The 71,262-nt window shown below is 44.6% G+C and overlaps 1 protein-coding gene and 1 pseudogene across 2 annotated transcripts; one reads left to right on the plus strand and one right to left on the minus strand.

Moving 5' to 3' along the window:
- Window positions 1-20,872: 20,872 nt before the first annotated feature.
- Window positions 20,873-21,069, minus strand: LOC112809118 (small nucleolar RNA U3; annotated as a pseudogene).
- Window positions 21,070-31,187: 10,118 nt separating this feature from the next.
- Window positions 31,188-47,507, plus strand: LOC112809094 (nuclear receptor coactivator 5-like). 2 transcript variants are annotated; one of them, XM_025852436.2, is made up of 8 exons: window positions 31,188-31,264; window positions 33,913-33,995; window positions 34,143-34,269; window positions 37,497-37,696; window positions 40,281-40,556; window positions 41,868-42,062; window positions 44,440-44,586; window positions 47,193-47,507. In XM_025852436.2, the coding sequence occupies exons 1-8, from the start codon at window positions 31,257-31,259 to the stop codon at window positions 47,246-47,248; spliced, it is 1,092 nt and encodes a 363-aa protein (XP_025708221.1). In that variant the 5' UTR covers window positions 31,188-31,256; the 3' UTR covers window positions 47,249-47,507. The 2 variants fall into 2 exon arrangements, with proteins under 2 accessions (XP_025708221.1, XP_025708222.1); XM_025852437.2 differs by lacking the exon at window positions 44,440-44,586.
- The last annotated feature ends 23,755 nt before the right edge of the window (window positions 47,508-71,262 follow it).

Genomic DNA, 71,262 nt, shown 5'->3' on the forward strand with positions numbered 1-71,262 from the left:
CTTAACCTTAATTACATCTGCAAAGATCCTTTTTATTTTTTAAAGATTTTATTTATTTATTTGACAGAGAGAGACACAGCGAGAGAGGGAACACAAGCAGGGGGAGTAGGAGGGGGAGAAGCAGGCTTCCCGCGGAGCAGGGAGCTTGATGTGGGGCTGGATCCCAGGACCCTGAGATCACGACCTGAGCCAAAAGCAGATGCTTAATGACTGAGCCACCCAGGCGCCCCACCTTTTTTTTTTTTATGATTTTATATATTTGAGAGAGAGAGAGAGAGAGTGCATGAGCAGAGGCAGAGGGAGAAGCAGCCTCCCCACTGAGCAGGGATTCCCCACTCAGGACTCGAACCCAGGACCCTGGGATCATGACCTGAGCTGAAGGCAGATACTTAACCAACTGAGCCACCCAGGCACCCTGCAAAGACACTTCTACATGATGCTCCTAAATGTTGAGCTTATCTTGTCTTATTTTTTTCTGCATTGGGTCATTCCATTTCCTCACAGGAGCCATTTTAGGATTCTGATGAGGTGCTCAGGTTTGAAACTTTTTCTCCTTGTTGGAAAGCTTCCTTAGTCTCTGTGTCAAATAAATAAATAAATGACGTCTTAAAAAAGAAAGGATTTTATTTATTCATTTGAGAAAGAGCGCAGTGCCCCAACAAATGAATAAATAAAATCTTCAAAAAAAAAAATACAACCAAATGAACCCAGAATCAGCTAATAGTCCAGTTGAAAAAGACAGATTTCTTTGAATCCTGAACCTTGTAACCAGCCTGGTCTGGTTGTTTTGGGAAAACTATCTTGTCAGATGTCATCTTACCAGATGTTTTTTTTTTTTTTAAGATTTTATTTTTTCAAGTAATCTCTACACCCAACGTGGGGCTCAAACCCAAGACCCCAAGATTAAGAGTTGCATACTCCACCAACTGAGCCAGCCAGGTACCCCATCATCAAATGTCTTCAATTCTGGGACACACTTACTTTTAGGTCACCAGATGGTGTGCAGGTCCAGTCAGGGTTTGGTACTTGCCTTAACTGTCTCATGTAAATCCATGAGTCTAGTTCCTGGAATTTGGTGGCACAAAGATTGGTTAGCAGTACCTGATGGGGTCTTTCCAGTGAGGTTGAAGAGTCTTTTGGAGGTGTCTTTAATAGATAAAATCTTCGGGTTGTAAGGTGTGATGCTTTAAGATCTCCGTCTTCTGAGCACGCTGTAATAAGACTCCTTTACCAAAGCGTTTTTTTTTTTTAAGTAGGCTCCACGACCCTGAGATCAAAAGTTGCATGCTCTAGGGGTGCCCGGGTGGCTCAGTTGGTTAAGCATCCGACTCTTGATCTCTGCTCAGGTCTTCATATCAGGGGCATGAGTTCAAGCCCTGCATTGGGCTCCATGCTGGGTGTGAGGCCTACTTAAAAAAAAAAAAGTTTCATGCTCTACCGACTGAGCCAGCCAGGCACCCCAGCATGGTTTGTTTTTTTTTTTAAGATTTTATTTATTTATTTGACAGAGAGAGACACAGCGAGAGAGGGAACACAAGCAGAGGGTGTGGGAGAGGGAGAAACAGGCTTCCCGCCGAGCAGGGAGCCCCATGCAGGGCTCCATCCCAGGACCCTGGGATCATGACCTGAGCGGAAGGCAGACGCTTAATGACTGAGCCACCCAGGTGCCCCCCAGCATGGTTATTTTTAATAGAAGCAATTAGGCTTTTATACTATTGAAGTATATCCTTTATTAGCTGAGGCTCAAAGGCGGCAGGAACCAAATACATTGGATGTTCTATGACTGTCTCAAAGGATGAGACTCAGTGAGTTCCAAAAAATGTGGATCTTAGACTTAGAAGGACCAACAGCAATGCTTGTGACCAATGTATTTGTAGGATTTCTTTTTTTTTTTTAAAGATTTTATTTATTTATTTGAAAGAGAAAGAGAGAGCGTGAGCATGAGTTGGGGGAGAGGCAGAGAGAGAGGCAAACTCCCCACTGAGCAGGGAGCCAGAAGTGGGGCTTGATCCTGGGACTCCGGGACCATGACCCGAGCAAAAGGCAGACACTTAACCTACTGAGGCACCCAGGTGCCCTAAAAGGTATTTGGAGGATTTTTACACATTTTGCCAGTTGAATCTTAATGGTGCCATGAATGCATTCAGCTGAACTGGAAGATTAAGGATGGCATGCACAATGAAAGTGCTGTAAAACTGGCTGAATAGCACAGATTTATTGAAGCCCCTGACTGGTAAAATGGGTTCGCTGATCACCATGAAATGCAAGAAGGGTTCCCAGATAAGTATAATGTTGTTGTTTTTTTTTAAATTTGATTTCATATGGATTTTTTTTTTAGATTTTATTTATTTATTCATGAGAGACAGAGAGAGAGAGAGAGAGGGAGAGGGGCAGAGGGAGAAGCAGGCTCCCAAGGAGCAGGGAGCCCGATGCGGGACTCGATCCCAAGACCCTGGGATCATGACCTGAGCCGAAGGCAAATGCCCAACCATCTGAGCCACCCAGGCGCCCTAAGTATAGTATTTTTTAATTTATTTGAGACAGAGAGAGAGAGAGAGAGAGAGAGAGTGAGAGAGTGCATAAGTGGGGAGGAGGGTTAGAGAGAGGGAGAAGCAGACTCTCCGCTGAGCAGGGAGCCCGATGCGGCTCAATCCCAGACCCTGAGATCACAACCTGAGCTGAAGGCAGATACTTAACCCACGGAGCCACCCAGGCAGTGGCCCATTTACATGTGAAACCTTTGGAACAATGAGGAAACATACAAACCATGACTGAAACATACTTATATCCATGAGATGGGAGGAGCTGTATGAAATTGATTCGCCAAACCTTGAGTGGGCCATTGGCAGTTCAAAGTGTCCGGGTGCAGATTGAACAGGTTTCCTTGGATTGGACTTGGGAAAGGTGGGACAAGAGAGGTAGGCGCTTTTTGCAGCCTTATTAATATTTCTCCACCATTATTGGTTCAGAAATGCTATCATGTTGTCAGTAGACCGGTGGTTTAAAGCACAGTAGTAAGTAGTGGGAATTTTAGAATTTCTTGAAGGGCTGGGGTGGTATTTGGTCCAAACCCGAGTTCTCCCTTTTTATTGAACCAACATTTATTAGATTTCCAATATTGTTTTTCCTTTCTGGGGCCAATTGTTGAGTGTCTTCTGTCAATTTTTTCAAATTGTCATTTGAGAGAACATCCCTCTGGACCATGACAGAGGTTGGACTCTCGGTTTCCTTGAGAAACAGAATTTTGGCTGGAAATATCAGTGAGGTGGTTTCTTCTGGCCTCCAGGGAGTTGAGTCTGCAACGCCAAGGAGAGTTAATAGCTGGAACAGCCGGCAAAATTGTGGCATCTAATAAATTTTGGATATAGGAGCCATTTTAAATTTCATTCCCATTAGAGGTAAGGAAACGTCACTGTTTCCATACCATTCCCAGGTCATGAGCTACCCCAAAGGGATATCAACTATCAGTATAAATGTCTGCATTTTTACTTTTGTCTGAGGTACAAGCCTGAGTAAAGTTGTATCACAGTCCAATGGGTGAAGTAGCCCAAGGCAAATGTACTGCCTCATTGACATCAAATAGAGTTGCAATATCATGCCCAGCACAGTATTTAGCATTTTCATCCTTTAAATAAGACCCATCAGGGGGCACCTGGCTAGCTCACTCAGTGGAGCATGCAACTCTCGATCCTGGGGTTGTAAGTTTGAGCCCCCGTGTTGGGTGTAGGGATTACTTTAAAAAAAAATCTGAAAAAAAGACCCATCAGTAAGCCATGAAAAATCTGCAGCTAGAGGAGTTTTCTATAAATTGTCAGGGGGGAGGCAAAAGGTGATCATTCAGCATTAAGCAGGCATGAGGGGGTCTCATCTGTGGAGGCTGGGAGTAGAATAGCAGGGTGAAGGTTATTGTTGCAAGAAGAGTTATAGGAGGAACAGTTAGTGGGAAGATGTCATAGGAGGTGAGGTGACTGTCCCCAAAGTGTTGAGTGATGAGAATTCAGGAGGGCTTCTGCTGCAGGGGGCACAAGGATGGTTAAGAAGATCCCGTGGCAATTTCTTCAGTCACCTTAACTAATAGGGCAGTGGCAGGAATGGTTCTAAGGCCAGGGGGATGTCCCTGAGCCCCAGGGTCCAGTTGTTGCCTATAATGCCATATGGATTGATGATGGTCCCTGCGTTTTGGGGTGAGCACTCCAAGGGCATGTCCTTCCCTCTCACATAAAAAAAAGGAAATAGGAGCTGATAGGATGGCCAAGGGCAGGGGGCTTTATTTAGACTTTTCTTTAAAGTCCCCAAAGTTGTGTCATCCCAATTTTTCTAAATAATAGGGTCAAGGTTTGTTGTTTCTTCTCTTTTCTCTCTCTTTTTTTTTTAGGTTTGTTGTTTCTTAGTAAAGCGCATAGAAGTTGAGCTGTAAGACAAGTTTGGAATCCGGTTTTGAGAGAAGCCAGCTAGTCCAAGAGAACCTCATAATTAGCGCTTAGTTTTAGGCTTAAGGAAGTTCAGGATGCTTTGAAATCTACCTGGTTCCAAATGGAACCCTTGTTCTGAGATCAGGTGCCCTAAGTATCAAACTTGAGCTTGAGCAAACTGCAATGTTCCTTTGGAGACTTTATGTGCTTTTAAGGCCAAACATTTTTTTATATTTTATTTTTTAAAGATTTGTTATTTTAGAGAGAGAGAGAGAGAGAGAGAGAGCATGAGCAGGGGGAGGGGCAGAGGGAGAGGGAGAGAAGCAGACTCCCCGATGAATGTGGAGCCCTGTGCAGGGCTCGAACCCAGGACCCTGAGATCATGACCTGAGCTGAAATCAAGAGTTGGATGCTTAACCAGCTGAGTCACACAGGCACCATAAGGCCGAAAGTTTAACAGGTGGACTGTCTTCCTGTGAAGAGGTTTGAAAAGTGGAGCAGAGAAGCAGTCTATGCATTGCACAAGGTAGATGCTGCAGAAGACTCTATATCATGCAAATCAGCTTGTAAGATTAGTGAAAAATAAGGACTCTCTGAAACCCTGAGCCATCACTGTGCAGATGTATTGCTGTTCTTCCCAGGTGAAAGCAAAAGGAGATTGACTATACTTATCGACTGGAATACTAAAAAATGCCCTGTGTTGATCAATGACAGCAAAAATTTCACTTTCAGTGGCAATGGATATCAGTAGCAGATGGGGCTTAGGAACAATGAGGTGCCAAGGGATAACAATGTTATTTATTACTCGGAAGGCCTGGAGAAAACTTCATTCTCAGTCATTGGGTTTTCTCATGGGTAAAATTGGGATATTACAGGGGTGAGTGCAGGGGATAATGAGGCCCTGAATCTTGTAATCCTCTCTTATGGGCTTAATACCTCGAAGGGGTTCTTGATTTATAGAGTACTGACTAGTTCTGGGAAGAGGTTTTGAGTGATCTATGGGAGATGCACTGTGGATTCTGCCAGTATCAGTTGAAGATTTTGCCCATAAATAGGATGGTAGCTTATCCAGTAAGGACACATCATGAGTGTCCCCCACTCACATATAGTGCTGTCAGAGATAGAGCAAATAAAAGATGTTGAAGTGTCCTTTAATTCACCCAGTTGGCTATTTTGATTACTACTGTCAATTTCTAGAATTATTTATCCCTTTTGGGAGAAAGAAATTCCAGCATAATATTTTTCTAAGAAATCTCTGTCCCATAAAAATAGGGGGAGAGGAACTAAGGAGAAAAGGGTGGGTATCTTAAGGGGCCTAAACAAAAGGGAATGGGATCAGAAATAGGAACCTGTTGAGGTTTATTAGAGATCCCCACTATTGGAACTATTTTAGTACTCTGAGCCAGGGCCTGCTTTATATCAGTGGCTGTGTAGCTCCGGTGTCAATAAGGACAGAGAGAGATTCATTCCTAATCTGGAGAGTTTTTTCTCAAAGCTGAGTAGGAGGGAGGATTGGGAAGATCCTCAATAGTTCTTCTGAACCCCGTCATTGGGAATTAGGAGGCCATTGGAAAGGCTGGCTGGAGGGCTGAAGGTGCCGTAAGTTTGTAACAATCCTTTTTCCAATGTTCTGGCTCTTTGCAATAACAGCAGAGACCATGAGGTTTTTGGTTTTGTTTAGGGGACTCCATTTGTCAGAGTTCAAAATTAAGAATTTTAGTGGTCTTTCTTTTTTTTTTAAGGTTTTATTTATTTGACAGAGAGCGAGCGAGCAAGAGCAGGAACACAAGCAGGGGGAGTGGGAGAGGGAGAAGCAGGCTTCCTGCTGAGCAGGGAGCCCGATGTGGGGCTCAATCCCAGGACCCTGGGACCATGACCTGAGCTGAAGGCAGATGCTTAACAACTGAGCCACCCAGGCGCCCAACTTTAGTGGTCTTTCTTTTAGGTGACTCACCTAGCATGCGAGTGAGCTGCTTTGCCAAATTAACTCAGTCTGGAGCAGACACAGTTTCCCATTTAATCTTTGCTCTTTATTATTATTTTTTAAAGTTTTATTTATTGTTTTGAGACAGAGAGAGCACAAGCAAGAGGAGGGAGAGGGAGAAGCGGACTCCCTGCTGAGCAGGGAGCCCGATGCGGCCTTCAATCCCAGGACCCTGGGATCATGACCTGAGCCTAAGGCAGACACTTAACCGATTGAGCCACCCAGGCGCCCCCATCCTTGTCCTTTAAAAGAGAAATTTCCTGGTTCAGCCCATTAATAAATATGGAGTTAAAGGCTACCCAAGTGGATTCAACATAACAGTCATAAACAGGTTCCTCAGATTTTTGTGTGCAAGCTTGAATTTTGTTCTAGTCAACAGGCTTAGAGAAAGCTACTGCAATTGCTTGGTGGAAGTTTTCAGCATGTGTTTTTAGTTTTTTTACCAAAAGTTAGGGGTTTGTTTTTCTAAATCCTGTTCAGCATGTTCCCATGGGCAAATTTCATCCAATGTTTGGCTTGGCTGTCACTAACTAGCATGTGGGCTAAGTGATATAAATCTGAGAAACCAGGTTGGTAAGTTTGAATAACCATGTTAAATTCTTCAGCAAATCTATGGGGGTCCTTAGTAACATTAGGAAACTCTTTCTATGGCTCACATCCAGCTTTAATCCAGGGAACATAAGAAATTGGGATTTATTTGGTCCCCCAGAAACCTTTTTGTCTTTTTCTAATTGTTTGCCTCACTTAATCTAGAAATTGTATTTTGCAGAGAGGTGATTTTAGATTCCTGATAATGTTAGGAAGCTTCAAAATACCAATCAAAACAGGCATCCCATCCAGCTTTGACAACTTTAAAACCAGGGCTGTCCAATTCAGTTTTGAGAAAAGTAAGTCTGGGGAGACTGAAGTTTCCCCATAAGGGGCATTGGTGTTTGAAATTATTTTTGGTTAAGTCGGTCCATTTAGTTAGAAAATAGTTTCTATTTATTTATTTATTTATTTATTTCATTAGTTTTTTTTTTTTTTTAAAGATTTATTTTTATTATGTATTTTGAGAGAGTGAGGATGAGAGAGAGAGAGAGAGTACATGAGAGGGGGGAGGGTCAGAGGGAGAAGCAGACTCCCTGCTGAGCAGGGAGCCCGATGCGGGACTCGATCCCGGGACTCCAGGATCATGACCTGAGCCGAAGGCAGTCGCTCAACCAACTGAGCCACCCAGGCGCCCAGTTTTTTTTTTTTTTAAGATTTTATTTATTTGAGAGAGAGAGACAGAATGAGTGGTGGGGAGGGGCAGAGGGGGAGAGAGAGAGAAGCAGAGTCCCTGCTGAGCAGGAAGCCTGATGCAGGACTCGATCCCAGGACCCGGAGATCATGACCTGAGCTGAAGGCAGATGCTGAACCAACTGAGCCACCTAGGCACCCCATATTTATTTATTTATTTTTAAAGTTGATTTATTTTTAAGTGATCTCTATACCCATTGTGGGGCTTGAACTCACAACCACAAGATCAAGAGTCACGCACTCTCCCGCCTGACCCAACCAGGCACTCCAAGGGACCACAGTTTTTTTTTTTTAAAGATTTTATTTATTTATTTCACAGACACAGAGAGAGAGGGAACACAAGCAGGGGGAATGGGAGAGGAAGAAGCAGGCTTCCTGCCGAGCAGGGAGCCCGATGCAGGGCTTGATCCCAGGACCCTGGGATCACGACCCGAGCCGAAGGCAGATGCTTAATGACTGAGTCACCCAGGCGCCCTGGGACTACAGTTTTTATTTTTATTTTTAGTTTTTATTTAGTTTTTAAAGATTTTATTTATTTGAGAGAGAGAGCACACGCGCATGAGCAGGGAGGAGGGGCAGAAGGAGAGGGAGAAGCAGGCTCCCAGCTGAGCAGGGAGCCTGATGTGGGGCTCGAGCCCAGGACCCGGAGATCATGACCTGAGCTGAAGGCAGATGCTGAACCAACTGAGCCACCCAGGCGCCCCCCAAATTTTATTTATTTACTTGAGAAAGTGAGAGAGAGCATGAATGGGGGCTGAGGGGAGGTAGAGGGACAAGCAGACTCCCCACTGAGCAGGATACCCAACTCAGGGCTCCATCCCAGGACCCTGGGATCATGACCCAAGCTGAAGGCAGATGCCCAACTGACTGAGCCACCCAGGCGCCCCATTTTAACTATTTTTAAGTGTACGATTCTGGTGCATTAAGTACATTCACATAGTTGTGTAACCATCACCACCATCATCTCCAGAATACTTTTCATCTTGCAAAACTAAAACTGTACCCATTAAACACTAACTTCCTCTCCCTCCAGTTCCTGGTGACCACGATTCTACTTTCTGTCTCCATGATTTTGACTTTAAGTACCTCATGTCAGTGGAATCAAATAGTATTTTGCCCTTCTGTGAATGACTGATTTCACTTAACATTTGGTCCTCCAGGTGCATCCACATTGTCACGGATGTGTCAGAATGTGTCAGAATTTCCTTCCCTTTGAAGGCTGAATAATATTCCTCTGTATGTATCTATCACATTTTATTATCCATTCATTACCTTTTGACAATTGGGCTGCCATCTGAAGATTCTCAGAATCCTCTAGAAGCAAACAGTATGAGAAGAAAAACAGCTACTCCAGGGCCATCAGACCAAGTAGATGAAATGAAGAGTACTTTCCAAATTCTGAATCAAACTCCCAGCTTGTCTTTCTGGTTTTGCTTTTCAAATCTTCTTAGGCTTATTCTAGTCATGCTGCTCTTCATTCTCTGCCCATTTACTATAACATGAAGATGGAAAGAACTGCTTTTATGTTAACCTTTTTTTTATGTTTATCTTTTTTTTTCTGGGTATGATATTATAGCTGGTTACAAATGGCTCATTCAATATCCAGTCTTTAGAGAAAACTGATCACTATGCATATTTCCATTTTGCTCTGTATGCTGGTCACTTTCCAATATTCCCCATTTCCTAGCCAAAACAGGAAAACACCTTTTCAGAGACAAAAACATGGGGGAATATGACTTTTTTGAAAGTCGATACAGTCATAGAGCTAAGGAACACCAGCCTAATTCATGTTATGTTGTGGTTTGCAGAAAAGAAAAATGTATTTGGGGAAATGGGACCCAACTTTAAGACCCAAGGTTGGCACTAAGAGTGCAAGAGAAGTTATATTTAGGTTTCCCTGCCAGAAGGAAAGTTTACTTATTTCATTTTTAAATTTTTTTAAAAAGATTTTATTTATTTGAGAAAGTGAGAGAGAGAGGGCATGAGCAAGGGGAGGGCCTGAGGGAGAGGGAGAAACGGGCTCCCCGCTGAGCAGGGAGCCCGATGTGGGACTTGATCCCAGGACCCTGGGATCATGACCTGAGCCGAAGGCAGACACTTAACTGACTGAGCCACCCAGGTGCCCCCAGAAGGAAAGTTTAATTGACAATGATCAGCCAATCCATGTGGCCTGCCTCTCCTCATCCCTATTCTTTCTTTAGCTCAGAAGAAGGAACTCCTTATTTTCTTTTTTTTAAAGATTTTTTAAAATTTATTTATTTGAGACAGAGAGAATGAGAGAGAGAGAGAGAGAGAGAGCACATGAGAGGGGGGAGGGTCAGAGGGAGAAGCAGACTCCCCGCTGAGCAGGGAGCCTGATGCGGGACTCGATCCAGGGGACTCCTGGATCATGACCTGAGCCGAAGGCAGTCGCCCAACCAACTGAGCCACCCAGGCGCCCGGAACTCCTTATTTTCTATAATCCAAATGTGGAGGATTTTTTTTTAAAGATTTTATTTTTTGAGTAATCTCTACACCAAGCATGGGGCTTGAACTCACAATCCCAGAATTAAGAGTCACATGTTCTATTCCCTGAGCCAACCAGGTGCCCTCAAATGTGGAAGATTTAAGTTGGTCACATTCTTTGATATTCCTTACATCAAGAGATGGGGTCTGTTCCCCTTTCCTTGAGTCTGTGTGCTCTTTGCTATTGCTTTGACCTGTAGAATACAGCAAAAATGATGCTGTGCTCAGTAAGATAAGGCTATAAACCAATAAATAATTGTTTGGTTTAGGAATTTGTTCAAACCTATTTTTCTGGACAGTTTGCAGGATGGGCTCTCACACTGGGAATTCCATCGGGGTTGCTCATCCGGGAAAACAAGTTGCCTATCAAACAGCAGTCTTACTTATCGAGACTTGCTTTAAAACCCTTGCTTTGCTGTGTTCACTAATCCTAAAATTTATGTCAAGACATTTGCCCAATCCCAAACAAACCGTTTTTAAAAATAATTGAAAATTTATAATTTATTTAGTACATAAATATCAAGGAAATTACATTTAACATTTCTTTAAAACTAGGAGAATGGGGTGACTGGGTGGCTCAGTCAGTTATGTGTCTGCCTTTGGCTCAGGTCATGATCCCAGTGTCTTGGGATCGAGTCCCATATCGGGCTCCCTGTTCAGTGGAGAGTCTGCTTCTCCCTCTCCCTCTGGCCCCCTCTTCCCATTCGTGCTTTTTCTCTCTCTCTGAAATAAATAAATAAAAATAAAAATAATTAAATTAGGAGGATGTTTTTCATTAAAGCTATATTATCATGGGGTGCCTGGGTGGCTCATTTGGTTGGGCGACCAACTCAGTCTCAGCTCAGGTCTTGATCTCAGGGTTGTGAGTTTGAGCCACACCTTGAGCTCTGCGTGGAACTTACTTAAAAAAAAAAAAAAAGGCAGGGCGCCTGGGTGGCTCAGTTGGTTAAGCATCTGCCTTCGGCTCAGGTCATCATCCCAGGGTCCTGGCATCCAGCCCCATATCGGGCTCCTTGCTCAGCGGGGAGCCTGCTTCTCCCTCTCACTCTGCCTGCCGCTCCCCGTGCTTGTGCTCTCTCTCAAATAAATAAATAATTTTTTTAGAAAAAGGATATATTACTAAAGAGGAAGTTCTATAGCCTTGACTCAGTCATTGATAGCTGATAAACTAAAGGAAATAAAAATACCCTTCTAAAATTCAATTTTTCCACCTGCTTTGTAACAGCTTTCTTGCCTATTAGAGTCTCATGGATTCCCAATCGCTTCTTGTCTTAAAAGACCTGCTTGAACTACCCAAGCCCAAACCCCAACCCTATACATTTCCTTTCCTTGTCCCCCCATTCTGAGACACTACTGAGATTGTCAAGGTAGCATTCTCCATTATGGCAGCAAGTCCAACAAAGTTAGTTGTGCTTGGTTTTCTAGTTGTCTTTTGAGGAGCTGCCAATCTACCAGGTAAGCACTGCTCTGTGAAACTTGAGATTTAGTTTTATGGGGGGTGTGTGTGTAGGTGTACTGGAAAGGGATGTAAAATGTGTTGCATCTGTGGGCGGGGATAACAAAGTTGGAAAGCCACTCGTTTGTTGTCCTCCTCTTCTACAATGTAAGCTGATGGGCACAGGAATTTTGTCTTCTCTGCTTTATCCCCAGTGAGCAGTTTCTGGCACACACTTAATTGTTTTGTTTTGTTTTGTTTTTTGGAGCACACATAATTGTTAAATGTATAAGTGAGTGAAAGAACAACTGTGTGATTTAAAACATGAAAGGCAAAGGAAAGGCGAGGGAGGGAGGGAAGGTCGGGCAAGGAGGGACGCGTGAGGAAAAGGAACAAGGCCGGAACAGTCTAGAAGACTGAGCGTGGGCCTGCGCGTGGGCCGGCGCCTCCCAGCCCCCAGGGGCGCTGTGGGCACCCCCGCGCGGTGTGGTGGGCGGGGCCTGCTGGGGGCGGGGCCGCGGGCGCGCAGGGCAAGGCGGGAGAGCAAAAGCGCGGGACGCTGCGTGAGGGAACCTGAGAAGAACGCGGTGGTCAGGCCACGTAAGTGTCCCGCCAAGGGCAGGGGGCTCCCGGTCCTGCCTCACTGCAGTCCCTTTGCCTCTAACCACCTCCCGGCTGGAGAGCTCGGGGAGGCTGAGGCAGGCCGGTGCCTCAGAACCTGTGTTCTGGCTCCTTGAGTTGGGGGGGGGGGGCCTCAGTTTCCCCAGTTGAGAAGTGGGCAAGGGGGCTGGACGCGTTACCTGGGGCTGAACCGGGAAGCCCCAGCAGCCTGTCCTGCCTCCTTTACAGCCTCCCTGCCCGTCCTCTTGCCTTCCCGCCTTGGCGTGCCCTCGTCACCAGCAGGTCGGTGCCCCGTGCATCAGCCCTGCCCCGGCCTCCCTTTACCTCCTTGGGAGAACTCTTGCTAATGTGCTGTCGCTGTCTCCAGTTCATTCTTTCCTCCAATATTTACCGAGGCAGCGGATTTGGTGATTACACCAGGCTTCTGGAGTCAGACCCGTGTGTGAATCTGGGACCACTGATGAGCTGTGTGTCCCTGGGCAAGTTCCCTTACCTCTCTGTGCCCACTTCCTCATCCCCAAAATGGGGTAATGATAGAACTTACCTTATAGGATCTTTTGATGGTTAAATGAATTAATATGGATAAAGGTTTGGAACAGATATATTCTCCTATTGCACCATTTCCAAAGTGCCTCCCCTTCCCTATTACCACACAGTTGTAATTTTGCCTTAGTGATTATTTAATAACTGTTTTGACTGCGCCTTGTTTGATTAATAAGTTATTCCCAGGAGGGCAACACAGTCCTCTTATCTGCTCGCCCTGTATTCCCTGCACCAAGCTCAATGCCTGAGTGCGGGGAGTCTGAGGCCAGGGTTGGCTAGGCTGGGAGTACAGGGGTGATCAAGAGGGTTGTGCCCTCTGTCTGAAAGAGGCATTTGAGCAGGTATGGCATGGGTGGGCCTTCTTTGGGAGTTCAGTGACTGGGAAAAAAATGAGTTAAGTTCAGTATTACTCTTAAAGGAAGGGTGCCTGGCTGGCTCAGTGGGAGGAGCCTGAGACTCTTGACCTTGGGGGTCCTGAGTTTGAGCCCCACTTTGTGTGTAGAGATTGCTTAAGTAAATAAACTGAAAAAAAATACGACTTCTGAAGAAACTGAATCTTGAAAGCTCCAAACTGAGATATATGGTTTTATTTTGCTTTTGGTCATCTTTGTATTTCAGCTTTGTCCCCGTCCCAGGGGCAGGGGGGCCAAGAGGCTACCTATTTTGCAAGGTAAATGCCTCCTGCCATGGCTCTGCCATAATGGAGGAGTGAGAGCAGACAAGAGGCTACCTGCAAATCAGTGTTGGCTTTCTAACTCTGCCCTTAGTTAAGTGTTGAGAATGCTATTGCATTTGGGTGGGTAACTGCTAGTTTCTAGGATGAGGTTTTATTTTGCTAGTTCCCATGACAGGCTGAACTGTGGGGTGACCCTATTCCCAAGCCCGTGGTGGAAAACTTTATTTCCTCCTTACACATTTGTAAATTGACAACTAAAGTATTTTTTTTTAAAGATTTTATTTATTTATTTGAGAGTGAGAGAGAGAGAGAGAGAGCACATGAGAGGGGGTAGGGTCAGAGGGAGAAGCAGACTCCCCCCCGGGCAGGGAGCCCGATGCGGGACTCGATCCCGGGACTCCAGGATCATGACCTGAGCCGAAGGCAGTCGCTTAACCAACTGAGCCACCGAGGCGCCCCAAGGTTTTTTTTTTAGATAGCACAAGCTGGAGAGGAGGGGCAGAGGTCAAGGGAGAGAAAATCTTTTTTTTGAAGATTTTATTTGTTTATTTGAGAGAGAGAGAGAGCACAAGTGGGGTGAAGGGCAGGGGGAGAAGCAGACTCCCCACTGAGCAGAGAGCCCGACGTGGGACTCGATCCTGGAATTCTGGGATCATGACCTGAGCCGAAGGCAGATGCTTAACTGACTGAGCCACCCATGCACCCCCGAGAGAGAGAGAATCTTGAACAGGCTCCATGCTTAGCATGGAGCCTGACATGGGGCTTGATATCATGACCCTAAAATCATGACCAGAGCTGAAATCTAGAGTCAGGCACTTAACTGAGCCACCCAGGTGTCCCCCAATTTGTCAGTTTTTTAATGCTTGTGCTTTTGGTGCCATATCCAAGAAATTTTTCTCTAACCCAAGGTTGTAAATATTTACTGTGTTTTCTTTTTTTTTTTTAAGATTTTATTTATTTATTTGAGAGAGAGAGAATGAGAGACAGAGAGCACGAGAGGGAAGAGGGTCAGAGGGAGAAGCAAACCCCCCGCTGAGCAGGGAGCCCGACGTGGGACTCGATCCCGGGACTCCAGGATCATGACCTAAGCCAAAGGCAGTCGCTTAACCAACTGAGCCACCCAGGCGCCCTTACTGTGTTTTCTTCTAAGAGGTTTATACTTTTTCGTCTTTCATTTAGGTCTGTGATCCATTTTTAGTTGATTATTGGTTATGGTGTAATCAAACATATCCATCTCTATGTCAAACATTCCACTCTTCTAGGATGGACAATGCTTAGAGCCATACTGTAATTGGATGGAATAAGGCTCTGTTCCCTTCAGTATCTCTTGTTGAAATTGTTTGCATTGTTCTGCTTTCTCCACTTACTTTAATCTCATTCTTAAGTTTTTACACTGGGGTAATCCACTGGATCAAGTGAGATTCTGAACAAACTAGCTTCTTGATTTTTACATGTTTGAGGGTAGTCTGCAAGCTTAATTGTATACTCAGCATTTTACCTCTGCAATCACCAAAATGGTTACCATCAGATCTTTGCGCTTTTTTTTTTTCCTGCACTATCATTTTTAGACATTATTTATAGGCTTTGTGGCTCTTACTCAGAGCCGTGTTACTCCCAGAGAGCTGGGGTTGGGCCCCCGGGACCCCACTATGGCTTGCTTCTCAAACTTAGGGATGCCTAAGAATCAGTTGAAGATCCTGTTACGGTACAGATTCCCAGGATCCATCCCTGTTGGTTTTTGAAGTCTTGGGTCCAGGGAGATGCACGTTTAACTACGCAGCTCAGATGACTCCTGCTGTTGGTATGGGAACTACTTTAAGAATCTTGCACCAGCAAATTGCTGGTACCAGTTACCTGAGAAGCTTTGCAGCCTGCTAAGCCTAGCTACACCCAGCACCCATGGCTGGTTGTGTTTGGTTGGAGTCAGGGTGCCTGTAGATAAAGCCAGTGTGCGTACAACTGCAGGTCTGGGTACACACACCGGTCTCTTAGGATGGTCCCCATTAACAGCCCTAGGGTCCAGCTTACTGCCTGCCTGATACAGAGCAGGCGCTCCTCTTTTAGCTGCTAGTTGGTGTTGAATGAATGAACAAATGTATATTTGCTTTACACACCCATAGCACATTTGAAGTGGTGAATAAGCAGCATAGACTATAGGCTTATACCAAAGGAAAGTAGGGGAAAAAATGTAAAAGGCAGACAGAAACATTAAAAGTCATAGATGTTTTGGACCATGTATTAGTTTTCCATTTCTGCCATGTTAGATTATCATACATTTAGCAATTTAAAAGAAATCTTTGTTACCTTACAGTTCTATAGGTCAGAAGTGCAACTTGGGTCTCACCAGCCTAAAATCAAGGTGTCAGCAGGCTGTGTTCCTCTCCTGAGAGGTTGTAAGAGAGCACACATGTCCTTGCTTGTTCAGAATGTTGGTAGAATGTAGTTCCTTGCAGTTGTAGGACCGAGGTCTCCATCTCCTTGCTGGCTGTCAGCTGAGAGCCATTTGTAGCTTCCAGAGGCCACTGGCATTCCTGGCTTGAGATCCCTTCCTCTCTCTTCAGAGCCGGTCCCTACCAAGTTTCAGATCGCTCCTCCAACTGCAGCCCAGAAAGGTTTTCTGCTTTTAAGGACTCTTGTGATTACATTGGACCCATCCAGATATTCAGTGTGGTACCCCCATCTATGTCCTTAATCATGTCTCTAAAGACCCTTTGGCACATAAGCTAACCTATTCAGAAGCTCTAGCAATTTTGATGTGGATGTGTCTGTAGGCCATTCTGCCTGCCACAGACCATTAGGACCAGTGGTCTCAGCAGTACCTGAGAGCATTGCTCCGTGATGGGATGGCACTGTTACTCTATTTCTTTAATTCTAGGATGCCATTCATTAAAAACAATAACAACAAAAACAACCCTTTTTTTTTCAAACATAAGCAGAAGTAGAGAAACAGTGTAATATACCGCTCTGTACCCATCACTTTATTCCAGTATTACTGACTCTAGGCTAGTCTTGGGTCTAGTCTTGCTCCTCACCCCAGCTTGAAATTATTTTGAAGCAAATCTCAGAGAACAGATCTGTATATTTATATTTCAATATGTATTTCTAGAAGTTAAGAACTCTGTTTTTATTACATAGTCTCTGTTTACTAATATATAACTCCCCCAAATCAATAATTTAATATCATTAAATATCTAGACACTATATTTTCTTGATTACCTTATAGTTATTTAATTTGAATTGAGATCTAAATAAAGCCTACATATTACATTTAGTTGACATCTCTCTTATTGGGTAAAATATATATAACATAAAAATTACCATTTTAACCATTTTTTTAAAAAGATTTTATTTATTTGAGGGGCGCCTGGATGGCTCAGTCGGTTGAGCGTCTGTCTTCGGCTCGGGTCGTGGTCCCGGGGTCCTGGGATCGAGCCCCACATCGGGCTCCCTGCTCGGCGGGGAGCCTGCTTCTCCCTCTCTCTCTGCTGCTCCGCCTGCTTGTACTCTATCCCTCTCTCTCTCAAATAAATAATAAAATCTTAAAAAAAAATTTAAAAGATTTTATTTATTTGAAAGAGCTGGAGGGTGTGAGCAGGGGGAGGGGCAGGGGGACAGGGAGAGGGAGAAGCAGCCTCCCCACTGAGCAGAGAGCCTGACACGAGGCTTGATCCTAGGAATCTGACCTGAGCCAAAGGCAGACATTTAACTGGCTAAGCCACGCAGGTGCCCTGAAACTCTGTACCTATTAAACAGTAAGTCCCCTTGCCCCCTTCCCAGCTTTTGATAACCATCATTCTACTTCCTATTTGTATAAATTTGACTCCTTTAGTGTTGCGTTCCACCCCACCTCTTGATGGTGATGCTCTCAGCTAGGAATGCCTGAGGCACTCTCCGGGCCTCTCTTACAGCGAGCTCCACTGATATTTCCCCCAGGGGGGCCCGGGCTGTGACTAGACTGACCCTTTTGGTTCTTAATGATCACAGGGTGCACCTCCACAAAAACAATCAGGGAATTTTGAGGAACAGGATTTAGTACTTGCAAGTCCTGGAGGGTACATGGTGCATGTAAGGTCCCAAGTAGAGAGGGGAGAGAGGGAGGAGCTGGGGCTCTGACTTTATTAGGGTCTGCGGGTGGAAAGTCTGGGCTTTTGAGGGGTCACTCATTATTGGCTAATTTGAAGTGGAAGAGCAGAAATGAGGGCATGGGAGAGTGGAAGCAGGTTCACTCAAGTGGTCAGTTATCTAAGTTACACAGCATTTTTCTGTAAGGGGAATTTCACGGGTAACCTAGTTTCTAATCTGGTTGTTTTACCTAGTGGCTGTGTCATATACCTGGCAATATGTTTATTCAAGATGATGTCTTTGAAATGGATGTCTTGGCAATCAGAAGCTTAATGTCAGGCACTTACCCTACATTTAGTTACCTCATATAAGTGAAATCATATAATTGTACTTTTGTGACTGATTTATTTCAGTTAGCATAATGTTCTCAAGGTTCATAACATGTTGTAACATGTGACAGGATTTCCTTTTAAGACAGCATAATATTCCATTGTATGTATGATGGTTAATTTTATATATTAACTTGGCTAGATCATGTGGTACCCAGGTATTTGTTCAAACATTGTTCTGAGTATTTCTGTGAGGGTGTTTGTGGAGCAGAGTAATATTTAAATTGGTGGGCTTTGAATAAAAGAGATTGCCTTCCAATATATGAATGGGCCTCCTCCAATCAGTTAAAGGCCTGAAGAGAACAAAAAAGATCCATCTCCTTCAGCAATTGAGATTTCTTCAGTAGACTGCCTTTGGACTTCATCTGCCACATCAGTTCTTGCTAGTTCTCAGCAGACTACCTTCAAACTCATACTGGAACATTGGCTCTCAGGACTCCAGCTTGCCAGTTTACCCTGCAGATTTTACACGTGCCAGCCTCTGTGGTCAAATGAACCAATTACTTATAATAAATCTCTATGTATACATCCTATTGGTTGTGTTTCTCTGGAGAACTAACAAATACAGTATGTATAAACCACATTTTGTTTCTCAGTTCTTCCATTGATGGACATTTGGATTGCTACCACTTCTTGGCAATTATGAATAATGTGGCTATGCACATGCATGTGCAAATATCTCTTAGATATTGCAGTTCTGGGATATATACCCAGAAGTGGGATTGCTGGATCATATGGAAGTTCTAATTTTAAATTTTTGAGGAGCTGCTGACTATTTTCCATAACTGTTGCACCATTTTATCATCCCGCCAATAGTGCACAGAGATTCCAACTGCTGTACAACCCCACCAGTACTTGTTTCTGTTTTGTTGGTAGTATCCATCCTAATGGGTGTGAAGTGACATCTTATTGTGTGGTTTTTTGTTGTTTTTTTTTTAAATAAGCTCTACACCCAGTGTGGGACTTGAATTTACAATCCCAAGATCAAGGGTTGCATGTTCTACTAACTGAGCCAGCTGGGTGTACCTTACTGTGGTTTTGATTTGCATTTCTCTGATGATTAGTGAAATTGAACATCTTTTTAGGTGCTGATTGCCTGTTTGCACATCTTGTTGGAAAAATGTCTATTCAAGTCCTTTGCCCATTTTTGGATTGGGTTGTTTGTTTTTTTGTTGTTAAATTGTAGGAATTTTTTATATATTTGGCATATCAGATATATCAGATATATGATTTGTAGATATTTTCTCCCATTTTGTGACTTGCCTTTTCACCCTGTAATAGTGATCTTTTATGTGCAAAAGTTTTTAATTTTGATATAGTCCAATTTATCTGTTTTTTTCTTTTGTCGTCTTTGCTTTTAGTGTCACATCCAAGAGATCATTGCCAAATCCAGTGTCAAAACTTTCCCCCATTTCTTCTAAGACTTTAATAGCTTCAGGTCTTATATTTAAATCTTTGATGCACTTTGAGTTAATTTTTGTATATGGTGTAAGACAAAAGGATCCAACATTCTTTTGCATGTGGATGCTAGTTTTCCTGGCACAGTTTCTTGAAAAGACTGTCCTTTTCCCATTGAATGGTCTTGGCACTTTCAAAAAAAATTATTTAACCCTTATATGTGAAGGTATATTTCTGGGCTTTCTGTTCTGTTCTTTTGGTCTGTGTATATGTTTTTATGACAGCACCACACTGTTTTTAATACTGTACTTTGTAATAGGTTTTGAAATCAGAAAGTGTGAAACTTCCAACTTTGTTCTTTTTTTTTTTCAAGATTATTTTGGTTATTTTGGGTCCCTTGGAATTCCATATGAAATTTAGGATGAACTTCTGCAAAAAAAGTCATTGGGATTTTGATAGGAATTGCATTGAATCTGTAGATTTTTTCAGGTAGTATTGACATCTTAATAATACTAACTGTTCCAACTCATGAAGATGGGATATCTTTCTACTTACTGGTGTCTTCTTTAACTTCTTTCAACAACAGTTCATAGTTTTCAGTGTATATAGTTTTGACCTCTTTGTTTAAGTTTATTTGTAAATATTGTTTTTGTTGCTATTGTAAATGGAATTGTTTTCTTAATTTTCTTTCCTATTGTTCATTGGTAGTATATAGAATTGCAACTGGTTTTTGCAAGTTGATTTTGTGTCCTACAATTTAGCTTAATTTGTTTATTATTCTAACAGGTTTTTTAAAGTTGTTTTTGGTGCAATGCTTTATAGGGTTTTCCCTAAATATATAACATGCCATCAACAGAGATAATTTTACTTCTTTTCCAATTTGGATGCCTTTTATTTCTTTCTCTTGCTTATTTGCTGTGGCTAGGACTTACGGTCTTATGTTGGAAAGAAGTGGTGAAAGTGGACGTGTTTGTCTTGTTCCAGGTCTTAGAGGAAAAGCCTGCAGCCTCACCCTTGAGCATGATGTTAGCTTTGGGCTTTTCGTATATAGATTTTATTATGTTGAGGTAGTTTACTTGTGTTTTTAGTTTGTAAAGTGGTTGTAGAATACTTTTTTTTTATCATGAAAGGATGTTGAATTTTGTCAAGTGCTTCCTGCATCAGTTGAGATCATGTGAATTTTTCCTTCATCCTGTTAGTATGGAGTATCACACTGATTTATTTTCATATGTTGAACCATCCTTGCATTAAAGGAATAAATTGTGCTTGGTTATGGTGTATAATCATTTTAATGTACTGTTGAATCCCGATTGTTAGTATTTTTTGGACGATTTTTGCAGCAGTGTTTATAAAGGACATTGATTTACAGTTTTCTTGTAGTGTCTTTGGCTTTGGTATGAGGGTAATGCTGGCTTCATAGAATGAGTTGGAAAGTGTTCCCTTCTCTTTGGTTTTTTTGGAAGAGTTTGAGAAAGATCTGTTACTTCTTTAAATGGTTGATGGAATTCACCAGTGAAGCCATCTGGTTTTGAGTGTTCTTTATGGAGATTGTTTGTTTGTTTTTGTTTCTGTTTTCCGCTTGCTCTCCCAAAGGAAGAGAACAGTCAACTATGGCAAAAGCAGCCGCAGAAGCAACACCCAGAGCTGGCTTCATGCTCAGGAGAGAATGCTACACTCCCTCCTCATTGTTTTCGGTACTCTATACATTCAGAGAAACTTCTCTAGTAACAAACTATAGAAATGGTCCCTGAAAGTATAGTCTTTTTATGGAGTTTTCCGTCTTCTTACTAGTTACAGATCTATTCAGATTTTTTATTTGTTCATGACTCGGTCTTGGTAGATTGTGTATTTCTAGGAATTTGTGCATTTCTTCTAGGTTATACAATTTATTGTGTATAATTGCTCATAGTACTCTCTCTCTCTCTTTTTTTTAAGATTTTATTTATTTATTTGACAGAGAGAGATAGCAAGAGCAGGAACACAAGCAGGGGGAGTGGGAGAGGGAGAAGCAGGCTTCCCGCAGAGCAGGGAGCCTGATGCGGGGCTCAATCCCAGGACCCTGGGATCATGACCTGAGCCGAAGGCAGACACTTAACAACTGAGCTACCAGGCACCCCTCTGTCTCTTTTTTTAAAATTTATTTTTGAGAGCGAGAGAGAGCGTCCATGAGTGGGAGGGGCAGAGGGAGAGAGAATCCCAAGCCGACTGTGCTGAGCCCCACATGGGGCTCAATCCCACAACCCCGAGATCATGTCCCTGAGATCATGACCTGAGCTGAAACCAAGAGTCAGACGCTCAACTGACTGCACCACCCAGGGGCTCTCATAGTACTCTCTTATAATCCTTTTTATTTATGTGAAACTGGTGGTAATGTTCTCTCTTTTACATCTGATTTTAGTTATTTGTGTGTTCTTTTTTTTTCTTTTTTAATCCAGCTAAAGGTTTATCATCTTTGTTGATCTTTTCAAAGAACCAACTCTTCATTTTATCGATTTTTCTGTATTGTTTTTCTAGTCTTTATTTTATTTATCTCTGCTCTAATCTTTATTATTTCCTTCCTCCTCCTAGCTTTGGGTTATTTGTTCTTCTTTGTCTAGTTCCTTAAGTGGTGAAGTTAGGTTGTTGATTTGAGATCTTTTTTAATGTAAATGTTTACAGCTATACATTTTTCTCTTAGCATTACTTTCACTGCATCTCAGTTTTGCTATGTTGTTTTCATTTTCATTGTCTCAGAGTATTTTCTGATTTTTCACTGTGGTTTCTTTGACCCATTGGTGTTTAAAAGGGTGTGAATTTCTCCATTTTTAGGATTTTTCAGTTTTTCTTCAACTGTTGATGTCTAATTTCATTCTATTGTGATCAGAAAAAGATACTCTTTATGATCTCAATGTTTTTGAATTTATTAAGACTTGTTTTGTGACCTAACATGGTCTATCCTTGGGAATGTTCATTGTGCACTTGAAAAATATATATTCTGTTATTGTTGGGTGGAATGTTCTGTAGCAGTTGATGTCTCTTAAGTCTTAAATCTATAGGTTCCTTCATGTTTTATTTTTTAAAATATTTTGTCGTTATTGAAGAAGCAGGTCCTTTGTCTTCTAGAGTTTCCCACAGTCCATGCCAATTGCATCTTGTGATGTCATTCGTTTATTTATTTTTAAAGATTTTATTTATTAGAGAGAGAGCAAGTGAGAGAGAACACATAAGCAGGGCGAGGGGCAGAGGGAGAGGAAGAAGCAGACACCCCGCTCACCAGGGAGCCTGACCTGGGCCTTGATTCCAGGACCTGGGGATCATGACCGGGGGGGCCAAAGGCAGCTGCTTAATCTACTGAGCCACCTTTAATAGTAGCTTTTGTTTTTTTAATTTTAATTTTAATTTTTTAAAAAGGATTTTATTTATTTATTTGACACAGAGAGAGAGACAGCGAGAGAGGGAACACAAGCAGGGGGATTGGGAGAGGGAGAAGCAGGCTTCCCACTGAGCAGGGAGCCCGATGGGGGGCTCAATCCCAGGACCCTGGGATCATGACCTGAGCTGAAGGCAGACGCTTAATGACCACCCAGGCGCCCCAATAGTAGGTTTTAAAAGGAAAACACACAACATCAAATGTATATATTATTGTAAGAAGGATCCCTAATTTCATATATGAAAGAGAAAAAGTACAAGTCTTATATTTGAGAAAATATGGGAGTGATGGTCATAACTGACCTGGACTAGCCAACAAACAGACAAATGATGAAAGACTTGCAGTTGTTAAGGAAGGATGAGATGGGTCTAGTACATTTTAGAAAGATTAGATAAAGATGGGGCACCTGTGTGGCTCAGTCGGTTGGGCGTCTGCCTTTGTTTCAGGTCATGATCTGGGGGTCCTAGGATGGAGTCAAGAGTGGGGCTCCCTGCTCAGCAGGAAGTCTGCTTCTCCCTCTGCCCCTCCCCCCTGCTTGTGCTCGTGCACACGTGGTCTCGCTCATAAATAAATAAATAAAATCTTTGAAGAAAGATAAAAATAATGAAATAGAAAAAGCTTAACATGAAAAGCTTTGATACTACGTGTGTGTGTGTGTGTATGAACTATCTTATATCCCAATCATACTGCTTAATGAGATGTTAACATATATGAATCAACTTTCTTAGGTAGCACCCTTAAGGCTTTTGGAAGAAGATAGAGTAAAAAACACATAAGTAGAATTTTCCTAAGTCTATCTGTTTGATATGCTTGAAGTTTATAAACTTTCCCAGAATACAGGTTTGGCAAAGAACACTTCTCTGTATCTAAAGAGCATTTGCTTTAATATCTAGTATTTGTGTGGAATATATAGAAGAGTAGAAGCACTAGAAATAATTTTTCCATGTTTATGCAGCATTTTTTTTTCTGTTTTTAGAGAGAGTAGGGGGCAGGGGCAGAGGGAGAGAGAGAGAGAATCTTAAGCAGACTGCACGCCCACTGCAGAGCCTGACGTGGGGCACAGTCTCATGACCCTGAGATCATGACCTGAGCTGAAATCAAGTGTCGGATGCTTAAACTGACAGAGCCATCCAAGCTCCCCCCCATATTGTTCATTTCTGATAAAGTTTTGAATCACCTCATCTTCATGTGTTCTGCAAGTATTTATTTAGACCATGCTATGTTTAGGCTCTGGGTGAGTTCTGAAAGTATACATTTCAAGTTCATGCTTAGCAGATTTTACCCAACAATTATTGGATTCCTATTTGGTTATCACTAAAGCACATGTTGAAATGTTACCATACAGGTATAATGAGTGGAAGGAATCCTTGATATCTTTTCCTGAAAAGATAAGGAATGAGGAAAAAATAGTATCTATCGTGGCAGGGTATTCACATCTCTCCGTTTACACAGTCATTCATAGGGTTTTCTAGCACTTGGTGTTGGTTTCAGGTGATCAGCCAAGGCCTACGGTAGAATCTGATTTGACCTAAAAGATCTCACTTCTGTTTGTCACCTGCTAGATGACTTCTCCTAATTAGTGGTGTCAGCATTTTTTTCCCTTTGTTTTTTCCCTTATGTTTATAAAATAATAAGGCAAAAATGCAATAAAATATTCAAGTCATTGACCCAGATAAACACCGTTATGCAAAAAAAAGCTGTTGAGGTTGCTGAGAATGAGTATCAGCTCCCAAGTTCCCTGTGGGCAACTTGAAGTGTCAGACCGACAGTGGTTGAGGGGTCCTTGTGTACAGTCAAATATTGGTTTTCTGGTTGTGGCAGTCACAAAAGGTCAAGGAGGTTCTAGTTCTGGTTCCTGTAACTTGAAAGTTACCTAACCTGGGGTGCCTGGATGGCCTAGTCGGTTGAGCATCCAACTCTTGATTTCAGCTCAAGTCATGATCGCAGGGTTGTGGGATTGAGCCCTGTGCTTGGCAAGGAGTCAGCTTGAGGATTCTCTCCCTCTCCCTCTACCCCCCCTGCTGTTTGCATTCTCTCTCCCTCTCTCTCTCTCCCTCAAATAAATAAATAAATCTTAAAAACCAAAGGAAAGGGGGGCGCCGGGGTGGCTCAGTTGTTAAGCATCTGCCTTCAGCTCAGGTCATGATCCCAGGGTACTGGGATTGAGCCCCACATCAGGCTCTCTGCTTGGCGGGAAGCCTGCTTCTCCCTCTCCCACTCCCCCTGCTTGTGTTCCCTCTCTCGCTGTGTCTCTCTCTGTCAAATAAATAAAATCCTTAAAAAAAAAAAAAGAAAAAGAAAGTTACTTAACCCTTTAAGACCTAATTGTCTTCATGTGCTAAATGAGAAGGGCTGGGCTCTATGAAACCTGAAGGTCTAGGGAATTTAGTGTTTTAAAAAAATCATTCATTTTAGCAAATTCATTCATTCTGCAGTTACCCATTGAACACTTACATTGTGGCAAGCCCTGTTCCAGTTGCTGGGGAAACCGTAAACAGACAAAAATCCCTGTCTTCTAGAAATTTACCTTCCTGCTTGGGATGAGATAATACACAAATAAATAAAAATATGTAGTATGTGACCAGTGCTCCTCCACACTGTCGAGGTCATCAAAAACAAGGAAGATCTGAGAAACTGCTTCAGCCAAGAGGAGCCTAGGGAGACATGACCAAAAAATGAAATGTGGTATCCTGGACCAGAAAGAAATACAGTATGTAAAAACTGAGGAAATCAGAATAAAGTATGGACTTCTTTTAATAATAGTGTGTCAATATTGGTTCACTAATTATAACAAATGTAGTCCAAATGTAAGATGTTAATAATTGGGGAAACTAAGTGTAGGTTATATGGGAACTTTCTTATATAGTACTGTCTTTACAATTTTTCTGAAAATCTAGAAGTGTTGTAAAAAATAAAGCTTATTTTTAAAGCGTGTGTGTGTGTGTGTGTGTGTGTTGATGAGTGACATGGAGAAAAGTGAAGCTGGGTCAGAGGGCAGGGAGCACAGGTGGTGTGGAAGGTGAGGGAGGGCCCAACAGAAAAGGTGACATTTGGGCAGAACCCTGGATGGAAGCGGGGGAGCTTGCCATGTGGGTATTTGTGTGTGTGGGGGGGAAGTGTTTTAAGACAGTGCGACGCACAAGGGGCAAGGCCCTTCTAAAGGTAGCAACTAGAAGGCATGCCAGTTGCCATGGGGGGAGCCCCCCAGGAGTGCCCGTGGAAGTAGAGAATTAGGTCAGACTGGTGGTGGGGGTGGGGGAGCTGTGGAAGGGTGGGGGCTGGGCGTTAGGTATCGTTTAAGTCCGGATCAGGACTTTGGCATTGACTCTGGACCAGATGCGGGCAAAGCCGTGGGTCTGGCCTTCTTCCCTGTGGCATGGATCCCACATCACATGGCCCTCCTTTTATAGGCTTCTGAAAGTTACCACTTGAGGGCCTCATTAGGCTTTAGAGCAAGGGTTGGAAAGCTACAGCCGTGGGCCAAATCCTTTCCCACCTGGTTCTCTGCAAAGCTGTACAAAGGTGAGCTCCTACCTTTTCCCTCCCTTCCTTCTGTGAGGTTGTTTCATACATTCATAGACAATTTGTAATTGTTTTGTCACGTTCTGTATTCCATCCTGGGATTCTCTCGACTTCTAAATGATTTGTTAAAATCTGCATACATTAAGGTTCACTCTTTATGCTGTGAAGTTCAATGGGTTTTGACAAATGCATAGTGTCATGTATCCACCATCACTGTTTCATGCAGAATAATTTCCCTGCCTGGAAAAAACCCCTGTGCTTCACCTATTCAATTCCATCGGGTCAAACCTCTGGCAACCACTGATCTTTTCACCCATCTGTATAGTTTTGCTTTTTCTAGAATGTCTTATAATTGGAACCATATAGTATGTAGGCTGTTTAGACTGGCTTCTTTCACTTAGCAATATGCATTTAAGATTTAGTCAAGTCTTTTTGTGGCTTGATAGCTCTTTTCTTTTTATCACTTAATAAAATTCAGTGTCTGGATGTACCAGTTTGTTTATCTATGTCACCTATTCAAGGGCATCTTGGTTGCTTCCAGTTTTTGGCCATTATGAATAAAGCTGCTATAAACATTCATGGGGAGGTTTTTATGTGGACATACGTTTTCAAATCAGTTGGGTGTGATTGCTGAACTGCATGGTGACACTGTGTTTAGCTGTGTATTCACCCTGTTTTTTTTTTTTAGAATATCATAGAGGAAACCTATGACTTTTTTTGGTTTGTGTCCTTTGACAGTGCCATGGTACTATTCTTTTCCTATTTCTGGAGGCTTGATTGAAATTTCTCCAGAGGAGTGTTAAAATTCAAATTGTTTTTAGTGAAATTTGAAATTATGATGGAACTTCTAAGAGTAGATTCTTAAAAATCTTTTTAATTTTAAAATTTATCCCCAGTGGGTCCTACCCTGAGAACTTAATAGATCAGCTGTCTAATAAGTTGAAGTAATTGAGATACAATAGTAACAAGTTAAAAATAATCGTACTAGCATTCCTGGAGGCTTTGGGAGTGACATGTACATTTAATTTGAAATAGTGGGGAAGTGTTTCGACGGACTGTCTTTGAATAGATGTGTAAGGTTCTCTCCAGGTAAAGACATCAGAATCTGCATGATTTCTTACCAGTGCTAAAACTTGGAACACATTGAAAACACTTTGATGTTGGGGCGTGTGGCTGGCTCAGTCGAAAGACCATGTGACTCTTGATCTTGGGGTTGTGAGTTTGAGCCCCACATTGGGTGTAGAGATTACTTAAAAATAAATAAATAAGTAAACTCTAAAAAAAAAAGGAAAGAAAAAACACATTGATATTACGGAGGGAAAAAATGAAATGGGAAAAAAGCTTGGATTTTTTTCAGCTTTATTGATGTATGATTATTGATGTGTAATATTGATATATAGTAAATACACTGCACATATTTAAAATGTACAACTTCAGTTTTGACATGTGATGACTGGCACTACAATCAAGGTAATGAACACAGCTATCATCCCCCAAAGTTTCCCTATTCGTCATTGTCATTCCCCCTTCTCTTGGCAGCAACTGGTCTATCACTTTTATCACAATATATTAGCTTGCCTTTTCTTTTTTTGTGTTTTTTTTTTTTAAAGATTTTATTTATTTATTTGAGAGAGAGTGAGAGAGCACAAGCAGAGGAAGAAGGAGAAGCAGGCTGTCCACTCAGTAGGGAGCCCGATGTGGGGCTCAATCCCAGGACCCTGGGATCATGACCCGAGCTGAAAGCAGACGCTTAACGGACTGAGCCACCCAGGCGCCCCTAGCTTGCATTTTCTATACATTTCTATATATTGTATGTATAATTTCTGTGAATTATTTAAATGGAATCATACAGTGCATATTTATATGGAGAAGTTTCTGGTTTCTTTCAGAATAATTAGTTTGAGATTCATCTGTATTGTTGGGTGGATCAGTACTTCCATTTCTTTGTTGCTGAGTAGTATTCCATTTTATGGTGCCATGGACTGAATTGTGTTCCCTGTAATCATATGTTGGAGCCCTACCCCCCAACATGACTGTATTTGCAGACAGGGCTTTTAGGAGCAGAGTAAGATTAAAAAAGGTCAGAAGGGTGGGGCTCTAATCCGTAGGATTGATGGCCTTATAAGAAGAGGAAGAGTCTTCTCTCTCTCCTTGTGCACATGTTGTCAAATGGCCGTGTGAGGGCCCAGCAATTAGGTGGCCTTCGCAGACCAGGAAGAGAGCTCTCACTGGGACTGGACATGCTAACATTCTGATCCTGGAGTTCCTGCCTCCAGGACTCTGACACAGTAAATTTCTGTTGTTTTAGCCACCCAGCCTGTGATGCTTTATGGTGGTGGCCTGGGCAGGCTGCACCATACTTTGTTTTCCCATCTTCCTCTGGTTAGACATTTCTAGTTTTTGGGTATTTCAAATAAAGCTGCTGTGAACGTTCGTGCAGTTTTTGAGTAGACCTGTGCTTTCATTTTTATCAGGTAAATGTCTAGGATTGGGCTGGCTGGATTATGTGTTTCACATAAGAAACTGCCAGATGATTCTCTGAAGTGATTGTACCATTTTCCTTTTGTACTAGTGGCATATGAGAATTCTGGTTCCTCCACATCGGTCTTGAGGCTTGAATCGTGGATTGCTCTTCCTTAGGTGGTCCACCCAGATGTGTGGAGGAGGCTCTTTGTGGGCTGGAGCATGGCTGGGAGAGGCGTGGGCAGGCAGCCATTTCACTGTGGAGCCCTCTGCCATATTCTCTATGTTCTCAAATGAGAATTTTTTATGCCCACATGAATCTACTTTCCATAAAAATACAGCATGACTTAATATCTCTCCCTTATATTTGTCCTTCTTTCATTGCTTTTCCTATTTTTCTTTCACTTGCAGACCTCCTGGGTTAAGCCCAGACTTCCTGGGCTGTGAGGTATTGGGGAGAGCCTGGGTTTTAGAGTCAGACACACCTGGATTTGAATTTGGGCTTTATAGCTTAGCTGTGTAGCAAGTCGTGCGACCTGACTCTCAGTTTCCTCATCTGTGTTTAAAAAGTGTGGGTGGGGAGGTTGATAATACCCAGCTTAATTGGTTGTCACAAGGCTTAAGTATAATGCAATGAAAACATTTTCATTGAACATGTTGGAAACTGTATTCATTTCCCAAGATAGATTTGTAATTAGACGTCCCATTTTCTATTTGACAGTGGCTGACATGCTACCCACAGAGTAGGAGGGGAACCGAAGTTTTAATGGGTGCCACCAGTTAGAGGGAGACCCAGAATATATGGCAGAATACAGTGGTATTGCCAGGGCTTAGAGTAACCTTGCAACGTTTAATAATATCCAGGCCTTTTGCATTGTATTGCAGATGTATTTCGTGTGCCTATTTATGTACTTACACAAAGACAATTCCTGCCTGAGTGTGATTCTTTTAAGCAGCCCATTTGGGAACCCCCAGCCTCTACGGTACTTAGGGAATGTTTTGAAGGAGGAGAAAAGGAGGAAGACACTGTGGCTCTGGGAGGGATGTTTCTCAGGCCTCTGGGATCCCAGCCAGTATACACGTCTGCCTGCCTGTCTCAGTGCTTGGGCTGCAGTGTCTGAGCGCGGGCCTTTTGGCCTATGGAATCCTTTGTCCAGCTGGCTGGGGTGCCTTGAGTGCTTTGGGCCTTGCCTCCCTTGGAGAAGTGGGAGGTTATTCTTTGATGGCTGGGCCAGACTGCTCATCTGATGTTACTGGAGTTTGAAAGGTTGTCCTGGTAGTCAAGGGGTTGGCATCAGTGTGGCCGGGGCTGGCTGGAGTGGGAACCGCAAGGGAAAGGGAAGGTCCTGGTGAGGGTGTCTGTTGGGTGTCAGGCGGTACTGGATTTGTTTTGCCAGGTGAGGGTGTCTGGGGGCCTTCTCTCCCCTGCCCGACCACTGGGTTCCAAGTGTCCTGCAGCGTTTCTCCTTAGAGCCGGCTGGCTTTCTTGGCATCATTCAGTCTAGTTGCTAGGAAGCCGAATAAGGCAAATGCAACTTCCTTTTGACTTACTCACATTGAACCATCTGCTTATTCCTTCTCGTGGCCTTCAAACTTGGCTAGGATCATTGAGAAGAGGGTCGAGTGGAGCATCTGTGCTCCTGATCCTTTTTGGAAAAGGAAAGCTTTCTAATAATTCTTTAACCCTCTCGGTCCAAATTCATAATAGTTAATCTTGCTCAGCCCCTTGTTTCTTTCAGCTAACAATTTGTAGCAGGCATTTTCTTCTTAGGTTTTGCCCCTTATTTTTGTCTTAGATTTACATCTATGTTATTCATTAACCACACAACTTTTGAATGAGGAGGACAGTGTCGATGTGTATCAAATGCATTTGGCATGTAAACATAACAGTGGTCTTAACGGAGGACCTTGAGTGCTTAGAATTGAGGCACACGAATGATTCAGGAACGTTCTTTCATAAGTGCCATTGTGGAGTTAGTGTCAGATAGATACATTAAAGGTGGCAGATAATTCATGAAAATTAATGGGGGTGTTGGTGGAGCATCTACCAAAGAGAAGCTTTAAAAAAAAAACAGATTTTTAAAAAATTACCAGACACCACCAGCATTACATTCTTACTTTTTTTTTTTTTTTGGTTTAATTCAGTACATTTGGGTAAATCTGATTCATTATGTTGAAGCCCCTTTCCGTTGGTGAATTTATTATAATGGTCTTTTCTTGTGACAGAGCTGTGCTTTCAGTTGTCAACTCTGGAAAAGCAGTTGAGCAAACAAACTAGACAAAAATAGAAATAGGCATTACAGGATAGAATAGAGATTCTGGAAAAAAAAAAAGTCTTGAGAAAATCATTGTTCGAGTTTTAAAAATCCAGTTTAACTGAAGATTTAATCACCTTTGAGTGTACCAAAACTGTGGAAACTAATGTGTGGGCTATGGGAAATAATTTCTTCCTAAGTGTAATTTTGTCTTTGTTGGTTTTTTAGCAGCAAGCCATATAAACCTTTTCTGCCGACTTCTTATTCTCCCCAAGAGGGCTACTTAAAGGAGGGTGAAGACATGCTAAGGTAAAGTTTTATTGTTGTGGCTCAATTTGCTAAAAGCTTTAGTAGTAATTTAGATGTGTTCTTACTGTGCAGACTTATGTGTTTGTTAAAATTGATGCTATTAATATTTGCTTTTTGGGAAGTCCCTCAGGTCAACTTGATCATATTAAGCCATTCTGCTTTAACTTCTCCCTTTCCATAGTCATTTGGACTCTAGTAACTAAAACAGACCTACAGACTGAAGGGACTCGACCACCCGAGCCCGTCTGTGGGCTCTGCCTGGGTGACCCACTGCAGCAGGCCCTTGACTCCCTTCTTCCAACACCTCTCCACCTTTTTTGTGCTACCATATGACCATGGGTATATGCTCTGAAAATGCAAATTTATGTTGGTTATGAGGTGAATCAGTATTCCAGTATAAATAAAGTCACTTAAAAATGGTTTGGGGCACCTGGGTGGCTCAGTTGACTGTTAAGTGTCTGACTGTTGATTTCGGCTCAGGTCATGATATCAGGGCCATGAGATCAAGCTCTGTGTCCGGCTCACACTTAGAATGCAGTCTGTTTGAGATTCTCTCTCTGCCCCTTCCCTCGCCCATTCTCTCTCTCTCAGGAATGGATAAACAGATATAAAAGTGTTTGATATTAAAAAGTAAAAATCCCTTTCAGAGTTCTCCCCATTTTCCCCCTTTATTTTTAACTGATATGGCTCACACTGGTATATTGTTCTAGAACTTGCTTCTTTCACATAACGGTATGTCATGGAGGGTAATTGATCCCCATTGGTTTTGACCACCGTGTTGGATTCTGAAGTCTTTAAACCAGTTTTGAAGGTGGTCTTACTTAGTTTAGTCTGTCACATTCAGCAGTGGAGTTCTTCTGAGTAACTAAATAGGTAAATCAACATGGCACTTCAGGATTCTTGCTTTGGATCTACCTCTGTAGTTTTGGTGAAAGCAGTTTTCCTTGAACTGTATCTGAATTGATTTTTATATGTATAGACCTTGACAGGGCCTCTCTCTCACCTGCATTAAAGATGAGATTTGTGTCAGATTAGATTAATAATTCAAAATTGAAAAATGCCTTCCTCAGCTGCGGAAGCACTTGGAAGTATAGAATTCAGGAGTGACTGTTAATGGGGGTTAGTCTTTCTCAGGTAACGTTTCCTGACAATGAGACTCAGAATACTTACACCGGTAGGTGATCTTCTGAAGGAGAGATTTTTCTTAGCTCTGGTGTGAAGGAAGCCTAAAGGCAGAGATAGATAATAATGGCTTACATCTATTGAAGGCCTGTCCTGCATCAGATAGTGTTCTAAGGGCTTTACCTGCATTAACTCATTTAATCCTCATAGCAACACTTCCAGGTAGGTTCCAATAGCCCCATTTCACAGGTGGGGAAACTGAGGCATAGCAATGTTAAGTAACTTGTTCAAGCTTACCCAATTAGTAAGTGACAGCATTGAGATTCATACCCAGGCAGTTGCAATTTCAACATCATACTGCCTTTCCTGGATGACCATGTACCAGCTTCTGAGGTGCCCCCCAAACCCTGTCTAATTACTTAGAGTGGTGGTGGGCATTTTACAGACCACTTTGTTAAAAGAAAGTGTACAAAGTGTGAGAGAAAGCCAGCAAGAAGACAGCCTAGAAAGGGGTAGAGAAAGCAGGCAGCTTGAGGAATGGCCTCTGGAGTCAATGGCTAGTGTTTGTCAGAGACAGTAGACAGAGATAAAGTCTGTGTGGGGGAAGGAAACATTCTCTTGTAGCTCAGGATTCAGGCACAAGTTTTGCCTCTAAAAGTCTGGAGCTGCGTCTTTGCTGTGTCAGGGAATTGGATGTGGACAAGAACCCAAATGAAAATCGTACAGGGGCAGAGCAAAGGATCGATGTTTGCTGGCAGCTTGCTGAATAGTCATGGTTTGAGCATGTTCTGTGGCTGTTCTGCCATGCAGCCTGATGCCTCTGGTGAGAAAGGAACTAATCACCGCCTGCCGAGGTGCTTCTCTCCCTGGCAGGACACTCCTTGTGGACAGACACCTTGGTGTCTGGATGCTGGAGAGCCGCAGTAAAAACACCTGATTCAGCGTACAGAGTGCATTGAATTCCCCCTTTCTTCTGTTAAATCACAGCAAAGGGGACTACTTTAGATGGCTAATAGATTACCCAGCATCTGTGCACTATTTGCATGCCTTTAGCAAGGGAAAATAGCTGGCTCACAGGAGCTGTAGAGTGTTTAGGAGTAAAATGAGCAGACCTCACTGACTGTTTTTTTACCCACATCCAGTGAAGACCTTCAGAGATAAGTGCCTCTTCTTTAAAAGATACACACGTCTGATAAAATTATCTCCTCTTCTTTAAAATAAACACCTTCAAGTATGAGTTTCTGTCTGTATTAGTCTGACTTGACAAAGATCAATGGCTCCACCTAGTACTTTTCATCCTAACAGGCAAGAGGAAGTGAATGGGAGAGGACAGAAAAATCCCAGAAACTCACAGTATTCTGAAATGAGAACAGATTATTGAGCGTCTATCTCTGTGTAGACACGGCCTTTCTTTTGGTGCATACGTATTGCGCCAGGTGACCTGGTATTTATTTCTTGGCTTTTGGGTACACATTTAGAGGGAAACTGTGTTTGCACAAACTATTATATTTTCATGCATCCAATAGCATTAAAGAATTACGGCGGAATGTGGCTGATTATTCAAAAAGGCACGAAGAGAGCCATGAGCGACCCCAGTCCACTCAGTTAGGTAAGAGTCTTGCTGAGATTCCCCTTCTGTTTTCATCTATTCTTTATAGAGGTGTTGCCATTCATTTACACTTTTGTAAAAAACCCTGAAAACCTTCAGTGATTGCTTTTGCCCTTGCAAGAGCATGAACATGTCAATATCTTTCAGGTGATGCCAGCAGCAGGGACACTTGGAAAGAAGGGCTTTTCCAGCACTTTTATCAAGTGATTCAGAAAGAACGTGATCGAGAGAGGCCTTCAGATTGCGTTATTGTTTCTATCAACAATGAACAGAGGTATATTTCTTTCTTTCTAGCCTGTCAAATGAGAATGTGTACAAATGGAATAATTAAGTATTCAGCCTTACATCCATAAGTTGCTGAGAATGGAAAGACTCTGGAAATGCTGTTAGAACACTGCTCTAGGAATTACAAGAATGCACTGTTGGGTTTACTATCCTGTGGCTGGGGAGGTTTCTGATGATTACTCTCTTACTCAGTTTTCTGTATTCCTCGAGTTTTCTACAATGAGTATCCATTGATTTCATAATCAGGAAAAAAAACCAAGGCTCTTATCAGGCTGGGTTCTGTGTGCCAGGCACTGTTCTAGGCCCAAGGGATACTTGAGTGAACATAACAGACAAACCTTTGCCTTGGGGCGCTGACAGTCTAGTGTAGGACGCCACAAGTTGGCCTCACTGATAATTTCAGAGACAGGTTCCTCTTATTTCTTAACTGCTTGTTGAATTCCTTTCAGCCTTTATCCTTGCTATTTTTCCTTCAGTGTGGGATGCCCGTTCCCTCTTCTCCATCTCTAACTCGTGCAGGCCAACTAACACTTGTAACGTGTATAGACCACTTAACACCTATAACTCATGCAGGCCACTTCAGTGCAGTTGTGGCCTGGTCTCCTGCCCTCTTGGCTGTCTCCAGTTTGTCCTTTGGGTCTGCATAGTGCCCTGATCTTGTGCACATTGGCTGGCACTTGAAGGCAGACAGGGGACTTAATGTGTGATGATAATTGTGTCTCTGGATTCTGTCAGGTTTCGTAGTGCTTGGCTAAGAGCATGTAGACAAATGGTTGGTTGGAGGCATGCATACTTAGTCCAGGCTAGGTGCTGAGTGAGTGATACTGCAGACTCAGACATGAGAACTAATCCTTCCTGAACAGGAGACCAGGCATGCACAAAACATAACTCAGCAAGAAGGCAGCATTGGTGTTCTCACTCTTTGTGAAAATCGACAATCTCAAAATGACTCAGAATTCTTACTCGGTGATATCTGCTTTACAGAAATCTAATGTATTTGTAGATAGCATCTTTACTGTAAGAGTTTGTAAAAGCAAAATTATAGCTTCATCTCATTTGGAGGGTATTTGGGTTGGATCTTGGGAGACAGCATACTGAAGAAATGAGGTCAGTCACAGCATGGGGAGGGTGGGAGAGGCCAATTCCTTTTACATTAGAAAATTGTGGGATTTCCCTTTAATAATTGAAAGAGAAGCAGACATGCCCTGGATTAATTTGATCATGTGGTAATTTAAACCAGTTTTGAACCAGAGGCAGTAAAGACTCAGCATGCATAGTGGGTTGGTTTTCCTTCAACATTTAGCAACTTTGCTGCAATCGTTTGCATCATCCAGGGAAACTACATTAATCTTTGACTAAATCAGCTTTCTTGGAACTTGTAGCAAGCATCACATAGATCTGTAGCACCTTGTAGCTCTTTTAGAATTGTGATGGGCTCCAGCGGCCATTTGACTCCTGCACCTTAATGCCCTTGCCAGTCTCCCAGCTCCAGAGTCAGGCTGGCTGGTGTTGATTGGTGAGAGGAGTCCTCAAGATTGCTTTTCTGCTCCCCCTCCATCTGGGGTGGTATTCAGAAACTGCTCTTCTGCCCAGTGTTCTGCAGTTCTGGGATTTAGCCATGGATTAGGACCCTTTGTGGGTGCAGCTTAGGGACTTCTTGGCTGAGTTCAGGCTGCATCTGCCAGAGTCCGCGAACTAGGCCTTGCTGCCTGCTCTGTTGTCACTTTGATGTCGGAAAGATTTGTAGTGATATATTGGTTGGCTGCTTCATTCCTTGATACTCCAAAACAGTAATTAATTTTCAAATTGTCCTCCAACATGAATTATTATTGTGATAGCTTTGACTCATGGGCTGGCACTCTGTAAATATGAACCATGTCTTGTTTTTCTTGTTTTCCTCTTGAATTCGTTTCCTGAAATCATGATTTACTCTCCTAAGTTGCATGGAAAGCATTTTTCCTGCCATCATTTTAATTTTTAATTCACAGAACATGCATTTAATGTGTACCCGTGATGTGTGCTAAGCACAGTGAGGAATATACAGATAATTAAGTGACAGTTCCTCTTTTGTACCACATGCAGCCTATAAGATAAAACCCGTGTAGAAATGACAAGTGGAAGATGGGACATGCTGAGTTGTTCCTGCTCTAAGCAGAGGATACATAAGCGGAAGAGCAGACTACCGTTGTAGGGTCCAAGGAAGTAAATCAAGGAGGTTTCAGGGAATCATGTCATTTGAGGTTTCTAAGTTTCTGTGCAGGTTTCTAAGCAAGTGTATCGGTGTATCTCCTTTACCAAAGGAGAGGTTTGGGATGGATTCTTTAGGACTTGAAGACCCAGGCTGAGAAAATGGGAGATGAGAGGACTCTGGGGTTTGATCCAAGGTTATTTATGGGATGATTGATACTGATTGAGATAGCGAACTCCAGTATCATCCATTTATTCTTGTTTGTTTGTTTGTTTGGCTATACATTTACTTATTTATTTATGTAAGTAAGCTCTACCCCCAACACGGGGCTTGAACTCGCAATCAAGTCACACACTCCACTGTCTGAGCCAGCCAGGCACCCCTCATCCATTTACTTGCTAGCAAGGAATTGTCACAGTTGTAGTGACCTCAACAAATACTGGTCTCTCCCAAGAACTAATTGCAGATGAGCATTCTCTTATTTTTCTGAAGATAATAGTCTTACCTGTTCTTTCAAACAAGCTTACATTTTCTTTCATGGTCTTTAAATTGAAATGATTTCATCAATGATTGCACCTTGAAAAGTGCTGGCCATGTTTGTGGTGCTTATGCAGTGTATCACGCCACACAAAAACATGGCTTTGATATACTGTGCTTTCTTTATAAAATTCTGTACGTGGTCAGCCGTATGAGAACACCACATTTTCGGAAAAGTAAGTTTTGTTTGGCTAGAGTTGCCTCCAGTTCTCTTAACTGATTCCATCAAAGGGATAACGTACTATTGAATGTTTTCAATGTGTCTAAGAATGAAAACAAGTTGCAGGGCATGCATGATTTTTGAAAAAATACAGCATCTTCCACTTCACTTATCCAAGTACAGTAAAATTATAGTGTCTTATACCTCACTTAAATTTGTCATCACAGTATCTATGGAACAACTGCCTGGTGATGTAGGATTTTTTTTTCTTATGTTTGATTGAAAATAACCCACCTTTTTCTTGTGTGCGTGGTATTTTTTTTTTTTTAAGGGAATATGCAACAAGCATAGGTCATCGGTTGCAGGATCACGGCCTTGTGGTGGAAATGATTCACCTCTCCTCCGAGTCAAGTCTTACAAGAGCACTCCAGGAAGTTAAGGACGATGGGTCCCCATTTTGCATTCTTGTTGAACAGTCTAATGTAAAACTTTCCTCTTGCACCGTAATTATGCTTCATGAGTCTATCAAAAGTAAGTTTAGCTCTCTAGAACTATCACTTAAAATGGATCCTGCTTTAAAAATGAATAGTTTTTCTTTGTATGCTGGTATACTTTGAAGGTTCATATTTGTCAGTAACTAAACTGGATCTAGTTGAGTAAGAAGTGACTTGAATAGGTATCCCAAAGTATTCTCCTGTGTATTAGGGTAACTGAAACTTAAATCATCTTTATTGCTTCTTACTTAAGAATCCAGAATATATTGTCCAAAATATTATGTAACAGGGCAGTTCTCTTATGTAGAGGAACTTTTGACCAAATCTCACCACCATCTTTTCTGCCCTCAATGATAAGTCTAAAAGATGTTATGTTCGTGCATTCTTTTAGACTAAGCTTCTTGCTAACTTCGCCTTTCCTGTGATATCTCAAACATTTCATTATTCTTAGGCTCATGAGAGTGCACGAAAATGAGCCCTTTTCTTCCCTAAAATACATAGACTTAGGCAGATGCACACATCCTAGACCACCCTCCTGTTTCCCTCCTGGTCAGAGCTGCTGCTTCCAGAGAGGAGGATCTGCCTTGTGGAGGGCCCCTCAGCAGCTCCCCTAGAGTCAGACCCAGACGAGCCTGGGTTCTATAGTCCTCTTGTCTTTGTGGAAGCTCTTGGTGCTGTTCTGTGCAGTCCAGACTTCCTGAGTTCCTCATTGCACCGGGCACTGTGCAAGATGCAGGCCAGCGCTGCTTCCTTCCTCTGCTGGGTAGGCAGCAGCCAGGCGGGCTTCTCCAACAGGTGCATCTCAGCTTGAGTCTCCATAGCAATGTAGGATTTTCACTGCTAAGTCAGGAGACCTTTCCTCTGGGCAGATACCTAGTGGAGCACTAGTAGCTGAATTTATATCCTGCCTGTGGCTTCTGGGACCTTCAGAGAAGTCGGTGTCAGACTGATGTCCTATAATCCAGCTATACTGTTGGGTCTGAAAAAAAACAATAGTGAGGAACACTTGGCTTCCCATAATCTGGGGGATGCCAGGACATCCTTTCCTCTGACCATTCCATTTGCTTTGCCTCTGTGTAGCCGCCTGTACCCACCCAGTCAGCTCTCGTTCAGTACTGTTCCCGAGAGTGTGAACCGATGGTTTTTCTAAACATAGAAAATGTCTAATTTATTTTAAACAAATAATAAGACTAACCCACATTTATGTCATGCATAAGTTCTGAAAATGTAAAAGAAAGGGCATACTTTGAAAAATTACAAATCCCAACTTCCTGGGGATGGAGGTGGGGAACAGTTTAATTTAACAGTTTGTGCAGAGAACTAATCACATCTGTTTACATTCATGCAAGATCATTTAGTAAATAACCACTAAAGTAAGTAGGCCTCTCTTTCACATTGCATTATTGCTGACAGTTTGTTTTATACCTTGCATGTAACCATTATTCAGAAGCCCGTGGAGCTGCTTCTGTGCCGAGACAAACATTTAAGACAGTCAAACAATGAAACTTCAGCACCTGTAGGCAAATACACATTCATATTTCTTCCTGAATGTAACCTTAATAAACAGTTTAAGATTTAACCAAATACCATAATCTCCACTGTGGCTCTGTAGTGCCCCTTGGATCCTAAATTTGTTCAGATGTGATACATGGCAAGACAGGGTAGGGGCCTCTCATCTAAAATTAAACTTTTATGAAGTCTTATTCTCAGTAGGTAAACCTAGGAGAGATTAGAAGACACCTGTGCATTGACTACAGCCATTAAGTTACATAGAAGCCATTCCTAGTGTCTAGAATTTATTTTATATGTAGTATTTAGGGCCTGGAGCACTCCTGACCTGACCTGGAAAGGCTTTTAACATGATTTAAGATCCCATAGGCCTGAGCTAAAGGCTGCAGAGCCCCGTAAAGGATTGTGGGTTACTCCTCGGCCTACAGCGACAGAGCCTAGAAGCCCTGCACCACATGTCTGTCTGTTTGTCTGCCTTTTATCAAAGTATTACACATACAGAGTGAAGAGATGAACACTAAAAGGTGTGTAATGAAAACCAGCAGCCCTGTTTCTCACCTGCTTGCCTCTCTGAAGGCTCTGTTCTCTGCTTCCACTTGTTTTCTTCTGTGAATCATGCTTGTCTCAAGTTATCCACCTGGATTGCTGGAACCAAATCAAACACCTTTGCTTTTAGGGTTTTTTTCCCTTTTAAACTTTTCTAGTAGCCAGCGATGGTTGAAGTTGCATCCTGCCTTTTTTTAGGCTAGATTTGTTTAGCATTAAGAATTCCCATTGATACACATGACACCTGTTTCTGCTCTCTTTCTTTCCATCTCTCTCTCTCTCTCTCTCTCTGTCTCTATCAGTGTAGCGTGAAGCTGTCCAATTGTGAAAAGTGGGTCTGTATGGAAACGGTAAACCAAGCTGCACATGTTATAATTTTGAGACAATGTAATGTTTGATACCTGCTTTGGAGGGTCCCAGTCCAGTTGGATCAGTAGACAGTCACATCTGTACTGAAAGCTGACACAGTTTAAACGACATGTAGTTGGATTAACTATGTTATTTTCTGATTTTAAAAGGAATCAGGGCACCCATTTGATATAAAGCAGGCTCTTTCTTATCTCTAGTACATCGTCATATGCCCCTGGAAGACGCCCTGGAGCTGGTGGCTAAAGAATACAGGAGATTTTTCTCAAAACGGGAGCAGCAGGAATGTGCTGGAATTTCTCTGCAGGCTGGAGATCTGGTGGATGACTTCCTGGCTCGGGAGTGCCTGACCGGCTACTCTGTCCCTTCGGGCATTCAGCACCTTCTCTTCCTGTTGAGTGAGGGAATGCATTTGTATGGGAATGAGTTGAATCTGCTCATTGACTACCTGAAGACCAGGAAAGGGCAACTGGAAGGTATTTGGCACTGTTTTCCCTCCCCATTTTAAACCCCAGGAATTCCTATTCTGCAAATCCATATGTGAAAGAAAACTAAGAATTTTTTATTTAATTGAGAGACTGTACTTCGGTAATATAAAGGTGTCTGATAGGAACATGTTCCACATAGGAATTACACTTTTTTTTTAAGATTTTATTTATTTTTTGACAGAGGGAGACACAGTGAGAGAAGGAACACAAGCAGGGAGAGGGTGAAGCAGGCTTCCTGCTGAGCAGGGAGCCCGATGCGTGGCTCGATCCCAGGACCCTGGGATCGTGACCTGAGCCGAAGGCAGATGCTTAATGGCTGAGCCACCCAGGCGCCCCAGGAATTACACTATTTTAATGTGTACCCTTTATAGACTAAAATGCTTTTTTTGAAGCTGAATTTCCTTTTGAATCAGATTTTTAATATATAAATAGGAAGACTTCTGTATAGATAGATTGACTTGTGGGAAATAGTTTCTGTTCCCAGTCAATTTACTTTTGTGATTCAGAGTTTCAGCTTGTTAATTGATACATTTGTAGATTATCTTTTAAGTATATGGTAAACATAAAGAAGTAGTTCCTAATCTTGAAGGTTGTAAAGAGCATTCCAGTTATGAGCTAAACTCGTTAAAATGGTGACTTTTCAGTTTACTTGTTTTGAGTTGAGTAGGTGAGAAGAAATAACAATCACTTGTCCCTGTGGGGAAACATAGCTGAACTTCTAGGGCCATGTTAAAGCTTTAAAGAAATCATTCATCTTATAAAATGTAGAATGTATTTTATTTTATTGAAGATTTTATTAATTTATTTGAGAGAGAGAGAGAGAGAAAGCAAGAGAGCAGAGAGAGAGAGGGAGAAGCAGCCTCCCCGCTGAGCAGGGCTCCATCCATGGACCCTGAGATAATGACCTGAGCCGAAGGCAGACGCTTAACCGACTGAGCCACCCGGGTGCCCCGAATGTATTTTTTTTTTTAATTGTACTTACTTTCTCAGGGTTGGGGGACTCATAAACTTAAAAGACAATAGGTTTTTTTTTCCCTGAGTGCTTATGTAATTTATTAATTAAGTATAATTGACATATTCTGTTACTTTCAGGTATACAGCATAATGATTTGATATTTGTATATATCATCTAATGATGACTGCAACAAGTCTAGTTAACATCCTGTTTCTGTTTGATCATAGAAACCTCCAAGTCAGAAAAATAAGGGTCTTCCTTGAATTCCCTAAGTTGTTCCTTGTGCAGCTCACCAGCCTCTGCAGCAGACTTCTGGTGACAATTCATTTTCTTCATTTTTCCAGGCTTTGAGATGCTCGAGTCTTTGGCTAGCAGTGATCATTCCTCATTTCAGAGCAGGAATACCCCTGTCGTGGGCAAGCCGCCTCCACTTCTTCCAACCCCTGGAAAGCTGTCCTTCTCGGGCCCTCATCTCCCCCTTCCTGCCAAGTCCCCATTGTTAGGGGACAGACCAGGAGGGGCTCTCCTTCCACCACCAGGTCAGTGCTTCCCTCCAGGAATAAGAGCTCGCAGTGGCTCCGAGAGAGCAGGACAGTTTAGAGCAATTGCAGTGTTCGTTGGCATATTCTCAGTGAATGCTAAGATTTTGGAAGACCAGGGGAGATACCTGGGGTTTCAGTGGGTGCCATTTCTCTTGAGTGAGTTGCCTAAGTTTTAAACATGGGGGAAGTGTAGAGGAGCTCTCCTGTCAAGGTTGGAGGCCGCATTGAGGATGGCTTAAATGGAGTTCCCTTAATATGCACTCTGAATCCCATAGTGTTTTCCAGGCTTTTCTGAGTAGTTGGCATAAACAGTATCTGACATCTGCCTAAAATGAGGTTATATTACTGTGGACTCCTTCCATTGTAAGTGACAGGGACCTAACTCAGCTTAAAACCAGGAGACCTGACTGACTTACATAACTGAAAATCCCCAGAGTTGACTCACTTCCAGCTGAACTGGATCCTGCTGCTCAAGCCTGTTCATCAGACATCCATCTCTTCCCTCTGGGAGGAGCCTTGGGTGTGGCGCTAACCACTTGGGGTACAGAGTTCCAGTCAAGCCCAGTGTCCATTATGCCTCTGGTTCCTGGGGTGTCTGGTGTCTGAGCCTTTTCTGCCTCTTGAGGATAAAGAAGTTTTTTTGTTTGTTTTGTTTTAAGACTATCTGAGAGAGAGAGAGAGAGAATGTGCACGCGTGAGCAGGGCGAGGAGTAGAGGGAGAGGGACAAGCAGACTCCCTGCTGAGTGTGGAGCCTGACACAGGGCTCGACCCCACGACCCTGAGATCATGACCTGAGCCGAAATCACGAGTCGGCTGCTTAACTGACTGAGCCACCCAGGTGCCCCAAGGGTGAAGAGTTTTAACTCGTCTGTAGGCACCTAGAATGCAGCTTCCTCTACTTAGTCCTTACTCCCCCTGTTCCTCATCTTCCAAATATTTGTTCCTACACTCCTGTCTCTCCTGTTCTCCTTGTGTATTGACAGTGGGAGCAGAGAAGAAACTGGCTGAGCGTGTTTTCAGTCTGCCATGTTAAAGACAAAGATGGCAGTGAAGACTTTGTGGAAAGGCGGCTTTTCTCCTGGGCCTTAAATAAGATTTGGACCTCGGATGCATTTGTCCCTAAGAGTCAAATATTGCTTTGGTCTTTTATGTGAGCAGGGATCATTTTAGCCAAAACTCTTTTTAGCGCAGTGTTTCCACCTTGACTATTCTTGTGGATCAAAAGAGAGGGGATGGGTCCTCTTGCTTTGGTTGCCGTACTTGTGTGTCTTTTGTTGGCAAAGTCAGTCTGTGTTGAAGATCCACAGCCCTAGGGATGAGCATTTCTGCGCCCCCTCCCTTTCTGACCTGGTGACCTTTGGGATGATCGGGGGTATAGTTTCAAGTTTTCCCTGTCCCCGTCACAGCCTGGGCTTTCCTGCTACCCCGTGTCCCTTCCTTCCCTTCTGCTGCACTCACCATGCTCCTCTGTGCCTCAGCCCAGCCCCTTGGTCCACCCCTGGGCATTCTTACCGCCTGGTTCCTGTGAGAAGCGAGTGAGTTAAGAAGAGAAGGGCTCCGCAGGAGATCTTTTTGCTCTTAATTGCTTCTTATCCTTGCCGAAAGTTTAAAAACAAAATTCTTTCAGACCCTCAGAAAGGGCTAGGTGCTTACTTCAGGGCATGACCTGTGAAAAAAGTGCCCTGTTCAGCAGGATGAGGATAGCAGGGCGGATTGACTGCCCAAGGGGGAGTGACAGGGTGCTGGCCATGACTGGGTCCAGGCCAGTGCTCCGGGGGATGGGTGTTAGATTCTCAGGAGCAGAGTGCTTCAGGTGTGTTATGGATCTGCCTCTTTGACCTGTCTGGGAACCTCACTGCTTCTGATGTTTGAGAAAATATATTCCAAGTGTAACACAACATTTGGAACAAAACCCACTTGTGAAAAGGTGAAGGTGAGAACCAGGATGTCAAGACACACGCATGCACGCATGGATTAGACAAAGGGTTTGCAAACTTCTTAAAGGGCCAGATAGTAAATAGGTTAATTTTTAGTGTTTACAGGTCAAGAAGCAAAGTTAAGGATATTATGTACATACTTATATAACCATTTAAAAATGAGAAAACCATCTCAGCTCACAGGTCGTACCAAAACAGACAGCAGGCTGGATTTGGCCCCCAGACTCTAGTTTGCCGGCCCCTGGATAAGCACTGAGGCCTAGTCTGGGCCCAGAGGGGACTTGGTAGAGCTCGGAGGAGCTGAGATTTGTGTGTGGTAGGTGCTCCCTGCTCAGCCCCTTTCTAAAGATTAAGGAAAAGTCCCTTTGGGGAGAGCAGCTGGAACCAGGTTCATCACGTACCTTCCTGTTTATGTTTTGGTTTCCATTCTCTGCAGGATTGGGCAACCCCAAAGGTCTGTTTGCCCCCCTGCTGCTTCCAGGAGCCCCTTCCAAGAGATCTATTCCTTTGGGATGCCCCCATCCCAAGTGTGCCAAGCGTCCACTACTTGGGGAGAAACCAGGCCTTCTAGCACCACCTCCAGGTGAGTAGCCAGGTGAGCTGGGAGTGGCATTCTAGGCCCATGCTGTCTGGTGGAACTTTCTGCGACAGAGGAGATGTTCTACAGCTGTATGGTCTACTATGATAGCTGTGGGCCACGTGTGGCTATTGAAACATGGCTGGTAAGACTGAGGAACTGAATTTTCAGTTGTTTAATTTTCAGTTGTTTAATTATAATTAATTTAACTGAGTATCACCACATAGTAATTATATAGTAGTCACCTGTGGCTAGTGGCTACCTAAATGGTCAGCGTAGTTCTAGGCTACTGGATGTGGCAAGAGGCTATAGCAGTAGGCAGGAAAGTGTGTGATGTTTTTACCATGTAGAAATCTGTTATTTCCTAGTCTTCCCCCCCACCCGGCCTTTAAAGCTGCAAATGTACTTAGAAAGGGAAATATATCTCTAACATAAATGGACGTTATTGTCAGTTGCTGTAAAATAGAAGATAACCCTAATAAAGAGAACACAAAAGAGTATTCCTGCCAGAAACTATTGCCCATCTCAGTCTCTGAGCTGAAGGCTTTCTCTCCCTCTGGTTAAGAAAGGAGATTACTGAGGGTCAGGGAAGTGTCAGTGGAATACCAGCACTGCTAGAAACTCGGATCTCCTTGACTGTGACTCTTCAGGAGGATTGCAAGAAGTTGGCAAAGGGAGAATCTTCTCACGAGGTTGAATGTCATGTACTTATGTGCCTGTGTATCGCTGACGTCAGTCAGAGGTGTGCACTTTGTTTCTGCTTGGCTCAGGGAGATGCACAGCCTCCCCTGCTGCCTGGCAGGAGGACAGGGACCTGACCTGTCAGACTTAAGGTCCTGACTGATTGATACGCAGCCCTAGCTCCAAGGCTGCACAGGAAGAGAGGCTTTGCCTCTGTCTTCCTCCCCAGTGCAGGCCTGAACAGATCTTCTCTGGTGCTGCCTTTCCTCCTGTATGGCTGGGAGAGATGAGGCCAGACGCCCCCAAGCTGCCCCCAGCCCCTGCAAGGCAAAAGGGTGGTGGTAGGAGCTGAGATGCACTCTGGCTTGGGTAAGGCAGCCAAGCAGGCATTGTACTGACTTCATTTCTAGGCATTCAGGCTTACTGAGCCCAAGTAAAGGCACTGCCCAGACTTCCTTTTGGTCCCTGTTCTTTTTTGAGATTTGGTGCCTAAGCCCCAGCTCTTAGGAAAGTAAGCCTTTGTCCCTCTCTGCTCTTCATGCAGGAGACTTTTTTCATGACATTTACTGCCATTTTAAAGTCTCAATCCTTGGGGCACCTGGCTGGTTCTGTTGGTTGATCTCGGGGTCATGAGTTTGAGCTCCACGTTAGAGGTAGAGTTTATTTTATTTTATTTTTAAGATTTTATTTATTTATTTGAGAGAGAGAATGAGAGACAGAGAGCACAAGAGGGAAGAGGGTCAGAGGGAGAAGCAGACTCCCTGCCAAGCAGGGAGCCCGATGCGGGACTCGATCCCGGGACTCCAGAATCATGACCTGAGCAAAAGGCAGTCGCTTTACCAACTGAGCCACCCAGGCGCCCTGGAGGTAGAGTTTAAAGTGAAGTTTCATCTTCTATGTTTTAGTCAAACATAGTTTTGCAAGATATACATGCTGTGGTTGTGGTATAAAGGATGTGTGTTTATAAAATGGTGGCAAGACATGGAACAGATGTAGGTTTGTGATTGCTACCCTCCTGGGAACCTAGACAATCTGTCTCATCTGAAGATTCTCATCTGACAGACCTCATTTTGGGGAAATTTCGAGAATTTTCCTTACCCCTAAGATGGCCCTTTCTGGCTTCTGAGGGCCCTCTCAGCCCCAAATTCCAGGACTAATAGAGAAAACCTTTTTAAAAAACACGAGTGAAAACGTGAAGCATGCCTATACAAGGTATAAAAGTAGTGGGTACCATGCATTGAGTTCTCAGCATGTGGCAGGCATTGAGGTAATTTCATTTAGTCTTCAAACAACCCTGCGAGCTACGTAGTGAGATGATCTCCCTTTTCCACATGAGTTACCTAAGCCTCAGAGGGTGAGGAGCCTGGCCAGGGTCACACAATGGTGTCCGGTGGGGCAGAGACTGCACACCAGCCATGGGACTCCATGTTCTGTGCTCTTACCCACCACACGGTCCAAAAAGTTGTCGAGTTTTGCTTGGATTTCAGCCACGTCCTTCCATTCACAGTGGAAGGACTGCAGACATTTTGAGGGAAGGAGTGGTTGCAGGGCTGCCGTGAAGCCAAGAGCTGGTGTTGGAGGAAGTTGGGTGTTAGGGTGTCTGGAGGGGAGAAGCACCAGGATCTCCTGTGGTTAGAGAGGGACCTTTGGGTGAAGTGTTTATAACTCAGCGAAGGTGGGGATGGGGACAGGTGTCCCCCAGTCCTTTGTAAGATGAGGCCTAGTGCCAGGCACCAGGATTAAATGAGATAATATGCACGAACAGCTTTTAAGATGCCCCAAGCATGGCACAGACGCTGCTGTGGCTGGAGCTAGGTCCGTGTGCTTCTGCCTGCAGAGGTGGGCGTGGCTGGAGGGCCGTAGGCCCGCTGGGTTCTCTGCAGACCCGGCAGGGCATGTACATTGATGCTGCTGGTTCCTCCTCTTTGCAGTTCTTCAGTCAGTTCTGCACAAGCAGACGGTGCAGCCCGCATCTCTGCTGAACTGAGGAAAGCTCCCAGAGCCAGGAGAACAAGACTGTTGCCCAGAGGGCGGCTTCACCCTCCTCCGAGGACCGAGGCCCATCTGACCTGCGGCACTGGTGTCCGGGCAGCGGGTATGGACATGCTTCCCTTCTGCCCGATACGTGGTCCCGTGGAAACGTGCTTCCTGGTTGGAGTCTCTGCCAAATTAGAGACGTGTGGAAGGTCATTGTTTTAGAAATTGGATCTTGAAGTTGTTCGATTATACACATACTAAAATAAAATAAAAACTTGTAGCTTTTGAGTACTGGTTGCCGCCTTTTTAAGGACTTGTTATTTTGGAATGATTTTAGATTTATAGAAAATTCCCAGAGATAGTACAGGGAGTTCCCTTTATCCAGCTTCCCCTGATGTTGACATCTTATAAAACCATGGTACCTTTACTGGGAAATTTGCATTAGTACAGTAATTTCACTATATTGTACACTTGATTCGTATTTTACCAGCTTACGTCATTTTTCTGTTTCAGGAAGGTACCACATTCCATTTAGACTCCTTTGACTTCATTATGTTCCAGTTTTTTTATTATGAAGCTTTTAAAGTATACAGAAAATTTGAATGACGTGTATAGTGAACACCCATATATTCTGTATCAACAATTGTTAACACTCTGCCATTTCTTTTTTAATTTTTTTGTATTTTTTTAAAAACTCAAATTCAATTAATTAACATATAATGTGTTATTAGTTTCAGAGGTAGAGGTCAGTGATTCATTAGTCTTATATAATAAGCAGTGCTCATTACATCACGTGCCCTCCTTACTGTCCATCACCCAAGGGCGCCTGGGTGGCTCAGTTGGTTAGGCGACTGCCTTCAGCTCAGGTCATGATCTCGGTCCTGGGATTGAGCCCCTCATCGGGCGCCCTGTTCGGTGGGAGACCTGCTTCTCCCTCTCCCACTCTTCCTGCTTGTTTCCTCTCTTGCTGTCTCTCTCTCTCTCAAATAAATAAAATCTTTAAAAAAAAATGTCCATCACCCAGTTCCCCCATCCCCCCACCCCCCTCCCCTCCAGCAACCCTCAGTTTGTTTCCTATGATTAAGAGTCTCTTATGGTTTGTCTCCCTCTCTGATTTCGTCTTGTTTTATTTTTTCCTCTCTTCCCCTATGATCCTCTGTTTTGTTTCTTAAATTCCACATATGAGTGAGATCATATGATCATTGTCTTTCTCTGATTGACTTATTTCGCTTAGCATAATACCCTCTAGTTCCATCCACGTCATTGCAAACTGCAAGATTTCATATTTTTTTTTATGGCTGCGTAATATTCCATTGTATGTATATACCACATCTTCTTTATCCATTGATCTGCCAATGGACATCTGGGCTCTTTCCATAGTTTGGCTATCGTGGACATTGCTGCTGTAAACATTGGGGTACACATGCCCCTTCGGATCACTACATTTGTATCTTTTGGGTAAATCCCTAAGTAGTGCAATTGCTGGGTCGTAGGGTAGCTCTATTTTCAACTTTTTGGTGAACTTCCATACTGTTATCCAGAGTGACTACACCAGCTTGCATTTCCACCAACTGTGTAAAAGGGTTCCCCTTTCTCCGCATCCCTGCCAACATCTGTCAGTTCCTGACGTTAATTTTAGTCATTCTGACTGGTGTGAAGTGGTATCTCGTTGTGGTTTTGATTTGTATTTCCCTGATCCTGAGCACTCTGCCATTTCTTAAGTTGTACATATGTCTGTGTAAATAAAATTTCTTTGTCTATTATGAAAGTAAGTTGCAGAGTTCATGACATCCTACGTTTAAATACTTAAGCCTGTAGCCTGCATCTCCTAAGAATGGGAACATTCTATATATAATTATGATACTGTTATCACACCTTAAAAATTAATAATTCTGTAATATCTAATACCTGGTTCCCTGATTTGAATTTGCCCATTTGTCCCCAAAGAGCTTTTATGGCCTTAAAATTTTTTTTTTATTTTTAAGTAATCCCTACACCCAATGTGGGTCCCAAACCCCAGGATCAAGTCTCACTCCACCGACTGAGCCAGCCAATGCCCCTTTTGTGGCCTTTTTTTTTTCTTTAAACCGGGATTTAATTAAAGTTTGTACTTTACATTTGTTTCCGTATTTTGTTTTAAATACTATATGCGCCCCCCCTTTTTTTAATTAAGTAGGCTCTTCACCCAGTGAGAATCTTGAACTCATGATCCCAAGATCAAGATTCCCATGCTCTACCTACTGAGCCAGCCAGACGCCCACATTTGGTTTTTATGTGCGCTTAGTTTCTTTTAATCTAGAATAGTCTTCTTATACCCCCCCATCTCACCCCCCAGTGATACTGTGAGTCCAAGCCACTTGTCTTGTAGAATATCCTACATTCTGGATTTGTCTGATTTTTCTTCATGGTGTCACTTGACTGTTCTTCTGTTCCTTATATGCCATTTCTTTTTTAAAATTTTTTTTGTATCCTGGAAATTTGGTCTAGAGGCTTAATTAGATTCAAGTCCTACATTTTGGCAAGGATATTTCGTAGGTGGTGCTAATTTCTATTGCATTGTATCGTAAGGCACATAACAGTTGTCCTGCTAGGAATGCTGCTATGCCTGGTCCCTTGGGTGAGGTGGTGACTACCATGAAGCAGGTAGGTTTTTCCCTTGAGGCATGATGCTTTGGCATGAAGCAAATGTCCTGTTCCCCAACAACTTTTACCTTATTTTTTAGAGTCCATTGATGATTCTTGCCTGATTCAATTATTATATTGGACCCTCCCTTTTAATTGAAGTATAACATCTTAAATGTTAAGTTTACTGAGTTTTATTTTATTTTATTTTATTTATTTATTTATTAAGTTTACTGAGTTTTAAAAATTGTATAGACCCAGGTAATCAGCACCCAAAACAAGGTATAAACATTCCCATCACTTTAGAACATTCCGGGCATTCCCTCGTCTTTCCCCAGTCCTTTCTGACTTCTGTCATCTTAGTTTTGTCTTTTCTTTTAGTTTATGGAATCATGTAGACTTATTGTGGTGATCATTTCGCAATGATCACTATACAAGTACTGAATTGTTGTGCTGTACACCTGAAACAAATGTCAATTGTATGTCAATTATACCTCAGCAACAAAAAATAAACTAGAGGGGCGCCTGGGTAGCTCAGATGGTTAAGCCTCTGCCTTCGGCTCAGGTCATGATCCCAGGGTCCTGGGATCGAGTCCCACATCTGGCTCCTTGCTCAGCCGAGAGTCTGCTTCTCCCTCTCCCTCTGAACCTCCCCCTGCTCATGCTCTCTCTGTATCTCTCTGTCTCAAATGAATAAATAAATACATACACTTAAAAAAAAAAATAACCAAAAAAAAAAATAAAAAAAAAAATAAACTAGAAATACTTTTTATAGATACTCAAGTAAACTATTTCCAGTGGAGGTTTTATTGACTTCCCTTCTCCAGTGTAGAAGGATCCAGTTTTGCTTTGATTTGTACATTCATTTCAATACTTCTGATTTAAAAACGTGACTGTAGGGGCACCTGGCTGGCTCAGTGGGTGGAGTGCGTGACTCTTGATCTCAGGGTTGTGAGTTTGAGCCCCACGTTAGGTGGAGAGATTACTTAAAAAACAAAATCTTGGGGCGCCTGGGTGGCTCAGTCGTTGAGCGTCTGCCTTCGGCTCAGGTCATGGTCCCGGGGTCCTGGGATCGAGCCCCACATCGGGCTCCCTGCTCGGCGGGAGGCCTGCTTCTCCCTCTCCCACTCCCCCTGCTTGTGTTCCCTCTCTCACTGTGTCTCTCTCTGTCAAATAAATAAAATCTTTTAAACAAACAAACAAATAAACAAATAGAATTTTAAGGGGCGCCAGTCAGTTAAGCCTCTGGCTCTTGATTTTGGCTTAGGTCTTGATCTCGGGGTCCTGGGATCAAGCCCCACATTGGTCTCTGTGCTCAGCTCAGAGTCTCTCTCTCTGCCCACCTCCTGCTCATGCATGTGCACATGTGCGTGTTCTCTCTCTCTCTCTCTCTCTGTAAAATTAAATAAATCTTTTAAAAAGAAAAATGTGGCTTTGTTTGGATTGTTGTTTTAACTGGTTGCAACACCTTACTGGTTTCCTCTTTAATAGTGATTTAAATAAAATCTTTAACACATATTTATTTTAAAAAAGCAGAATCCGGCAGTCTTTATTTTATTGAGACTAGCTTCTTTTGCTTAATAGAATGCTCTAGAAGTTCACCCTTACCATTAACATGAGCCCATAGCTTGTTCCCTTTTGCTGCTGAGCAGGAGGTCATTGTATGGATATGCCACAGGCTGTCCATTCCCCTGATGATGGAATTTTGGGTTGTTTCCAGTATTTGACTATTACAAGATTGCTTATAGGGGGTCCTTTTGTAGACATATTTTCATTTCCCTTGGGTAAATACTTAGGAGTGGAATTGCCGGGCCATAGGGTAGACGTATATTTAATTTAGTAAGAATTGTCAAAGTGGCGCTACCATTTATGCAGCCTCCGGCTGTGGCTGAAAACTCTGGTTCTTCCATGCCCTCCCTCACTCTGAGTGCTGTCAGTTTTCCGGAGGACTATGAAATGTTTGTCATTATTGTTTTAGTTTGCAGTTCATTGATGACTAATAATATTGAGCACCTTTTTCACTCTTTATCTGTTTAGGGAATGGGCTAGTGAAGACTCACAAAGGCTTTTTTGTCCGTGTATTTGTTTCTGAGGGCTGCCGTTTAGTAGGAACAAAGTGCCACACACTGTGTGGCTTAAAATAACAGAAATTGTCCCACAGCCCTAGGCCAGGCCAGGCTTACTTCTGAAACCTGTTAGAGACAATCCTTTCTTGATTCTTCTAGCTCCTGGCATTTGCCAGGAATCTTTGGAGTTCCTTGGTTTGTAGAAGTATCGCTCCTAATCTGCCTCTGTTGGCATGTGGCTGTCATTCCTTGTGCATCTCCACGTGGTCTGTCCCCTGTGCATGGTTTTTCCTTCCACAGCTTTAAAAAGAAACCTTTTTTCCCCTTTGTCTCAAGGCATCTCCTTAGATGACATGAACTTGTAAGTCTTGTCCTGCCTAGTTTGAAGGCTTACATCCTGGCTGGGGGTTTCTTTGGTTGCTCTGTTGACATTTAGTGTCGTGCCCTATCAAGTGGGTGACATGGGGCCACTTGGAAGCCCTAGTCAGTGCCCACATACCAGGTGGTAGAGGGACAAGAGGTTGAGAAACTCATCCCTATGGAGCCCTTGTGTCCTGGCCTGTGAGTCTGTGCTGCTGGGTTAGTCACCAAGCCCTTGTCCCATCTTCACGAGACTTCCTTAGGGGCGCCTGAGCCCTCCCTTGCACATAAATATACATAAACTTTCGGGAGACCGTCAGAGCTGTTAGATGAATCACTAGCATCTACAGGGGAGAGACTTTATTTTCTTATAGTGACGTAAATAATTTAGTAGAACAAGATTAGAACAGTAACTTGTGTGAAGGTTTTGAAGACTGTATATTTCTTAAAAGCACAGATTTTTCTGAAGTTGGCATATTCTTTTTTAAAAATTAGTATTTTTAAAAATAGATGATACACACACAATACAACATTCAAAAGAAACAACAAGTAAACAGTAAAAAAATAGAGCTCCCACTTCTGTTTCTTAACTTAGTATCGGGTTCTCACAGATATTTATATAGATATTTATCCACATGGAAACAAGTGTGTACAGACGCACTCAAATGGTAACGTCCTGTAAACATTATCTTACCTCTTTAGTTTTTCCATTATATCTTTTTTTTTTTTTAAGATTTTATTTATTTGGCAGAGAGAGACACAGCAAGAGAAGGAACCCAGGCAGGGGGAGTGGGAGAGGGAGAAGCAGGCTTCCCTGGAGCAGGGAGCCCAATGCGGGGCTCGATCCCAGGACCCCGGGATCGTGACCTGAGCTGAAGGCAGATGCTTAACGACTGAGCCACCCAGGCACCCCTAGGTTTTCCATTATATCTTGAAAATGATTGTATTATTGCCTCTTTTTAACGATTACTTATCATTCTGGAGTATAGACTTGCCTTAATTTCATCAGATCTTATCGATGGACAGTTTAGGTCATTTCTAATCTTATGCTGCTTAAGTTTATAGCCAGTTTCAAATATTCCCAATTATTACTCAATAGGAAATGACAAAAGTGGGTTTCTGCTATTAGGAGTGTAAAGAAAACTCATGTGAATTTTACAAATAAAGTATATCACTTTGGCTAAACACTTAATGCTTATCTTCAGGCTATCACTTAGTAGGATAGGATCATATTTGGAAAGGTGCAATGAGGTATACTTTCTGGCATTACATTAGGAAATTTGGGGTATAAAAAATAATAAAAATAAATAAAAAATAAAAAAGGAAATTTGGGGTATAATGATAAACGCTGGTTTATCCCACATTGGATTTTGGACAAAAAAATGTTCAACTTATAATACTATTTTTTCTACAGTCTGCTAAATAATATTTTTATTTTCCACCTTGGTCTGTGATTTTTGTTTCAAATCCCTTGGGAACAAAGCAGGTCTGTCTGAACTCTTGTGTGAGCCAGGACAAGAACCTGACTGAAGGCTTTGCCCAGATTTTTCAGGCTATGCGGGTATATTAGTTTCCTCTTGCCATGTAAAAAATTACCACCAACTTAAGAGCTTGAAACAATTCACATTTAGTGTCTTGCAGTGTCCATGGGGCAGGAGTCTGGGTACAGGTTAGCTGGGTCCTGTCACCAGACTGAAGACAATGGATGAGCAGAAGTGGGTCTCATCTGAGGCTCAGGGTCCTCTTCCAAGTTCACGGGCTATTTCTTATTTTTGTTTGTTTGTTTGTTTGTTTGTTTTTTAAAGATTTTATTTATTTATTTGACAGAGAGAGAGACAGCAAGAGAGAGAACACAACCAGGGGGAGTGGCAGAGGGAGAAGCAGTCTCCCTGCAGAGCAGGGAGCCCAATGTGGGGCTCGATCCCAGGACCCTGAGATCATGACCTGAGCTGAAGGCAGACGCTTAACAACTGAGCCACGCTGGCGCCCCTTGTTTGTTTGTTTTAAAGATTCATTTATTTGAGAGAATGGGTGGTGGGGTGGGGGCAGAGGGAGAGGGAGAGAGAGAATATTGAGCAGACCCTCCACTGAGGGAGGAGCCCAGCGTGGGGCTTAGTTCCACAACCCTGAGATCATGACCTGAGCTGAAATTTGAGAGAGAGAGGGGAGAGCGAGAGAAAGAGAGCACAAACGTGGGAGGGGCAGAGGAAGAGGGAAAAGCAGACTCCCCACTGAGCAGGGAGCCCGACTTGGGGCTCGATCCCAGGATCTGGGATCATGACCTGAGCCGAAGGCAGACACTTAACCGACCAAGCCACCCAGGCGCCCCTGGGGGGACTTCCTTTTAAAGTGCTTGCCTGATGATTAGGTCAGGCCCACCCACCTAGGATCATCTCCCATTTGGTGAACTCAAAGTGATCTCCCATAATATTAATTGGTCCCACCTACACTCAAAGAGGGGATTATGCAAGGCATGTACACCAGGCGGCAGGAATCTTGGGGGTCATCTTAGATTTCTGCCTGTCACAGGGGGTGTTTGTGAATTATGAGTGCTGCAGTCATAGGGGAGGTGAGTTAGAATTGTTACACCTTTTTTCCTATACAAAGAGTTAGTAATTGGGCAATAATGAATCTTTACCTTTTTATGTGAGACAGTCCCTAAACCCCAGTGGATATGTGAGCAATTCTGCTCGTCCCCACCTTGATTGCATCCATTTTATTCAAAACCACTGGCTTTTCAGAAGGGATCTCTCCTATTAGTATTCTGTTTCTCTCTTTCAACCCTAAAACATCATGTTTTTTCCTTACAAGCCAACTATCTGGGCTGCTAATGGTTTTCAACTCTGTTGTCCAGCAGCAGGAAGGAGTCCTCTCACTACAAAGCTGTACAACAAGAAGAATCACAATGCTGGAAACTTATTTCCCTTCACCACCATCCTCATGTACCCTCTGGAATTCTTTAAACTCTTAACTCTACCTCTTTCATAGGTCTTAAGGAATCTAGCTTTGGGGGCTGGTGTGGGGAAAGCCCTTTCCATCAGTCTATACGAACCGCCTCTGAACTTGTGCTTGGGGCGCAAATCTGACCAGTGCTGCCAAAGGGAAACTGCGGAGCATAGTTAGGATGCCCTCAAGGAAGGATCACTGGGCAGTGAAGTTCAGTTGCAGATGAGAAACTGCAAGTGGAAAAAGCCTCCTGTCTCCAGCAAGAGAGAGAACAGACGTCTATAGACTAAAAGGTGAAGGTGGTTTCATAAGGGAAATATAACGCAGGATCCAGCCAGAGGAAAGTAATCAACCTTTAAAAGCAGTTGAAGAGGTTGCTTTTCTGAATGGAGAAAAAGTCTGCATGCTAGAACCATCATCGGGTCTCATGGCACCAAACTTCATCCGGATTTTTGCATTCAGAGGAGGAGGGGCAGCTTCTCTAGGATTAGAAGCTGGTACCCAGGGAGGGTGGTGACAAAGCGAGGTGCACTGGGATTTCCTTGAGTCTGGGTGCCTGGTGGAATGCATTGCGCTGCTCTGTGAGCACTCAGGAGAACAGGTAGACTGGCCTCTGCAAGCAGGACTCACTCCTTTGATTTCCAGCACGTTTTCCTGTTTCCATGGATGGCGTTTTCGTGCCCCAGTTTTCCAAGCTTTAATGTCTTAAGTTCTCACTCGCCTTGAAGTCTTTCCCATGGGGAGTGGGCTCGTTGTCCGAAGGACAGTCTGCCCTTTGTAGAATCCTACTTTTTCTGGTTTTTGTTTGTTTGTTTTTAGTAGGCTCCACGCCAGCATGGAGCCCAGTGCAGGGCTTGAACTCACGACCCTGAGATCAAGACCTGAGCTGAGATCAAGAGTTGGACACTTTACCGACTGAGCCACCCAGGTACCCCAAATCCCACTTTTTCTGATGGACTTTTTATTTTTTGGTTTTGTTTTTGTATGTATGTGTGTATATATGTATTTATATTAAGGTGTGATTGACATAAAAAAAAGCTGTGCATATTTATGTGCAGGTCTTAATGGGTCTGAAGATGGGACGCCTGGGTGGCTCAGTAGGTTAAGCGTCTGCCTTCGGCTCAGGTCATGATCCCAGGGTTCTGGGATTGAGTCCCACATTGGGCTCCCTGCTCAGTGGGGAGCCTGCTTCTCCCTCTGTCTGCCACTCCCCCTGCTTGTGCTCTCTTTCTCTCTCTGACAAATAAAATCTTAAAAAAAAAAAAAAAAAAAAGTCAGATGCTCACCTGACTGAGCTACCCGGTACCCTGGGATTTCCTTTTTTAAGGAAAAAACATATACGTCTATACCACATTTTCTTTACGCATTTGTCTGTTGATGGACATTTAAGTGGTTTTGGTTTTTTGTTTTGTTTTGTTCTAAAGATTTTATTCCTTTATTTGACAGAGAGAGCACAAGCAGGGGGAGCAGCAGAGGGGGAGGGAGAGGGAGAAGCAGGCTCTTCACCAAGCAGGGAGCCCAACGCGGGGCTCGATCCCACAATCCTGAGATCATGACCTGAGCTGAAAGCAGGCACCCAACCAACTGAGCCACCCAGGCACTTGGTTTGTTTTTGTTTTTGTTTTTGTTTTAATGATTTATTAGATCTTTTCTTTGGTGAGGCTCATGTCTTAGATCTCCATCTAGGCTCCCCATGTTCCAGGAGTCAGGCACCCACTCTCTGCAGTCTCCATGTGTGGAACTCCTGGCCTTGAACATAGAAGGTGTCCGGGGCGGGGGGCGGGGGGGCGCCTGCGTGGCTCAGTCAGCTAAGCGTCTGCCTTAGGATCAGGTCGTGATCCTGGGGTCCTGGGATTGAGTCCTGCATCAGGCACCCTGCTCCGTGGGGAGCCTGCTTCTCCCTCCCACTCTGCTCCTTCCCCTGCTTCTGGTCTCTCTCTCTGTCAAATGAGTAAATAAAATCTCAAAAAAAAAAAGAAGGTGTCCAGGAAACATAGTCTCCCTTCTCCATTCTCGTTGCCTCTGGGGCGGCAGGCGCCCCCACATTGGCGCCCTCACTCCAGCCCTCCCGCCTGCTGTCAGGGGCATGGTTCTGTATCACTGTGTCAGTGTTAGGGAAGCGGTGGAAATCTAATCCAGTCCCCACTGTGCTTTCCTCCACCCCAAATATATGCTTAGAACTTTCTACTGGTGTGCCTGGGTGGCTCAGTCAGTTAAGCATCTGCTTTCAGCTCAGGTCATGATCCCAGGGTCCTGGGAAACCAGCCCCACATCAGGCTCCCTGCTCAATGTGGAGTTTGCTTCTTCCTCTCTTTGCCCCTCTCCCCTGCTCATGCTCTCTCTCCCCTTCTCTCTCTCAAATAAATAAATAAAATCTTAAAAAAAAAAAAAAAGAACCTTTCATTGCCCATAGGAGTGTTTTTCAAATTAGGGACACAGACCCCTGGAGGGTCTTTAAAATTGTACCAAGATGACTGTGAGTTCTATGAGGATATTTTGATTTTGTGTTTCAATTTTCATGATAATCTTCAAGACATTTGTAATATAAGCTTACACTAGATTATCGGGATCACTACTTTATAACTGATCCTGTTGTGCGATTTAAGTGCCTGAATCTCTATTTGGTTTGCTTTGGTGCCAGGAGAACATCCAGGGTGATAGGGGTTTAACTGTTCATGCAGCACTTTTCTCAGAGAGAGAGAAAGAGTGTGTGTGTCTGTGTGTATGTGTGTCTGTGTGATCTTTGAAAAGCACTGGGTCATGAGCTGAGGCCAGACTCCTACGCCCAGCTTACGGGGACCTCCATGCGTGGGCTCACTGTCACCTCCTGTCTCTGCCCCTGTGAATCCTGCTCTATGGCTTCCACCCAGACCCCCCCACTCGGAGTCTTTACTGTACCCACTCAGTTCCTTTCTACCTTCCGGACTCAACCCGATGTTCCATCCTCTTGGAAGCCTTCTCAGACATCCCTGAGGTGACATCTCCTCCCTAGTTTCTGTTGTTCCAGGAATGCCTTTGGTGACAACATTTATCTCATTGATGCCATCAAGGGTCCGCCTGTCTGTCTCTGCAGCAGACTATGAGCCCCCAGGAGACAGGACCAAGCTCTCTGCCTTTCTGTGCCTGGAACCCAACAGGTGCATAATACGCACTGTCACATGATTTTGTCTATGCCCAGGAGCTTGTGGTCACACCAGATGCCTTTCAGCTCTGTTCCCAGGTTAGCCTTGGATCATGTGCCCTAAGGAGCTGGGAGGTTTGCTGTTGTCTAGCCTCCTGTCACGTATATAATAGATGCTCAACTAACATTCCGTGATTTCTCTGCTCAAGATGTATTGAGGGTAATTTTCTTCCCCTATGGACAAATGGTTTCCAAAAGAAAAAAAGAAATCAGGTCTGTCAAATAAGATTCCAAAGAAGCATTGCTCGCGTGTTATTTTGCAGTTTTCCTTAAAATCTGCCTCACTTGACTATACATCAGAGTGTTTGCTGAAATACCATTGCATGAGCCGCTTACAGACAATTCTGGACACACTGAAGTTTTCCTTGAATTATTTTCCCAGTACAGACTACTCTCACGCTCACTTGGCATCTTACTCCTTTTGGTGATGACTCTGGTTATACTTAGTCTATAGTATTTTTCGTAGCCAACCACCAAATCCGCCAAGTTTGTCCTGCCAGCCAAGCTCTTTGGCCACCACGAGGAACCACCCCCGCGGCCCTTCGTGGTCGACTCACTATATGATGCTCCTGTTCCCTGGGGCCCTTGGGCAAATGAATTGGCTTGAACTTGAACCCTTCTTCTCTCTCTATCATGCTTGTTTGTGTATGATAAACTTTCTGAAGGTGTTTGAAAAGTAAATGTTTGAATTGCGCATCCTTATTTGTTCGACCTTTTGCACTCCCCAGCACTGTCAGACCAGAGAGGGGCTGCTGGCTGGCTTGCCGCTGGGGGAGACGTTGAAGGTACTCAGAATAGCACCGCAGCATCTTCTGCCTCTTGACTCTTTCCTGATATTCTGGCAGAAGCTGGCTGTTTAGGTAGAAATTAATGTAATTTATTGTTATTTTTTTTTCCCCTAGTAGAACCCTGCTTCGTCTCTCCTGAGAGTCCCAATGAAGGCACTGTAACCCCCAGGGATTCTCTTGTCTCGGATCTGTTACTTCAGCAGGGTAATAGTGACAACCATTTTATAAAAATAACATTTTTTACTATTACAAGGGTAATATACACTCAAGACAGGAAAGTTGGAAGATTCAGAAATATCACAAATAAAAAAGGCACCGTTTCAACACCCTGAGGTGGCTGCCGGCGCTTTTTCCCTACGTTTCCTCCCACACATCTCCTCTGTACATTCATGGCCATATCTCACAAACATGTCTCACTGGTTCCTGCACTCCTCAGTACAGCATCAACGTCTCACTAGGCCAGTATTTATTCTTTGGCCATATGTAGATCGCATCGCTCATTTTACTTCACCAATCCCTTGTTTGGTTCTAATTTTCTTGTTGTTTTAGTTATCTTGTGATATGCATCTTTATTCATGCGTCTTAGCTGGCATTTCTTTTATCCTGTTCCAAGAATGAATTCTGAGAAATGGAGTTCTTGAATCAAAGGGGAATATACACTTTTTAACTCCAAAATAGGAATAGATTGACTTGGACTGCCTGGCTGCCTCAGTCAGTGGAGCGTGTGACTCTTGATCTTGGGTCCTGAGTTTGAGGCCCATGTTGGGTGTGGAGATTATTTAAAAATAAAACCTTAAAAAAACAAAAAAGAGTAGATTGACTTGACAAATGTCATTCATGTAGAATATGAAATATTAATCTACAATTGCATAGTCACTTACTAGTGGGGTGACTCTCTTTCAAATTCCTTTCTCCTTTGCTGTGGATGGCATGTTGTGAGGGGTGGGAAGCAGTCTCTAAGAACACAAACTTTGGGGAGTGCCTCGGTTAAGTCGGTTAAGCGACTCTTGACTCTTGGTTTTGGCTCAAGGTCATGATCCCAGGGTCGTGGGATTGAGCCCTGTGCTGGGCACCGCGTGGAGTCCCGCTTGAGATTCTCTCCCTCTCCCTCTGCCCCTCCCCCACTCGTGAGCACGCACACTCTCTCCCTCAAATAAATAAATAAATAAAATCTTTAAGATAAAAAAACACATACTTTGGGGCCACATGGCCTAGGTCCTGATCCCTGTTCCACCGCTTACCAGTTATGTGACCTTGGCAAGTCACTTTAGCTCTTTGCCTCGGTTCCCTTATCTACAAAATGGGGACAAAGTGCCCATGTCAAAGTTGTAGTAAAAATTGACGTACTGTTTGTAAAGTGCTTAGAATAGCCCTGGCACATAGCAAGTGCCATATAAATATTTGCTCTTTCATTTATATCAAGTTTTTTACGTAACAAGTTGCTCTGCCTATCAGTGAATATAAATCCTGTTATTCTTTTTGGTGGCTATACAGTATTCCATTATAAGAATGTGCCTTTGTGTTTAACTGGTCTTGTGTTCTTGCTAGTTATTGCCTTTTTTTTTCTTTCTAAGATTTTAAGTAATCTCTACATCCAGTGGTGGGGCTTGAACCCACAATCCAAGACCAAGAGTCTCATGCTCCACCGACTGAGCCAGCCAGGCATCCCGCTAGTTACCTCCTTGTGATAAATTCATAGAGCTGGGGTTGATGGGGGCTCACTTTTAAAGGCTTTTAGATATGCATATACATATTTCCAAATTATATCTTCAGAAAGAGGAGCCAGCACGCCCACCTGGCAGTGAAGGCTCTGTTTACTGGGACCATGTCTAAAAGAATGTTGTGCTTTGCTGCGCAGCTTCATCTTGTCGCCTGGGCATAAACAGAATTCGGAGAACAATGGAGACCATAGACTTTGTTGTTAAACTTGAAGGGCTGAGACCGGCACAGCTGTTGTGAAGAGCTGCCCCTTTAGAGGCCAAAATGCATGTCAACAGCCAAGGATTCCCAAACAGCCTTGTCACTGTCACCACCTTGGCCTCTCTCTTCTAGTCAAATTCAAAGAAGGAGTTGTTCTGTTTATTGCTTTTGCTTGTTTCTGTCCTAACTTTCCCTATGTTTCCACTGAAAATGTAATTCATGGAAAAATTTGCACCTGGTGAGAAACAGTTTAGAATGAAAAGTACATCTCCCTCCTCCCCTAGACCCTGGTCTTCTCCCGGAGGCAGCCGATGTTAACAGTTGTGTGTGTGTGCTCTTCTAGAGATATTCTACGGCTGTGCAAACATATAGCTGTGTCCTTTTACTGTTTTTCTAGGAATACAATGTCCTAAGGCACTGTTATGTGCTTTGCATTTTTCATATAACAGCCTAAAAGATTTTCATGTATGTCTCCACTTGGTATCTGAAGGATATTTGGCATTCATACCCTTTCAGCGTTGATTGGACAGGATGCTTCTCCTAATGTTTAGGGGACAGTTATTTTCTGACCAGCTACCAAACCTCTCTAACAAAGTCCTACAAAAGTTCATTGAAACAGGGGCACCTGGGTGGCTCAGTCAGTTGAGCATCTGACTGTTGATTTCGGCTCAGGGCGTGATCTCAGGGTCCTGGGATCGAGCCCCGTGTCAGGCTCTGCACTCGGCAGGGAGTCTGCTTGAGATTCTCTCTCCCTCTGCCCCTCCTGCTCATGCTCTCCCTCTCTCTCTAAAACAAAGAAATCTTAAAAAAAAGAAAAAAAATTATCTTAATCCCTCTGCCTCCTGTCCATCACCGAATGCAGACCAAACCCGAAGCAGAACATGGCGGGACATGGCACTTCAATATCAACGGCTTGACTGACTAGCTGTGGGTCGCTGGAGGGAGGCAGTCCCCGTTCTGGACCCCAGTTTCCTCATTGTTAAGATGCAGAATTAGGTTATAGGATCTTAGGTGAGCCTTACAAGGTCAATGCCTTGTCTCATTCCCCACTGTATCCCCCACTCCTAGAAGGCCCAGGAATGCAGAGGGCTGATGAATTCGCACTCCCTTCCAGGCCCAACACCCCACCCTTCTCGCTGTCATCTCCAACATATGCAAGAGTCCTTCAGCAAGAACACCTGGGCTCCTCCAGGATAGCAGTCCCTAACCTCACGGAGTTCATGGTCACTCACAGACCCAGGAAAGGAGACCTTCTCAGAGTCGGTTCTATTCCTCCACAGCAGCAAGCTGGCTAGTTTATATATCTTCATTGTTTGCTTATTTGTTAAGTGGCCCATTTTAATGCCAGGGGCGGTGTCTCAGGCTGGTCATTCTCACCCTGCATCTGTCGGACCTCACTATCCAACTCCTGAGAGCCAATGACAGCTACAAGTTATATGTATAAATTGTGCTTAGTGTTTAGGTGTATCGTTTCATTTAATCCCCACACGTACTTTCTGAAGTGAGCACATGTTATCATCTCAGAGAGGCTAGGTCACTTGGGCAAGGTCACACAGCTACATAGAACTGCAAACCCACTGTGTCCCTCCTGTACCATGAGCTGGGGGGTTTTGTGAGGGGGTGGGTTCACTTCTCACTTTGGCTTTAACTGTAAATTATCCTGCCTGACCAGGGGCCAGTCCCTTCTCTGGTCTGCAGTTTTCCCATTTCAACAGTGAGAAAAGATATCCTCTCGAAGACTTGCAGAGCTCTGCATGTTAAGAATTCTGGGCTGTTTGAGGTATTTTGATGTCAGGAGACACATACATGGCATATTGAAAAGGTTTTAACTGAAGGGCGGCTAATGAGGGGACTGGTTACCGAGATGTGGGGACCCGGTAAAGCATAGTGAGGGCTCGGGGACCAGCAACACACAAAGCCATTACCGCCGCACGGTCTGGAGGCTCCAGGAGAGGCGGTGAAGTTAATGGAGCTCAGCCAAAGCTGGAGCAGTGGGAGAGAAATGGCTGGGAGCTGTGGCCTTCAGGAGAGAGGGGCAGCCACTGCCAGAACCCAGAAGTGGCCCCTGGCCATCCCCCCCTCAGCCTCACGTGTCTGCTCCACCCTGCACACCTAGGAGTGGCAACTGGGCAGTTGAACATCGTAGGAGGGGTGCCATGTGTTCACTCCCAGGGCACAGAGCAGGCTGGTGTGTGGAGGAGGCAAGCAGAGAATAGCCAGCTCGGGGACTTTGCTGGACTTGCAGCCCATCCTTTGAGGGAGGAGTGCAGTTACAATGGACAGGCACCTGCTGAATGGGGCAAAAGCAGTAAGAACCCTCCTGCTGCCTGCCACAGGACTGAGGGAGCAGCAGGTACCCCCACGGCCCAGGCTTTTCTTTTCAAAACAGGCTGCGAAGTGAGCAGGCTCAGTCCTCTGATTCATGTGGGTAGTTCTGATGTTTCTGAATCACAGTCAACGTTTCCCAGGATCCTTTCCTTCATGATGCATTTAGCTGAATGACTACTGCATCTAGAATTTCCCTAGAAATAAATGTCCTTGCTCATTGAGAATTCGTCTTAGGCTCTTGATTCTAGAGAGAAAGGGATTCTGGGCCACTCCAAACACTGAGTGAGGGGTTAGTAGAGGAAGAGAAATAACCATTTATGGGGGCGGGGGACGACAATTTGTGACTGTTAGCCCAGAGTGACTTGCCGAATGGTTTCTGGGAGCTGTCACCTTCTGGTGCAGACCCTGCTTGCCGGCCTTCGTGTCTCTCACGGTACTGTGACCCAGGCATTGCTTCAGGGTCCAGGGCTGCCGGGTCCCTTCACACCCGGCCCCACGTGTCCGCTCCACAGTGCATTCCCCGCATGCTGGGCAGTTGGCGGCTGAGGGTTTGGCCCAGGCCTCTTTCGGCAAGCATTCCAGCATGGTTGTTTCCAAACATGCAGAGGGCACGCTGGGAGCACAGTGCAGCATCTCTCCCTACTCGGGAAGGGAGGATCAATTGTCAGACTGTCTGGAAAACAATCTGTCAGTACGTATTAGGAGCTCTATTTATTTATTTTTAAAGATTTTATTTATTTATTTGACAGAGAGCACAAGCAGGGGGAACAGCAGAAGGAGAGGGAGAAGCAGGCTCCCCACTGAGCAGGGAGCTCGAGGCAGGGCTCCATCCCAGGACCCTTAACCGACTGAGCCACCCAGGCACCCCCATATTAGGAGCTTTAAAAACACAACGCTTTGGGGCGCCTGGGTGGCTCAGTTGGTTAAGCGACTGCCTTTGGCTCAGGTCATGATCCTGGAGTCCCGGGATCGAGTCCCGCATTGGGCTCCCTGCTCAGCGGGGAGTCTGCTTCTCCCTCTGCCCCTCCCCCCTCTCATGTGCTCTCTCTCTCTCTCTCATTCTCTCTCTCAAATAAATAAATAAAATCTTTAAAAAACAAAACAAACAAACAAACAAAAAACACAACGCTTTGATCCACAATTTCCACTTTTGGATCCATCTCTTAAGGAAATGAAGGATTGGCACCGTGGACAAAAATGTGTCTGACAAATCTCCAATAGGACTTAAGGTCAGGAACCCAACTCAAACTGACCGAATGGGAATTTACTAGCTCATGTGATTTAAAAAAAAAAAAAGGGAAGAAAAGAAAAAAAAAGGAGTGCCAGCATTAGGCACAGCTGGATCCAGGGTCTCACGTGCTGCTCTTTGCTCTTTTGGAGGCAAGATGCACACCAGCAGCACCCGACTTTCACCTTAACCTACCACGAACAGCAGTGAATGAGCAGGCCTCTCTTGGCAAGAAGGAACAGCGGTCCAGATTTGAGTCTCAGACTCTGGGCCACCTGCTTATCCTGGACCCAAGCACTGTGGCCAGGGGGATGGACGAAGCTGATTGGTCAGCCCTCAGTCACATGTCCTCTCCTGGGAGCTGGGTGGGGAATAAGGCCATCCGCATCTGCCCCGCACTAGGAGGGGGAGAGGCCTCAGGGGATTTTGGTGGGTTTTTGGGGTTTTTTTTGCCAAAAGAAGGATGGATGTTGGGCAGGTAGAGTGCAAAGCCCATGACTTGCTTACAGCCTCACATGAAAAAGTGGGACACCAAACAAAGACCAGGTCTGGAAGAATGGCTTGAATTGTGGCTTATTCATAAGATGGAATATTAGGCAGCCATTAAAACATGTTAGAATTAAATTTATGGAGACAATTTAATGATAGTATTTATGCAAGAATGCTTTGGAAAAATAGGTTACAACATACATATGCAGTATGCTTTCAACTGTGCAAAATATTTATGCTTTGAAAGATGCTGAAAGAAAATAGAAATGTTCATAGTAATTATGTCATGGCAATATGGGTGAATTTCATTCTGTAATTTTTTCCCTTTCTTCCTTTCTTCCTTTCTTCCTTTCTCCCTCCCCTCCCTCCCTCCCTCCCTCCCTCCCTCCCTCCCTCCCTTCCTTCTTTCCTTCTTTCCATTCATTTTAAAGTGTCCATTACTGGGGCGCCTGGGTGGCTCAGTCGTTAAGCGTCTGCCTTCGGCTCAGGTCGTGATCCCAGAATCCTGGGATCAAGCCCCGCATCGGGCTCCCTGTTTAGCGGGGAGCTTGCTTCTCCCTCTCCCACCCTCTCTGCTTGTGTTCTCTCTCGCGCGGTGTCTCTCTCTGTCAAATAAATAAAATCTTTAAAAAATAAAAAAATAAAAAATCAAGTGTCCATTATTTGTATACCTAAGAAGCAAACATTAACTTTTAAAAATCTGAACTGCAAGATGACTTCCGCTTGACCAGCATGTGAGTGTGCTGCGGCCAGGTGGGGATGACAATAGGGGGGGAAGTGGAGACGGGTGGGGGTAGCAAGGAGGGAAGAGGAGGGAGGCAGCTCTGCCAAGTCCACCGTGTTAAACCTTGAAGAAAGCTGCAAGCAGGTTTTGGCCCAGTCGGAAGCGACCTGTGGGAGGTGTGGTTGGAGTTGGGGGTAACTCTTAGTTCCCTTAGCAGGCAGACCGAGGCTCAACTCTTAAGACCTTGTCCATTCATTTGTTCATTCATCCAGTCGCTCCTTCATTGAGCAGGTGAGTGCCGGTATGTGCCGGGAGCTACGGCAGGTAACAAAGCAAGTCCTTGTCGCCCGGATGCTCACAGTCCTGCCTGAGGACATGTGTGCACACAGACGGCTTACCGCTGCCTCACCATGTATTGCGGGCCTGGCTGATACATAGTCATTGGCAGAAGAGCTTTTGAGAGGAAGCCAACACATGGTGAGGACCCAGCAGCTCCTGTGGAGGGCGGGACAGTGGGGTCTCTGCGCGTGAGCACAGCAGGGCTGGGATCACGCTTGGCAGGAGAGGGGGTGCTGGGCAATGCGCCCGGGTGCTGGCTCCCTGGCTCTGAGGGAGTGGCTGTGGCTACCAGGCCCTAGATGGAAAATGAGCGCCTAGGGGGTGGCCAGACAGTGTGGGGTGGGATGTGGGGGAGCCCGAGCAAAGCTGAAGAGAGCACAGCGACCAAAGGAGGCGGCTGGCTCCAGCTCAGAGCAGACAAGGCAGAGAGTAGCCCAGGAGTTAGAGCGGATGGGCCTCATGCTCAGGGGCCAGTTTTCCTAGTGAAAGCAGCTCGCAGCCCTGAGATTGGAGACCTGGCAAGCTCCACCCTCCTCATCTGGAAAAGAGGAGGTACTCCTTAGGGAGGACCATGGGACGTGCCTGGGGAGAGGCAGGTGGACAGTACATGCACAGTTCTCAGGACGAGGGCGGGAAGCACACCTGTGACCAGTTCCCAGCTGCTCTTGGCCTTAGTCATACCAGAAGGTAGGTCAGTGTGGCTGATTTTTTGTTTGTTTGTTTTTGAAGATTCTATTTATTTATTTGAGAGAGGCAGAGAGTGAGAGCATGTGAGCAGGAGGAGGCCAGAGGGAGAGGGACAAGTAGACTCCACGCTGAGCACAGAGCCCATCTCGGGGCTCGATCCCACGACCCTGAGATCAGGACCTGAGTTGAAATCAAGAGTCGGACGCTCAACCAACTGAACCACCCAGGTGCCCCAGCGTGGCAGATTTTATTTTCTAAAGAGAGCCATGACAGTCTCCCATCCCATGTGTGCTCTTGTAATAGGACCTTGCCACTCTGCTTGCCTTTGGGTGGTAAGTCATGAAGCTTCTGCCAGCTCCCCTCTGGTCCGTCTTCCTCCCTCCCTCCCTGTCTGGGGATGCTCACTCTCAAAACTGGCCCACCAAAGTTCGAGGAAGCCCAGGGCCTATGAAGAGGCCTCAAGTAGAGGTGTGGCCGGATAGCCCCTGCCGAAGTCCAGCTAACCTAAGATGTCAAGCACGAGGAAGCCCTAGAGATGGCTCCAGCCCACTGCCATCTGACCCGAGTGACAACTGCCTGGCTGAGCCCAGTCGAGTGCAGGACTAGATAACACAAATGCTTGCTATTGTTTTTTTTAATATACTTTATTTTTTTGTTAAGATTTTTTATTTATTTGACAGAGAGAGAGACAGAGAGGGAGCACAAGCAGGGGGAGTGGGAGAGGGAGAAGCAGGCTTCCCGCCGAGCAGGGAACCCGATGCAGGGCTCGATCCCAGGACCCTGGGATTATGACCTGAGCGAAGGCAGACGCTTAACGACTGGGCCACCCAGGCGCCCCTTAATAGACTTTATTTTTAAGAGACGTGTTAGGTTGATAGCAAAATTGAGCAGAAGGTACATTTCCCATATACCCCCTGTGAAAGGTGCATGATAAAGTAAAACATACCCTAATTTCATACGCTTAATGTGTCTTGTGAGAAAACATGCATCTTAGATCATTCTTTTTCCTAGAAGCCAGTGTACCCTGAACTGCTTCTTAGAGTAGAAGACGCATCTATGTTGGTGCTTGTGGTCTCAGGTTGCCAATGGTGGGTACGGGGAGCTAAGACCTGGGCTGTCTGCGGAGCTGTGGGTGTCATGGCTGCCTCAGATCTGTGCGAGGCAAAAGCCTGGTGTTCTAGGACTGGAGATTGAGCAGTGGCAGCTCCTCTGCATCTGGGGTCTTTTCCAAGCAGCCGGTGTATACAGGCGACTTGGGTGGCTTCAGTCCACCGGGTCACCAAACTGGTGCTGGTAACTTTTCTCTGTGTGTCATAAAATAGAGCTTTCGGGCATGAAAGCGAGACAGAGAAAAAAATAAGCCCCGAGATAACAAAAACCGTCACCTTTGCAGTAAACATCTGTTGCTTTCACCTGGGGAATTCGCCTTGATAACCCTTTGGAGAACCACCCCTCCCCAACTCCCAGCCCAAGGGAATGGCTTCCCGAGCCTCGGGCGCCGCAGGTGGGGCTCATGTGACCTGGGCCTGGCCAATGAGCATATCCCACTGGCCTGGCCTCTATGATTGGTTAAGGGCAGACCGGGGACGCCCGCTGGCCCAATGAGAGTCCTCCCCAGGACTTCCGTTAGAACTCTGCGAACCAGCCGCGCGAGGCCTTTCCGGCCGGGGCTGCCAAGTGGAGGCTGTTGTCCTGGAGCTGGGGTCGGGCAGTAGCACCTGAGGGAGGGCGTGGGAAGCTTGAAAATGAGCCACCACTGAGAGCCCAGGCAAGAGGTGGCAGAGAACGTGGGGTCTGCCATGACTGTCTGAGGCCTTGGGTGGTACCTGGAAGGCAGCCATGCCCTGGCATCTTCAGTTCCACGAGCTCATAAATCCCTTTATACTTAATCCAGTTTGAGTGAGTGGTGTCACCTAAAAGTGAAAGAGGCCAAACCGGCATCCTCTTAAGAACTGCAGAGGGCTGGGGCACCTGGGTGGCTCAGATGGTTAAGCATCTGCCTTCGGCTCAGGTCATGATCCCAGGGTCCTGGGATCGAGCCCCACATCGGGCTCCTGGCTCAGCAAGGAGCCTGCTTCTCCCTCTCCCTCTGCCTCTCCCCCTGCTCATGCTTTCTCTTCTCTCTCTCTGTATCTCTGTGTCTCAAATGAATAAATAAAATCCTTAAAAAAAAAAAAAAAAAGAACTGCAGAGGGCTGTCTGCTCAGACCTGGTTCTGGAAAGACAAACTCCAGACCCTCAGGAAAGAAGCCTTTCTCTCTCTTTCCTAAAACCTGAGCCTTTCCCGTTACTCTCTCCTAAGTCCCCACACTCATCCCTGGGGCTGGCCTTAAAGCCGTCAGAGCCCCATTACCCGCCTGTAGCCCGGCCTTGTGGTATCGCAGAGTAGTGCCTCCCGCGCCCCCGGCTGCTTGGGCGTCCGTCTGTCTCCTTCAGGACAACGGGGTTCCGGGAGGAGCTGGAGCCCAGTCGCCCTCCCCCACAGGCTCTGGTACCCGGCGTGCCCTTTGCCAGCTCCTCGGTGACCTGAATGGAAAAAGGAAAGCCTCCCATCGGGAGACAGGATCACCTGGAAATCTGGACAAGGGAGGGTTTGGGACAAGGAGGGAGCATCGGACTTGGAGTCCAGCAATAAAGGAAGGCACTGTGGCCCCGCAACGATCCAGTGGTTTGCTTGGGCCTCTCTGAGCTCCAGCGGCCTCACCCACGGCGAGAAGATCACGAGCCTGGCCCTCGGTGCGCCAGGGAAAGCACCGGTGGGGTAGCATGCGGAGCTAACGCAGGCCCTGCTCACTGGACAATCACCTCGGGCCACACGCTTTCTGTGTGCGGTTTCATCTAATCCGCTCTGCCACTGGATCGACAAGTCTGCTTTATTAGCCCCATTTACAGATGAAGAAACGGAGGCACAGTGCAGTTAAGTCACGGGCCGAATGCCACACAGCAAGAAGATTGCTCCTCAGCCCAGATGTGTTGACTCCAGAGCTCTGGTCCCTCTGAGGGTGCAGAGGCAACGCGGATCCTGCCCCAGGCTCCAGACCTCACTGAGACGCAAGCCCTCCAGTTGGTATTTGGTCCCGCACAGCGTGCAACCATATGTTTTGTGGCTTCCATATGTTACAGAATGAGAAAGCATCGAAACAAATCTCTACCGTTGCAGTCTGCTTAATAGGAATAGATTTAACCAACGAATGCTCCTAACACACACGACTGTGCAATCGAACTGTGCCAGGGTAATTAGCATTTTTCTTCTTAAAAATTAATTTATAGGTCACTGAAGGCAGCCTAGCTTGGTAATGGGACACAAGTTTCAAGATGGAGAACGTCGCTCCTCTCCATCCTGTTCCTGTGGCCCATGCATAACAGCATCTGGAGGGAAGGTCATACTTTTGAGACCCTTGTCATGGGCTCAAGCCCCTGCCCCCTCAGCCAGAGCTTGGGAGGGGCACCCAGGAGGCAATGCCAAGGCGGGTTCAGCCCAGCACCTTCACCCCATCACCTGTGCTGGATGGAGTGCCTGCCAGCTGGCGGCTTCCTGAGAATTCCCAGCCACCAGAAGGGGGCAGACTGTGACTTCTGAAGCCCAGGACACAATGGGTGTATGAGGATGCTGGCGGGAGGGGACGGAGGTGCCAGGCTGCCTCCAAGACCATGACCATCTCAGGACAAGCTGGGAACCCATGGGCTGGGCCTGACTCCCCCAAAACTTCAGGTGTGGTCTGGTTCAGAGGGGCCCAGCCAACCCCATGTTTGTGTCAGGTCATCCAGCCTGGGCAGCCGGGACAGGCTTGGAGGTTGGCAGGCTGGCTGTGAGTGGGGGTGTGTGGGGGGGGTTGGTCCCGAAGCTGAAGCACAGGGGCACTATCTTTACCTGGGTTATGTATTTACCTGAGGTGGCTGGAGGAGCTGCTGGAGATTTTGGGTGGGTTTAAGTTGCCCCAAGCCACTCCTAAGCCTAGCCACAGCTCAGGGAAACCTTTCAGACCTGAGAAACCTCCAGAGCCACCACACTGCCCTGTGTGGAGGGCACAGATGCAGAGCTCTGAGACGTCCTCCTGCATCACTGTTCCAGGCAGGCAGTGCTGGGAGACTCGGTGCCTCCCTCCCGCTCCCTAACAGTCGGCCCCCTGCTCCAGAGCCACCACCACCAGTGCTGGTGGGCAGCAGGATGCTGAGGGCCGGGTGGGAGGGGTGGGGTGCTGGGTGTTCTGTGTGGCCTTTCAGCAGTAGGTTCTCCTTGGGCCCAGCAGCCAGCGTCCCAGACCCCAGGCCCTGCGTACGTTGAGCCTTTTGTGGATTCCCTGACCCCAGCAGCCCAGGCTCTCAGATGGGCTGAAACAAAGAGA

Source organism: Callorhinus ursinus, unplaced genomic scaffold (genome assembly GCF_003265705.2).
Source record: "Callorhinus ursinus isolate GAN/ISIS: 27379988/994484 unplaced genomic scaffold, GSC_fseal_2.0 scaffold56, whole genome shotgun sequence".
In the NCBI taxonomy this organism is placed as follows: Eukaryota; Metazoa; Chordata; class Mammalia; order Carnivora; family Otariidae; genus Callorhinus; species Callorhinus ursinus.

Coding starts and splice junctions, on each gene's coding strand:
- LOC112809094 (XM_025852436.2), top strand. Junction 33,996..34,142: donor ACCCCAGTCCACTCAGTTAG/GTAAGAGTCTTG, acceptor AATATCTTTCAG/GTGATGCCAGCAGCAGGGAC. Junction 40,557..41,867: donor CAGGAAAGGGCAACTGGAAG/GTATTTGGCACT, acceptor TCATTTTTCCAG/GCTTTGAGATGCTCGAGTCT.